At 46.5% G+C, this 69,848-nt stretch overlaps 4 protein-coding genes and 1 long non-coding RNA gene across 7 annotated transcripts in view; 4 read left to right on the top strand and 1 right to left on the bottom strand.

Moving 5' to 3' along the window:
• The window catches only part of Msantd2 (Myb/SANT-like DNA-binding domain containing 2), a 36,701-nt gene extending 32,783 nt beyond the window's left edge, over positions 1 to 3,918 (top strand). For both annotated transcript variants that reach the window (XM_005378443.2, XM_005378444.2), the window contains exon 4: positions 2,407 to 3,918. In XM_005378443.2, coding sequence (XP_005378500.1) covers positions 2,407 to 3,259 — 853 coding nt within the window. In that variant the 3' untranslated portion in view covers positions 3,260 to 3,918. The remainder of the gene's footprint in view (positions 1 to 2,406) is intronic.
• Positions 3,919 to 12,741: 8,823 nt separating this feature from the next.
• LOC102013070 (endothelial cell-selective adhesion molecule) lies at positions 12,742 to 20,835 on the top strand. Its single transcript, XM_005378437.2, has 7 exons — positions 12,742 to 12,977; positions 16,252 to 16,442; positions 17,700 to 17,886; positions 18,053 to 18,208; positions 19,135 to 19,257; positions 19,529 to 19,661; positions 20,023 to 20,835. Exons 1-7 carry the CDS (start codon positions 12,908 to 12,910, stop codon positions 20,342 to 20,344), a joined length of 1,182 nt encoding a protein of 393 aa, XP_005378494.1. The 5' UTR covers positions 12,742 to 12,907; the 3' UTR covers positions 20,345 to 20,835.
• Positions 20,836 to 21,663: 828 nt separating this feature from the next.
• Positions 21,664 to 26,556, top strand: Vsig2 (V-set and immunoglobulin domain containing 2). 2 transcript variants are annotated; one of them, XM_005378441.2, is made up of 8 exons: positions 21,664 to 21,893; positions 22,401 to 22,564; positions 22,979 to 23,186; positions 23,975 to 24,133; positions 25,227 to 25,346; positions 25,463 to 25,607; positions 26,095 to 26,170; positions 26,332 to 26,464. In XM_005378441.2, the coding sequence occupies exons 1-8, from the start codon at positions 21,833 to 21,835 to the stop codon at positions 26,359 to 26,361; spliced, it is 963 nt and encodes a 320-aa protein (XP_005378498.1). In that variant the 5' UTR covers positions 21,664 to 21,832; the 3' UTR covers positions 26,362 to 26,464. The 2 variants fall into 2 exon arrangements, with proteins under 2 accessions (XP_005378498.1, XP_005378495.1); XM_005378438.2 differs by lacking the exon at positions 26,095 to 26,170 and having other exon boundaries at positions 21,671 to 21,893; positions 26,332 to 26,556.
• A 263-nt stretch (positions 26,557 to 26,819) lies between these two features.
• Positions 26,820 to 35,545, bottom strand: Nrgn (neurogranin (protein kinase C substrate, RC3)). Its single transcript, XM_005378442.2, has 4 exons — positions 35,354 to 35,545; positions 28,265 to 28,491; positions 28,029 to 28,046; positions 26,820 to 27,612 (listed from the first exon to the last, which is right to left on the bottom strand). Exons 1-2 carry the CDS (start codon positions 35,366 to 35,368, stop codon positions 28,270 to 28,272), a joined length of 237 nt encoding a protein of 78 aa, XP_005378499.1. The 5' UTR covers positions 35,369 to 35,545; the 3' UTR covers positions 26,820 to 27,612; positions 28,029 to 28,046; positions 28,265 to 28,269.
• Positions 27,636 to 28,302, top strand: LOC102014337. The gene is made up of 3 exons (XR_260023.1): positions 27,636 to 27,778; positions 28,009 to 28,093; positions 28,219 to 28,302. It is a non-coding gene; the product is annotated as an uncharacterized LOC102014337 (long non-coding RNA).
• Positions 35,546 to 69,848: the final 34,303 nt, after the last annotated feature.

The following is a 69,848-nucleotide window of genomic DNA, read 5'->3' as shown; positions in this document are numbered from 1 at the left end:
CTTTGAGATTGATAAACCATCTCAAAAGCCCCTAAGGAAGGATGGTACTTAAAGAAGAGTTTTCCTTTAAGGTGCTGACCTGTACAGAAAGGAATCCTGTAACAACCTCACCAATACCACAATCAATTTTTTTTTTTGTTTTTGGTCTTTTTGAGACAGGGTGTCACTATGCAGTTCAGGCTGGCCTTGAGCTCACTTTGTAGCCCAGGCTGGTCTCAAACTTGCGACGCCTTCTGCCTCAGTTTCCCAAGTGCTGGGATTACAGGCATGCGCCACCACGCCCAGCACACAATCAAATATTATAAAAGTTATCCAGTGCTTTTGTTTCCCTTGATTAGAGGAACAGTGATTTCATATAGACAACTATTTGAGAAGCCGTCAAGATAGTGTATGAAGGGTAAATCTAAGGTCTTCTTAGACTGAATAAGCAGCTGATAACAAAATAGTAGCTCTTCATCATCATCATCACACAAAGACAGTCCAAAGGAGTAAGCAGACGGAATGGCTGTGATAGCCTTCCCAGAATGTTCCAAAAGTTCCTTCCCTGGAGCATAGGAGAATTTAGTAGGGATGCCTCAAGGTTCTGTCCTCTCTCATAGCTTTCTCAACAAGCTGTTAGCAAAACCCACTTTTCTTGTCTTTGTGACAAATGTGACAGATGAGTATTTTTGTAGGTTAAAACTGTAATTGATAAAACTGGATTGTAGTAGTTTGCTGCCAATTAATATTTAACAAATCGCATTATCATGGTTTTGCCATACTTGAGAAACTTATAATTTACATATTCTTATATATATAATAAAGTACATGAGGAGATGTCAGTTTACAAATTATATGAGTTATCTTATTCTGGTTTTTTTTTTTTTTTTTTTTTTTGGTTTTTTTCCGGTTTCAGGAATCAAACTCACAACCTTGCTCTTGCCAGGCAGGGGCTGTGCCACTGAGCTAAATCCCCAGCCCTATCTTATTCTGTTAACTGTATAAGTCAATTGAAATAATTGCTATACTTTTGCCTTTCTGTATAAAGGGTTTTCTGAGCTAGGCAAAGTGGTACATGCTTATAATCCCAGCATTCAGAAGACTAAGGCAGAAGGATTGCTGCAAGTTCAAGGCCAGCCTGGCTACATTGTGAGGTCCAGGCCAGCCTGGAATACATAGAAATACCCTGTCTCAATATATACATATATACATATATACATGCATAAAGAGGTTTTCTATAATAGTATGGATTCATTATCTTGAATTTTTTTCTCTTAAAACTTAAGCCTAATGTGGACCTTTTTCATCTGAGTTCTCAGATTTTTATGCTTTTAAATTTGGGTTTACTAAATGAATTTCAGACAAATAGAAAATACCATTTTGTTTTTTAATCAGGTCCTTTCATCATAGTTGTATGTTTCCTACAGCATATATATATGGGCCAAAATTATTGAACTTCTGAGAATCTTCAGAATTAGCTTGTTATTTTAAGTGACACTGGATGCTCTTCTGAGTAAAGCATCCTTCACCTTCTTTTGACACTTAGATTGAAAAGCCGTCATAGGCATTATGGTAGTTACTTTAAAAATTCATGATTGTGCTCAATTCGACAGCACATATGCTAAAATTGGAATGATTCAGAGAAGATTAGCATGGCCCCTGCGCAAGGATGAGACACGCATATTCATGAAGAGTTACATATTTTTAAGGAAGGTTTGTGCCAATATTGATTGGAGAATTTTTTATGCCCATATCTTACACTCTGCGTAACTACTTTGAAGATGACAATATGCAATGTATTAACTATTGTTATTCTCCTGTTATTTTGTTATGAAATTCTGTTTTAGCTTTTTCAATTAAAAAAAAACCTCATGATTGCTATGTATGATGGCATGTAGCTGTAATCCCAGGTACTCAGGAGGCTGAGGCAGGAAGACCCCAAGTTTGAAGCCAGCTAGGGATGTAGCTAAGTGTAGAATGCTTTTGTGGCATGTGTAAGGCCCTGGGTCCACTTTCCAGTTCCACAAAGAAAAAACAGTTTGAATTCTCAGAGTCTCGTGCATTTTTTTTCTTTTTTTTTAGTCTCATGCATTAATATGTATTAAATTTGACATAGCAAGGCTATAGAAATAATAGGAAGAAGTTTATCATTAGTTACTTTAAACTTCATAGGAGTATTTTTTATATTTGCAATACAATGATTATCTAAAATGGAAGCCACTAGTTACATGTAGTTACTTAAATGTAATTTTAAATTAAATATACTGTAATTGAACATTTAATATCTCACATTAGCTAAATTTAAATTCTAGTGGCTACCATATCAAACAGCACAGATATCACACACATTTTTATCATCATAGAAAGTTCTCTTCGACAGTGGTATGACAGATACCTGAGGAATTTGATCTTTATTTTTCTTTCTAGGAAGCGAGACATCATGCAGAATATTGTACAGATTTTGGAGTCAGTACAGTTGAAATGGGAACTGTTTCAGAGCTGGACAGATTTTTCAAGACTCCATCTTTCTAATAAACTGGCCATTTTTGGAATTGGTTATAATACCCGTTGGAAAGAGGATATCCGTTACCATTATGCTGAGATCAGCTCCCAGGTACCCCTTGGCAAGCGACTTCGGGAGTACTTCAACTCTGAGAAGCCTGAAGGGCGGATCATTATGACCCGAGTACAAAAAATGAACTGGAAAAATGTTTACTACAAATTTTTAGAGATCACTATTAGTGAAGCTCGGTGCCTGGAATTGCACATGGAAATTGACTGGATACCCATTGCCCACTCCAAACCAACTGGTGGGAATGTTGTTCAGTATTTATTGCCAGGAGGCATTCCCAAAAGCCCAGGCCTTTATGCCATTGGCTATGAAGAATGTATTGAGAGGCCCCTCTCACCTCACATGGAGCGGCATTCTGTGGACCCAGGAAAAGAGGGCAGGGTTGACCTGGAAACCCTGTCAGCACAAGCCTCATTACAGGTGGAAATAGAACCCACCCGAATTATCTATTGCTACCTCGGAATTGCTGAGGTCAGGACTCTGCAGCAGTGCTTGTTTCTACATTTCCAAGCAAACACCAAAACCTTCAGCAAAGATTGGGTTGGTATAAATGGGTTTTTGTCTCAGAACTGTATTGTGGATCCTGGAGTTTCTCCCAAATCCATCTATATCAAATTTGTAGAAGTAGAGAGGGATTTTCTTTCCGCTGGCTCTTTAGTTGAGTGCCTGGAAAAAGCCATTGGGTACCCCTTAAAATTTAACAACTGAATGTCATCCTTCATAAGGATTTGGGCTCTTACCTCCCTCTCTCACTTTCCATTACCCAGACCCTTCCTCATTCAGGTGCTGCCATCAGATTCGTCATGGGGACTCTCTCCATAGTTGGGCCAGTACAACCTCTAAGGAATCATAGTAGAGTATGGGCAGAAAAAATAGACTTCACCAGAAAATGCTCATTTTGAGCAAGCAAGATATATAACAAACTTGCATGGTGGGTCAGTTGTTTCTTTTTTAAAAACAATTTTTAAATGGATTTTAGAGCCCTAATATAAACAAAATGTAGGTACATTCCATATTGGACAAAACTTATACTTTGAGTTTCATATGAAATTGAAAAATTGTATTTTTTTCACAGCATTTCATTTTTACACATCTCTATGTCTATATAAGTATTATTTACAATGCTGAATAAAATAAGCAATAGATAATGACAAGTTAAATCTTGAGTCACAGTAAATAAGACTGTTTTTCAATATCACCTTTAGCTACTATTGTATATAATTTAGTTTCATTTTTTCACCAACCAAGTGTTTTGCTATTTCCAATCAGTGTTGCCTGCAAAGATCTTTGTTTCTGTGATGTACCAACTTTATGGTTGTGTTGCCATTTAAACTTTTTATAAAAAAAAATTAAAGTAATTCCTGGCCTCTTGGCGTGCTAATTGAGCTTTTTGTAGGAAGAGTTCTGGCAGTGGGGACTGTGTTCTGGCCTCACTGCTCTGAATGACAGAAGAAACAGCAGACTTCCTCTATTTTCTCTTTATTCCCTTGTGGCTGGTGTCATTATTTCTAATCAGAGTACCAAAGGTCACTGACACTCTCATTTTATATTTCTTTTTAAAAAATGACTAAGCTATTTCTTCCAACCATAGGAACATAAATTTATAAGGCTTTTATTCCATATTTTTATATCCAGTAATCAGGTGCTAAGAATACAAGTGGGAAACTGTTGTCATCCTGCTGTGTCTAAGAAAGGAAAGAGAATGTCCATTTCAAAAAAGAATTAAAAAGTGATCCATAGGAAAGGAAATTAGAAGGTATCAGTCCACTAGAAAGGTAACTGTCAGATCTTTCAGAACTCTTAATGGGTCAGCCACCACTCTACTTGAAGAATCAGACTTGGGTAAGAACAGTGTACTAGTATACAGACAAGGATCTCTGGTTTCATGGCAGGCACTTATTAGAATAGTTACTTATCTTTAATGATGCATCAGCATCTCTCAGTTGCTGTACTTGAAGTGGGCCGCAAATCCAGGTAAGAGCTGTAATTCTTACTTCTCAGTGCTATTGGAGGTAAAATTGCATAGTGTTAAAAAAAATTTTTACCCACAGTCTGAATGGTTTCAAACCAATAGTGATTTTCTCATATTCATATCTCTTAGCGTCTTGATGTTTATTTTTCTAATGACTAGAGAACTTGCAATCAATAGAATGGCTTTGATTTATGTTATTTGAGTCTGAGCTTATAGAGTTGGCAGCTTTCTGATGCAAGCTGCTAAAAATAGGTGCCAGTTCTGGGAGAATATAAATATCCAGAGAGTGTGTGAGTGTAGCACCTGTTTCTCTTGGGCACAACTTGTAGACAGGAAGGAGCCTTAGAATTTGCTGTTTGAGATTTGCAGCTATGTCCTAAAGGCTGAGGTGCATTGACCATCTTGTAGCCATAATCTCATATTATTCAAGCTAAGTGCTATAGGAAAAAGCATTACTACTAGGAGTACTGCATAGCATCCCCCAGACTTTGCCACTGGCCAGTCCCAAAACTGCATTAGTAGTTTATGCATTTTTTTTTTCCCTCCACCCCACTTCCTATCAGCTGGAGTAGAACATTTTTGGGAACATGTAGTGAGGATATTTGAGGCCTCTTTAACATTATTGAGAGTGGGGCATTGCTAGACTACTGTGGCCAACATGAAGAAGACAGCAGATGACCAGATCCAGTATGAGATTTTACCATTGGCTTGACATGGTTTGGATCAGTGGAAGGAAAAGGCAAAAGCTGAGTACTGGGAACTGGAGGCTTGCAGAAAAAGCTTGCGGATACTAAGTATCCAATCACTTTGGATCAGAACAGCCTAGAAAAAGACAGCAGGTTGTCAGGTAAGTGTAAGAATTGCTAAAAACAAGAAATGGACTTTGAAGACTGTCTTGGTTACTTTTCTTTCCTGACATCCAAAATTAAAGAGGAAAGGTTTATTTAGCTTGTTTATTTAGTTTGTGGAGATTTCAGTCTCATCAGCTGGCTCCAAGGCAGGGTGCCCTGACAGGGGCAACAGTTCAAAGTGGCAGAAGACAGCAAAAGCAGCAAGAGCAAAAAGGGAGGAAACTAGCCTCTCTTCCTCCCTTATATTGTAAGCAGGCTCCCAGAGCGGGTGTAGCACTCACACCATCTCCCTGTCCTCTTGCACAGGATGAGGCTTTGGCAAAGTGAGGACCCTGATCCCCTGCTGAGGCACATAATTAAACTTCTGAACTTCTCAATTAGACATAATGTATCAACCATTACAATCTACCCCTTGTCAACTTTGCAACCAGACACTTGCTTTAAACTGGTTTCCAGATACAAAGACATGCTTATTCTTACCTTTTCACAATTTGAACATCATAACACAGCTTTAACAATCCTAAAGAACCAGTATTAAGTCTGTCATTATATTACATTACAACCATGACATTATGGCCCTGGACCCCAAAGACTCAAGTACATCCCTTTATGCAAAAGGCACTTAGTCCATCTACAGGAGTTGCAAGCATCCTAACAGTTTCAGCATTACTGAAAAGTCCAAGTCCCAAGTCTCCTCTGAGATGTAAGGTGTAAACCCTTAGCTGCAAGCCTGTGTACAAATGAAAACAAAATTAAATACTTCCATCATTCATTGGCCCAAGATAAACATTTTCATGTTAACAAATAAGTTAACAAAAAAGTTAACAAGAATACAAAGGACTGTTATGAAAGCAAATCCAAAATCCAACAGGGCAGAGTCCTGTATTTCCCTGTGCAGCATCTGAAGCAATCTGTGGCAAATTGTGAGCTCCAAAGGACTTGAGTGGCGCTGCCTGTATGGCACTTCTGGTTGTTACAGTTCCCATGGCTTTTCAGGCCCACTTTGCTCCCTCCCTGCAGCTTTCCTTAGATGATCCACATTCCTAGCTTTCCCCAAATTCTGAGGTATCCATTGCACCTTTGGCTTCATCCTCACAGCGTCACATATTGCCCTCTCAGGGACACACTGCCTGGCCTCCCAGACCTTCTGAAATTGGGGTGGAAGCCTTCTTACGGAAACCCCACAATTCTTGCATTCACCATGCACCTAAAACCAGCATCACATGGATGATGCCAAGGTCCACTGCTGGCTGGAGCAGTCACTGGGCTTTCCACTCTCTTGGCTGTAGGGGTTGAGTACCTGGATCACTGAGCACTCTGAATCCAGTTCTGAGGAATAAATTTTCTGTGCCACTGCCATTCTGGAGCATGGCACTCTGTGGCTTTCTTCTCAAAGCAAAGTCTTTCACTTTTGTAGTTTGGAGCTGCAAAGGGTGGAGATGCTGCTTCTTGTGATGCCCTCAGGATGTTTTTTATATTCTGGTTCTGAGCAATCCAGATCTCTGCTCTATCTTTGTAGTCCACAGCTTTGGTGGAGCTTCCTAACCAAACTCACAACATTTTAAATCATCCTGCTGGACTCTTTGCTCTTGATTCTCAACATAGATCTGGCCAGAAGCCCTTAGAAGTACCCATGCCACTACCTCAACATTTGACTGCCTTGAAATTTCTTCTGCCAGATTAATTAGTCTGCTGCCATTAGTCTTACCCTCAGGCAAAGTCTCTGGACACAAGCAAAATGCAGACACACTTTCTGCCAAGCCATAACACATTGTCTGGACTTCAGCAGCCAGTGCAGCCCTCCTCAACGGAAATCTCCCAAGCCTGGTCTTTTCTGGCACTATTTCTATCAGCTTTCTGGTCTTCTGAGCTCTGATCAGAATCTCTCATACAGAACAGCCTAAGGCGTTCCAGCTCTACTTTTTGAGCCGGCATCTGCAAACCTTCCTAAACTCTTCCCACAAGCCTTTCCTAAAGGTTCTTGAACCACATGGTCGGGTATAGATAGTCACAGCAATAACCCCACTTCTCTGGTACCAAATTCTGTCTTAGTTACTTTTCTGTCATTGTCGAGACAAAATACCTGACAATATTAAAGAAGGAGAAGTTTATTTAGCTCACAGTTTGTGGAGGCTTCAGTCCATAATAGCTGACTCCAAGGCAGGGTGGCATGGTAGAGGGGCAACAATTCAAGGTGGCAAAGGACAGCAAAAGCAGCAAGAGCACAAAAGGGGGTGGGGAGAGCAAGCCTCTTTTCCTCCCTTATATTGTAAGCAGGTTACCCCCCTGTGGGAGGGTAGCACTGGATGGAGATGTTTACAAAGTGAGGATCCTGGTCCCCTGCTGAGTCACATAATTAAACTTCTAAACTTCTCAAGTCCACACGGTGTATCAACCATTACAAAGACCTTAAGTGAGCCTAATAACTGATTTAGTGTAGGGGACCGAGACACCCAACACTCACAAATTAAAGGTGGATTATTTACTTTGGCTCTCAGTTTGTAGAGGTTTCAGTCCATAGGTGGCACCAAGGCAGAAGAGAGGCATGGATGAGATTTGCTCGTGGCATGGCAAACAAGCAGAGAGAGGGATCGAGGGAAATACAGTATATCATTCCAGGCCATGCCTCCAGTGATCCCCCTTTCCCCCTAATCAGGCTTCACTTCCCAATACCACATTTAGGTATAAACAGATCAGTGAACTGATCTATGATGGGTATTATGCATCCGTGACCCAGTCACCTCCCAAAACCCATTATGCAGGATGCATTTAGTCCATCTCTTAAGAGTTGCCACAGCACTGCTGAAAAGCCAAAGTCAAAAGTCTCAGATTAAAGGCAATCTTGTGGCGCATGCCTGTAATCCCAGCACTCTGGAGGCTGAGCCAGGAGAATCGTTGCAAGTTCGAGACCAGCCTGGGCTACAAAGTGAGCTCAAGGCCAACCTGAACTGCATAGTGAGACCCTGTCTTAAATAGACAAAAAAACAGACAAAGGCAATCTTATGTATGAATCCTTGCAAAAATGGAAAGAAAAACACTTCCAGCATACAATGGCACAGTATAAACAATCCAATTTAAAAGGGAGAAGGGCTGGATTTAGCTCAGCGGCAAAGTGCCTGCCTGGCAAGCGCAAGGTCGTGAGTTCGGTTCCTGGTACCAGAGAAAAACAAAAACAAAAACAAAAACAAAAATAAATAAATAAAAATAAAAATAAAAGGGAGAAACAGGGATAGAAAACAATGGGATAAAAGTAAGCCTGAAACCCAAGGGCACACATTAAATCCTGTAGTTCCACTACCAGCCCCTGGGGACAGTCTGTGGAGAGATGTGAACTCCAAAGGGCTTGGGTGGTCCCACCCAATGGCTGCCAGTCGCAACCCTCATGGCTTCTCACTTGGTCTGGCTTTGCTCACTGCCTGCATCTTTTCTCAGAGGATCCATGTAACTGGCTTCTCCAACCTTCTGGGATCTCTACTGCACTTTTGGCTTCACATACTGCCCTCTCAGGGTCATGCTGCTTGGCCTCCCAAGCCTTCTTCTGAAATCTGGGTTGAAGCCTCCCTGACCCTATAACTCTTAGATTCTGCATATACCTAAAACCAGCACCATGTAGGTAATGCCAGGGTCTGCTGCTAGCTGGGGCAGTAGCTGAGCCCTTTGTATCTTGCTCATGATTGTAGAGACCTCTGAGTACCTGGATGGCTGAGCACAGTGAACTAAATCCCAGGACTCAATTCCCGTTCCTTAGGCTGCTGCCATTCTGGAGCATGGTGTTCTGGGCTCTCAAAGCAGTTCTACCTTTGCATTTCTGAGCCTACAAAGAGTGGAGCCTCATCCCTCAGTGCATTTTTCTTGTACTGTTGCAAAGTACCTAAAAGTACTTCAAGGGCTTTTTTTTTTTTTTACAGGGTCTGCCATGTAGTCCAGGCTGGCCTCGAACTTGTGGCGATGCTCCTGCCTCAACCTTGCAAGTGCTGGGATTATATGTGTGTGCCACCATACCCAGCAAGGGCTTCTTTTTAATGCTAGTCTTTTCAGCACCTAAGTTCTTTTCTATCTTTGCAGGCCCCAACTTTATTAGACCTTTCTGGCCAAATTAAAAAACTCTTTCTGCTAGGCTATTTTTTCTTGATTCACAATGTGCTAAAAGTCTCCAAAAGTACTCAAGCCATAGTCTGAATGTTTGGCTGCCTTGAAATTTCCTCCACCAGATGAATTAGTCCACCACCCTTAATCTCAGTCTCCCCCAAAATCTCAGGACATAAGTACAGTGCAGACAAATTTTCAGCCAGGGGATAACACACATGACCTGGAGTGCAGCTGTCAATGGAGTCCTTCCTGACCAAAACCTCTTGAACCTGCTCTTTTTTGGCTGCATTGCTATCAGCATTCTGGTCTTCAGAGCTCTGACCAGAATCTCCCATCAAGCTCAGCTCACAGTATATTCTAGGGCTGCTTCTCCAAACCTGGCTAAACTCCCCCAAGCCGGTTCCAAAGGTTTCTGAGCTACATGGTCAGGCAGCATCACAGCAATGACCCTACTTCTCCGGTTCCCCAGTCTGTCTTACTTTCTCATCACTGAGACACAAAACTCAACACCTGAAAATTGAAGGAGAGATTTATTTTAGCTCATGGTTTGTAGAGGTCTCAGTCCATAGTCAGCTGGCTTCAAGGTAGGGTGGCATGGCAGGCAAGAAGCAGATCAAGGGAGATACAGTATGCCATTCTAGGCCACGCCCCCAGTGACCTACTACCACCACCCAGTCCAGTTTCACCTCCCCATACCACATTTAGCTATAAACACCAGTGAACTGATCCATTATGCATCCATGATCCAGTCACCTCCCAAAAGCCTCACCGGAGACTAAGATTATAATCCATAACAGTGTTCAAATTTAAGAAGCAGTAGGAGGAAACTTTTTTGGTAATCTGAGATGAAGTATTGAAAGAAACATGAGTTAAGAACTTAGTTCTTGCACACAACCTGTTTATGTAAGCAGTTCTCAGGTCATGCCAGGATAATGTGTGCCAACATTTTTACCCCAGGGTAGAGAGCAATGTTCACCCTAAAATGCATCTTGGCACAGACTTGAGGAGAGCAATGAAGATATTCTGTCCACTTCCACCACTCCATTCTCTGAGGCTCTGAAGAAAGAAGGGGATGGACTAAGAAACTCTAGAATATTCTTTGTTTGGGGTAAAAGTCCTGAGGAGACTGCTGGTATTTCACATGGGAACATTCACTGTTCACAGATCCTTGCTTGTGGCTTTACTTCCCCTGTGGTAGGTTGAGATCGGAATTCTGAAGGGAAAGTTAGCTACAGGGAGTGAATGTTGAACCCTTACTTTATGTAAGCACTTAATAGGGGTGAGAACATTTGTGTGACCAGATGCTGCTGCATTCCTGGGTTACAGTCAGTGTTTGGCACTGCCTTTCTTGGAAGGTGTTACTTATTTGGGGTGACTTAACCCTGGTCTTGAAACTACAGAAGGGTATTTACAGGAGGTCCTTTGAAATGCAGAATAAAAGTAAGAAAAATGTACAACAGAAAAAAACTAACAGCCTTCCCCCTCCCTAATCTTTTTTTCTTGTGTGTGCCAGGAATTGAACTTAGGACCTTGCACTTGCCAGGCAGGCACTTATGCCACTGAGCTATATCCCTGCCCCTCACCCCCCAATCTTGACAGTCTAAAGTTTTGTAGGTTGCTGCAGAAGGATGAGTCTGGAAGTTACCCACTGTTGCCTTTGCAGCCACTTAGCTGCCTAGTATTAGATTCCAGGCATGGCATGAGCAGTCTAGTGTTTGCAGAGGCATTTCTCAGAGCCACTGCATGGCAAGTATTTGAAGAGGAGCCAGGCGGTCACACTAGGAAAGAGCAGCTGAGAAGCTGAGAGGGCCTATAGTGTACCATGCAGAAAAAAATAAGCACAAGGGGCATTTTCAGTGTCACACACCATAACTGCATAAATGGAGTGTAGAGAACCCAGTGGGCCTGGCTTCTGTTCACAGACAACTCTGTTCCCCTAGAGTGAGCAGGCAGTGCCAGGAGTTTATGCTTATGCTTTTTGTCCTATGTGACCTTTGCTCCGTGGCTGAGCGCTGCTTCAAACCACGGCTTGAGCTAGGCCTGGTGGCGCACGCCTGTAATCCCAGCACTTGGGAGGCTGAGGCAGGAGGATTGTTGTAAGTTCGAGGCCATCCTGGGCTACGAAGTGAGCTCAAAGCAAATCCGAACTGCATAGCAAGACCCTCTCTTAAAAAGACAAAAACAAAAACAAAAAACCAAGGCTTGAAGCTTGGTGCTGGTGGTGCTGGTGGTGCTGGTGATGCTGGTGCTGCTTCTGGTGCTGGTGGAAAGGTAGAATTGGTGCGTGCCCCTGGGTTAGGGCGCCCCGGCCGGCAGAGGGCGCAGAGATGCCTTTTGACCAAATGGCAGGGGATGGAGAAGGGGGGGCGGTTAAATTAAATTCACAGCGAATAACATCCAGTCCTGGGAATTAAAGGATCAGAGCGGGCCTGAGCTGCTCACTGTGAGGATAGGAGGCAGTAGAGATCCCGGGGACAAAAAGAAACGGAAATTTTCTGTGTGCCTTCCCACAGCCTCCCCTCCTCCCTGGCAGTTTAGCAGTTTGTTTCAAGGATGAGGAGCTGGGAACAGACTTGTTGCCTCGGTTTCCCGCTCAGCTCTTGGGACGGGAGCCAATCTTCCTAGCTCGGGGCCGAAGTAACCCTTGGGCCTGGGTCTTAAGGGGTTTGTGAAAACCCGCAGTGAGCCGTTGTCTTCCCTGCTCACGGGGGAAGACAGTATCCGCGGGACCCCGCGCGGCGCTGTCCTGGGCCGCCTCCAGGGGAGCGCGGGAGAGGGGCCGAGTTGGATCGCGCAGCCGCTGGGGCGAGCACTGGCTTCTTCCGCAGCTGCGCTCCCACACTGCGGACCCGGTGCCCTGAGAAAGCTCTGCTCCCGCGTCCTTCAGGAGGCCCTCGTTACTCCACAGGACCCCTAAGCTTGCAGCGGGTTATTAGTGAGGGGAGCCTCAAGGCTTTTAGAGTGTCCAGGGTGCGGGCGCTCCCAGATGTCAGTCGCTCCCCCAAACGCCCTCCCTAGTACCCTCCCCTACCGGCGGGGTACGTGTGTGATGGTTCAGGACCCTCCTCTTGCCTTCTTGCCCCTGGGCCGGCTCCTGGGGCACCTCGACTTATCCAACTCTAGCCTGCAGCTTGACGGGGAGAGGCGGCGGGATCCAGTCTGCCAGCGCTGGAAGATCCCGATCCCCAGCCCCACCCCGCGGCGAGCCTCCTCTCGCCCAGCCTGGGAGCGCTCGACCTCTCCGCCCCTTCGAATGTCCCGCCCCCTGTCGCCCGGTCCCCACCCCACCACCCGCACGCACCCGCGGACTCCGGCTGGAGCCGCCCTTGGTGACGGTCAGTGGCCTGGCTCCCGTGCACGATCCGCCTGTCGCGCAGCCTCCGCACCTGTCGGACGGTGCGTCCCGGAGCGAGAGCCCTGACTCGGTTCTGACGAGGGAGGGTCATGATTTCACTGCCTGAACCCCCTGCCACCAACTGGCCGCTGTTTTTGTTCCTGGGGCTCAGTATTCTCGGTGAGTCAAACCCGGGACCTAGAGGGGTCTTGGGAGGCACGAGGGGTGAATGTTGGCCCTGAGGGGACTTCGGGCACTGATGAGAAACTGGTCTGGACGTGACTCCTGCTTCGCACTCTCGCCCCCCACCCCGGCCCTGGCATCACTGGCTGGTGCTGATTTATCTCTGCACTGTAGCCGGGACGGCTCCTATTTTGCGGGAGTAAGAGCATCTCCAGGCTCGACCCAGAATACTGTGGGCTGAGACACAGGAATCATTCCCCGCCCCACTGCTTCCCCTCACTCCTCAGGGCATCTTCTGGCGAGACTCAGCTACCTCTGGTGCAAGTGACCGGAACTATCCCTCCCCCACTCCCCGCCCCTACTCAGCAGAGCTGGATGAGCTGAGGCGATAGATGAGACACCGACTAAAGAGCTTAAGGACTTAACTCCAGTCCCGTCTGTGCCCCGACCCCACACACAAGCTGATGCCAAGATCCCAGGAGAATGCCCTGGCCCTCAGGCTTGACACACAGACTTCACGTCAGTTCCCCAGCCCAGTTCCTCCCTCTTGCCCCCTCCTGCTTCCTGCTCTGGAAATAATGGGAGGTGTCCCCAAAGCATGACCGGGAGGTCGTTTGGACACAGGAAATGGGGGAAGGGTTCAACAGCGGAGAGGAACAGAGTTGTGACACCCCCCTTCCCTTCCAGGTCCACCACCTCTTTGATTCCCTGACTCAAAGGGACAAGGAAAATGGGGAAGAGGGGATAATGGGAGAGGAAAGGAACCTCTCAGAGCAAGTGCTTAGTGAATGTTGAAAGCCTCAGGGGCACCTAGCTTCACTGGGAGCTGAGGTGGTCCAGTACTGCATCTGGGAAGAAAAGGACCCCATAAGAACAATGCCCATTATAAGCTATTCACTTGCTGCCTTCCAGGCTGTTCTGCTATTCCCTTTCAGGAGTCCCAATCTAGGTTTGGGGACCTCAGCTTTAACTCATTTTTTCTCAGTTTGGAGGAAGATCGGTTAAGTGGGGGCAGGAAGGAGGACATACAGAGTGAAATTCAGCCAGAATGATGGTATCCACCAGCTCCTGTCCATGTCTGCTTTGGTCTGGTCTGTTGGGCGTGAAGTACTAGGATTCCCAAACAAACGGGTCTCCTGAGCAGACCCCCAGCCACGCCAGAGCCTGGACAGCTTGGGGCTATGCAGACTTGATAGACCTCATCCGGGATCCCTCCGCTTCTCACCACTGCTTTCTCAACTTCAACCTCAACCGCTTTCCCTTCTGCACTCTACCCCAGCTCCCCTACACCTCTCCCAGACGGTGGGTCTCCAAGCATGGAGAAAAAGCTATGCTCCTTGTCTGCTCATTCCCAACCCCAGCTCCAAGCCTCAGCTTGGTTCCTGGAGGTCCAGACTTACTGTTCCCACCGGCTGCCCTGGAGGTTACCCAGCTGCTGCCCTGCCTGGTGCTGGACTGTTAAGTCCACCCACATGGAGCAGGCACCCGGCTCTGCTAGGCCCGCATGCTCGTCCTGACTCGTCAAGGCCCTCCTGCCCTGCCTAGGCTGCTCAGCCTCCTGCCCCTGGGGCGTGAGAAGCCTGCAGGGGGAGTTTCTCAGAGAAGAGGGAGACTAAAAATAGTAGCCCTGGGGAGCAGGCCCGTTTCGGCCTTTCCCTGCTCTCAGTGAGCTAGATGGTCACTTTCTTGGGCTCCTGCGTCCTTCGCTGGGACCCACTCCCCTCCGGGTGGCACCCAAGATGCTGCATGGGAAAAGTGACGTCCAGTTGGAACCGGAGCTTCTGTTCTAGCAGACACCTGGAGCGAGGGTGGCTCCTCAGTTCTCTGGGTAAAGGGCGGAAGCATTTACCCAGACCCTCGTGTGTCCCTTACTGTGTGTTTAAACCCCCTTGCGCTACGTTTTTTGCAAAGTACAATTATAAATGAGGCCCCGGACGGAGTTAGTCCCTTAGGCTCCCATGGTGGTTACAGGTAGTTTTCTGGTGAGAACCTTTTCTGGCCTCAAGAGTGAGCGCAGAGAGCCCGGGGAAGAGCCACCACGTTCCGAAGGCTCCTGTGTGTCCCGCTTTAGCAGAACAGCCGCCAGCTAGGTCCCCAAGGGGCTTCGAGCTCCTTGAGGGCGGATTGTTTTTGGCTGTAGGGCCTCCGGTCTAGCGGCCCCCCTTTCATTGTCTTCTGCCTTATCGGCCGGGCACAAGTTTCCTGCCAGGAAATGAGAAGGGGGGTGCTTCGACGTGTAAGGAATCAGGCGGGAGTTCTGCAAAGACGCGAAGCAGCGGGAAAGCGGTGGGGGTGGCGCGCGTCCTGCCTCACGACTCCCGGCGCAGGAGGCCTTCAGCCCGGCTCTGCGAGGGCGGAGAGTCCACAGCTGCCGCCCCGCCTGCTCACCTCCGGGACGGCGCCCCGTCCCCTAGGAGGCGTAGGGTCCAGGACGAGGGTCGACAGCGTCCTCAGACGTGGCCGGGTCCTAGCTCGAAGTCACTTCCCAAAGGGCTTTTAGCCTCCATTGCCTCCCCGAAGGGCACAAGTTGAGGGTCCCAAGCGTTAACCACGCAACCTCACATCCGAGTCCACCTCCGACTCGCTGCGCATCCGCAGAGGAAGTCTTCTCGTCCCAAGACTGACGTTTGCCCTGCCTGTAATTCCCTGCACCCCACAGGATCCACCCAGATCACCCGGACCCCAAAAGGGCACTTGAGGACTTTCTGGGTTCCAACTTTTCGCTTAGCTAGGCAGTCCGGGGTACCTCAGTCACAGCGCTAGCCCTGCTCAATGGGGAGCCTTCGGCCTCGCAGAATACCCGCTGTTCAGGAAGAGCCGAGGGTTTAAAGAGTAACCCGGCGGCTTCCCAGCCCCTTCTGCCCATCGAGTTGAGAACTCTAGAGCAAGGAGCTCTGGTGGTCCCAAACACCATCACCAGCTGCTCCCCTTGCCTCTTGCCCAGGGAAATTGGGGGAGTAAGTGCGCAACGTGGGGTGTATATCAAAAGTAATAGACCTGCCCTTTCTCCTGTTCTCTTCTCCTCCTAAATGGAAATCTGCCCTCTCTGCTGGGTGTTCAGAATATATGCTTCTGGATACGAATACATGCATAGAAACGTGTTCCCAGCACTAGAAACCCATGGGCAGCCGATGGGAAGCAGGAGTCTGGGTCAGCAGCCCCCGGGCACCCTCGATGCCACCAGTATGTGCACTGGCAAGGTTTGTCCTTGTCCTTCACACTACCCTCTTCGGGGGGCCCTATGGGAGCTCACGCCTTGCTCTGTCTCCAGCTTACCCCTCGAGGGCCCAGGTGAAGTTGCACATGCCTGCTGGCCTTACGAAGCTGCAGGCCGTGGAGGGAAGAGATATAGTGCTCCCAGCCTGGTACACCCTGGAAGGAGAGAAGCTTTCGGGCCGACCATGGGAAGTGCCCCTGCTCATGTGGTTCCTGGAACAAAAAGGGAAGAAGGAGCTAAAGCAGGTAAGGGGAAAATATCCCAGGCAGTGGTGAGCACGGAGCCCCGCTGGGATGCAGGGAAGAGCTCGCAAGGATGGGAGGGATGGCCAGAGAAGGGGGTGCGGAGAAGGAATTCCGGAAACAGCAGGTGTTCTCGCAGTGTCAGGGTCCGTCTTCTCATCTTGAATACTTCCTCCAAAGCCTTCTCTATCCCCCAAGTTCCCCTAGAAATCCAGCACACAAAACACCATTGAGAGGGTTGGAGTGGTGGTGCATGGCTGTGTAGTTCCAGCCCAGAGGACCACAAGCTTGAGCCTAGCCTGGGGAATTTAACAAGACCCTGTCTCTAAATAAAAAAAAAATAGGGCTGGGGATTTAGCTCAGCGGCACAGCACCTGCCTGGCAAGCGCAAGGTCATGAGTTTGATTCCCGATACAGGGAAAAAAAGCCAAAATAAATAAATAAATAAATAAATAAATAAGAGGCCTGGGGATTTAGCTCAGTGACACAGAGCCTGCCTGGCAAGCTCAAGGTCATGAGTTCGATTCCTGGTACTGGAAAAAACCAAAAAAATAAAAAAAATAAAAGCAGGAATGGGGAGCTTGGTGTGAAAGCCATGGGTTCAATACCCTGGTGTGTGTGACATGACTTTAAAAAACGCAACGTGTTTCTCTGCTCACATTCTCTGTGCTTTGGACACTGTCAGGTACAGGCTACTTTCAGGAATAATTATCACCTGTCATCTTGCCCCTTTGTACCTGGAGAGGCAAAGGGTATTTCCTCCCACATCTCACACCTCTTCCCTTCACGAGCAAGACTCAAGGCTGGTTTACCCAGAAGCAATGAAGCATTTTCAGAACCCCTCACTTGTATGGATTCCTGCCAGTGTCCTGGAAAGTGTGTTCAATAAAGTCATTTGATCTTTTTAAAAGGATGTTTCTATCTTCTTTTTGTTAAAGATGCCCCTTCCAGTTGTATAAATTTCAAACTCTATAAAACCTAGATCTATTCTGCAATTTTAAGTTCTTTATGTCCTCCCTTCTTTGATTATTCACTCTTCTAAGTGCCCCTAGTGGGAAGTAAGTGACAGTCCTTAGGGGAATAATACCTTGGCATAGTGAGGGGTAGCCCAGGAGAAGGCTGAGAACAGGAACTGGTTCAGTCAGAGAAATGGTGTGAGTGAGGGTCACACAAAGAATGTCAGTTTTGGGAAAAGGGACTGGACCACCCTGTAGGCATAGTGCATCATGGAATAACAAGAAGGTGTCTTGACCCCACCAGGTGTTGGCCTACATCAATGGTACCGTGTCAGGCAACCCTGGAGTATCCCTGGTCTACTCCATGCCCTCCCGGAACGTGTCCCTGAGGCTGCAGGGCCTCCAGGAAAAAGACTCTGGCTCCTACAGCTGCTCCGTGAATGTGCAAAACAAGGGCCATGACAGCAAAACTGTGGAACTCAGCGTGCTGGGTGAGTGAGAAGCACACACTTCCAGATCCCTTCCCACCCCACAGGAGTTCAGGTGGGTCTCTCTCCCAAGGGGCAAGGACGGGGCAGGACATCCAGTGACACATGGGGTGTGTGTGGGTCCCTCCTGTCTCACGGTGTGGGTTTTAACCTGTTTTCCCTTCCTCAGTTCCTCCAGCGACTCCATCCTGCAGTCTCCTGGGTGTGCCCCGGGTGGGGGCCAACGTGACCCTGAGCTGCCAGTCCCCAAGGAGTGACCCTTTGGCTCAGTACCAGTGGGAGCGGCTGCCCCCACTGGCTCAGGTTTTCTTTGCACCGGTTTTAGGTGAGGGAGTTTCTGGAAACACTCAGGCTGTGGCTGGAGAAGGGGTGGAAGAGTGGTGCTGCAGGACTGGGGCGGAAGGGGGAAGCAATGCTGGAAAGGGCTGGGGAGGAGCAAGAGGAGAGGCGAGGAAGATGGCCTGCCAGGTGCAGGCGCTGGGACGGGTGCTTTCCTGTATCACAGACTGTTACACTAAAGAGGCTCTGGAGCTGGACTGCCTGTGTTCATGTCTAGCTGTGCCACTTAATAACTTCGTAAAGTGGTTTATCAATATTTGTGATTGGAACACATCAGCTAAAAATGTTTTAGAGACAACTGGAAAGTTTTTAATATGAATGGTTAAATGAGTATGGAGATTGTAATCAATTTCTTAGGTATAGCAATGGTATTGTGGATATGTGAGATGATGTTCTTATTTTTTTAAAGATGCACACGGAAGTATTGCTTTTAAATGTTAGAGAGAGAAATGAAATAAGTACTCATAAAGTGTTAGCAACTTTTGGATCTAGTTGGTGGGTATATAGAGTTTTTATTTTGTGCTTCTACTTTTCATTTGATGTTTTGTGTTTGTTTGCTTGCTTTTTTTTGGAAGGATTTTTTTGCGGGGGCGGGGGGAGTTTAGGAATTTGACCCAGGGCCTTGCACATGGCTAAGAATGTTCTGTATCACTGAGTTACCCCCCCAGCCTCATTTGACCATTCTGATAAAAAAAAAATCCTGTTCTTTTTTGAATAGAAATTTAACTGGAGAGGGGCATTGAGCTAGCTGCAACTGGAAACACAGTCCATGATACCCTTCCCCTCCCACAGGGAACAGAGAAGTGGTGACTCCCAGAGTGAAATTCACATTCCAGAAGAAGGGAAGGATTTTTTTTTTTCCCCAACAAGGGAAAGAAGGTCCCTGGACTGATGGCTAAATTGTATCCACAGATAACATCCGTGGGTCTTTAAAGCTCACCAACCTTTCCACTTCCATGTCTGGTGTCTATCTCTGCACGGCCCACAATGCAGTGGGCAGTGCCCACTGCAATGTGACCCTGAATGTAATCACAGGTTAGTGAGGGGTAAGTGTGGTCCTCAAGAAGAGTACTCAGTGGTGGGGGTGGCTTCGCAGGTTTTAAAGGCCTCTCATTGTAATAGAATAGGGAGCTTCCCCTGATCAAAGGTTTGTGCACATTTGGTCAATGGCTGGCAGTTTTCTGCTTGACAGCCTCCCATCTTAGCAGAGAAGGGAAAATGTGGACAGACAATGACAGTGGGGAAGGGGGATTGGAGAGGAACAGAGAACAGCTGGGTGCCCCCTCTGACAGCAAGGCATTTCTAGGGTCAAGAGCTGCAATGATTGCTGGAGCGGTTGTGGGGACTCTGGTTGGATTGGTGCTGCTGGTTGGCCTGGTCCTCTTGTACGAACGCCAGCACCGGGGCAAGGTCCTAGAGGATGTACCCAATGATATCAAGTAAGTGTTCCTGGTCTCTGCTAAGGTGGAGGCTGTCCTAACTCCCCTCACCAAGTCTGGGAATTCAGGCAGCTCCTATCTAATGGAAGGGTGGACAGTAATCAGAATAGCATTCTTTTTTATTTTTTGGTTCTTTTCCAGTACCAGGAATAGAACTCATGACCTCGTGCTTGCCAGGCAAGCGCTGTGCCACTGAGCTAAATCCCCAGCCCCCAGAATAGCATTCTTATGGGTAGATTTTAAGGGAAATGAAGAGAAGGGTTGAAGTGTGTAGATGGAGGCAGGGGGTAAGACAAAGCATGCAAAAACTCGCTCCTTCTTTTCCCTTCTTCTGACCTCTTGTTACTTCTTTGATGACTAGGGAGGATGCCACTGCTCCGAGGACCCTGACCTGGTCCAAGGGTTCGGACACACTCTCCAAGAACGGAACTCTTTCCTCTGTTACCTCAGCACAAGCCCTCCGGCTGTCTCACACCGCTCCCAAGCCTGGCACACTGACCCCCGTGCCTGTGCCTAGCGTCTCCGCTCAGGCCCTCCCCTCACCAAGACTACCCAAGACAGATGGGACCAACCCTCAGCCCGTGACCGTCAACCCTGGTGGGCTTTCTCACTCTGCTCTGAGACGCATGGGTGCGGTAAATGTGATGCTACCTCCCCAGACTCAGGATGGGTCTCTGGTGTGATGGCTCAGGCACTCACATCTTGTAAGGGTCAGCCCTAGAGCACAGACCTGAGCCCTGGGAGAGCAGCCATACTCCAGACCTCCTGTCTTCCAACCTCACCTCTCTTCACTCTGGGAAAACTGGGTTTGAGTAAGACCCAAATGTCCAGGAAGTCACAGGAGAAGAGGAATTGAACCTGGGTTTGGTTGAGGGAGGAGGGCTCCACTCTTCCTTAAGCCAGCTGAATCCTGCTGAGATCGCCTGATCTCCAAGGGCCCTGGAGAAGCTGCCAATCTATGAGCTCCCCAGCCTTCTAGGATCTGTACCCCACCCCATCTAATGCCATCCCTTGCTGCCTCCAGCTCCTTGCATTAATGTCCTGCTGGCCTGGTTGGATTTGTTAGGGCAGAGGATAGGAAAGGCATTTTTAACACTAACTCCAAATGTCTTTTTGTTTCTATTTTGCAAATTTCAATAAAGATACACTGTGTTTATATGGAATAAGAATCAAATACCCTTTTCCTACTGAGAATTCCTGGAAGTTGAGCTTCAGGAAGATGTCAGGTGAACCCTAGTCACACTGTGCACCCAGGGGAGCTTTTCCTCAATGCTCAGACCTTGCTGGCTTAGGATAGCTCTTGTGGGGTCCTTGAAAAGGTAATTTGTTGACCTGTGGAAAGGGGAGGCACCGTGAGCATGAGGCTAGGAGCCCAGGCGGCACAGTCTGAAGAGCAAGGGCAGCAAACTGGCTGGTCACTTGCTGCTGAAGCTTTGGTACAAAGCGTTAATCCTGCTGGTGTTCATGAACTTCAGCTCTTCTTCCTCTCCAGGGCAGGTGAGAGGAGACTTCACAAACACAGCTTCTTCCCTCTGTGCTGCAATCCCTCTTGGTACCCGGGGACAGTTGGGCAGAGGGTGTGCTGTAGGTTTATGACTGAATACTGCCATGTCCTCTCCTGCTGAGGCTGGGAGGTCTCTAGGTCTCAGGTTCTCTGCCCATGGAGTGGGGTACCTCTGGGAATAGGGAGTTGGTATAATCTCTTTGGAGACTTCTATCCCAGCACATAGTGCAAGAGGGGCTTGGGAAGGACAGGGATCTCGGAAGTTGCCACAAAGTATCTTCACCCTGAGACAAGATGGTGGAGTCATTTCCAGCACTTGGTATCAGAATCTCCTCTTCCTCCAAAGACACTTTCCTTGTGGAGCTCCAGTTCAGGGCCTCTGCCCTCAGTGTGCCTTACCTCCAGACCAGCCTTTTTCCCAGGGCCTGACAGTGGCAGACATTGGAAGAAGGACGCAGTGAGAAGGAAGCCAGGCTGGAGGGACTCTAGAATTGGACCTGGAGGAGGGAGGAGCGTTTGCTTACCTGAGAGTGCTGGCCTCTCCCCTTGTTTGCTCTGAGATAGCAGGGCTAGCTCCTGCCCAGCACACAGAGGCTCCCTTTGGGCACTCCCTTTCCTTCCTGAGACTCACAGACCCACACAGACCAACGCACGGAGCTAGGTGGCCATGGCCTGGCTCCCTGGGCCTTTCCTCTGCAGGACCCTGCTGGGTTTCCTGTGCCTGAATGGTAAGGAGGGGCTGGGCGTCTGCGCCAGAGCTGAGTGGGGTGGGGGCCTTGCTTCCCTGAGTCCTCAGAATCTGCTCCGTCCCCCCCGCAGTGGGCTGGAGCTGCCCTGAGTAGCAGGGACCCAGGAGGTGCCTGTGAGAGGCTGGAAAGGGGTGAGGGTGAGGTAGGGGCCATGGAGGCCGTGAGGGCAGAGGAGGAGAGAGGTAGACAGTCGGGCTTGGTAAGTTTGGCCTCTTTGTCCAAACAGGAGTATCATTTCCTTTTTCTGCCAACTCATGCTCATACCCGGCCCAGTCTTGGCCCTTTTACCCACAAAATCTCAGCTGGGCTGTGGGGCCCTCCCTCCCTCCCTCTGGAAACCTCAGGCTTGGAGACGGAGTGAATGGATTGAGGGGAAGAGGCAGCAGCACACCGGGGAGCTTTCAGCCTCCGGCTTAGGGTCTGGGGTGAGGGTCGGAACCTCCAGTGCACCAGGATTGGGGTCCAGACCACCCTCTTCATCCTCAGCCCCAGGGCTGGCCGTGGAAGTGAAGGTGCCCACTGAGCCACTGAGCGTGCCCGTGGGCAAGACTGCCGAGCTGGTCTGCAGCTATAGCACGTCCGTGGGAAGCAACTTCGCCCTGGAGTGGAGCTTTGTGCAGCCTGGGAAACCCATCTCTGCGTCGCATCCCGTGAGCTGAGAGCAACTGTGTGCAGCGGGGTGGCCAGGAATAGAGGGCTCGGCCAGGATGAATTGGGTGGGAGTGGTGTGGCGTCTGGGGATCAGCTGGGATAAAACAACTGGGCTCTTCCTAGGCCTGCAGGGCTGCAGTCTATGTGGCCCTGTACCATCCTTTCCTCTCCCATAATTCCTATACCCACTCCCTTATGCTGTGAAGCCTCAGTTTCAGTTACTAAACCCACTGACACTGACATATCGCACTTGATGTGGTGCTGTGTTATCCCTTCACGGTTCAGGATAGAGGGTATCCACCTCCCTCGCTGTCTAAGTGAGCAGACCCATTTGCACTTCTAAGCAGAAGGACTGTAGAGTTGATGTCCGGCAGAAAAGGGAACATAGGTGTGTGTCTTCTGACTTTTCTCAGATCTTGTACTTCACCAATGGCCACCTGTATCCCACCGGTTCTAAGGCAGAGCGGGCCAGCCTGCTCCAAAGTCCGCCCACAGGAGGGGTGGCCACCCTGAAACTGGTGGATGTCCGCCCCTCAGACACTGGAACCTATCTCTGTCATGTTAACAACCCACCAGATTTCTACACCAATGGTCTGGGACTAATCAACCTTACTGTGCTGGGTAAGACAAGCTGGTGACCCACTAGCCACCTACTTGTGCTAGAAGTACGCACTGGCCATGCTAGGTCTCCTCGTGTCTTGCTCGCCACCCAAGCACACAACTGCACTGGAGACCTCAAGAAAAAATACCCATTTCCCAAGACTTCTAATCTAGATGGTCCCACTCCAGCTCTACAGAATGTCTCCTCCCTTAGGGCCTGAGAGAGAAGCCCTTCCCATATATGGGGATGGAGTCACACCCATCCAGCTCCACCGGGGAGGAAACTCCCTTTTGCAGCTGAATTTGGTTTTTGTCCCTCCCAACCTCAGTGGCAGAGAAGGGAAGTGGCCATTAAAGGAACTAGGCCCCCCAGTACTGAGCAACATATTCTGTTCAAAGCTTCCATCTCACCCTAAATCAGAGCCTGCTCAGAAGTAGGCAACCAGAAGCTACTACCAAGGCCAAAGACATTTAGATAAAAAAAATACAAGACTTGGCATGTGATGTGTGACTACTACGTGCAAATATCTAAAGGGCTTTGTCATATGGAGGAGAGGTTTTAATTTTTCTTTGTGGGGTCAGAGGACAGGAACTGGAGCTAATGAGTGGATATTGTATTGACGCAATTTTGGCTCGCTATGAAGAAGAGTTTTCTAACAATCAGAATTGCCAATAGTGGAAACGACTTCCTGGGAATGTGCTGATAGAGAGAAGGGGACCACTGTTGAGCAGTGGTGTTCAAGCAGGAGACTCAAGCATTCAGTGGACATGAGGTTAGAAGATTTCTGACTGCTCTGTGGTTTTTGCAGTGCCCCCCAGTAGCCCCTCATGCAGTCAGAGTGGGACGGCTTTTGTGGGAGGCTCTGCGGCACTGAGATGCAGCTCTGCCCAGGGAGCTCCCAAGCCCGTGTACAGCTGGGTTCGCCTTGGATCTTTTCCTACGCCTTCTCCTGGCAGTGTGGTTCAAGGTAAGGACCCAAGGCATCAGAAAGAGGTGCCTAGAGACCTGAGCAAATCTGGTCTGTAACCCTTATGTATCCATACTGCAAGTTCCGTGACCAGTATGGGACAAACCACCCTACTTTCCCCTGCTTCTTTGTATTGTTCTCTTTCTGCCTTCCTGCATAGTCCATGGCTGGGCTCCTGGGGGCATTTCTTTTTCTTTTTGTTTTTTGAGACAGAGTGTCACTGTGTAGTTCAGACTGGCCTTGAATTCACATTACTTCAGGCTGGCCTTAAAACTTGCAGCAATCCTCCTGCCTCAGCCTCCCAAGTGCTGAGATTACAGACGTGCACCACCACGCCCACTCCCTGGGAACATTTCTGAAGTAATGTCCTGATATCCTGAAAGAGTGCAGAGGGTAGGGGACATTCTTATGATTCCTACTTGTTTACTTTTGGAGGATTCCTTTTAATTTCTTAAGGTTTATGAATCACTTCCAGACTTCCTGAAGAAGAAACTGAGGCAGAATAGCACAGACTGACTTGAGTCATCTTGCTAGTTTACTTGCAGGAGTCACATTCTTAGGTGCCTTAGCTTCTTAGTTTATTTTTGCTGGGTTCAGTGGCCTGGTCTCTCCCTGTAGCCCCAACCTCAGAAAATCCTTGTATCAATCCAGACCCACTTCCCTGCATTACTTCCTGATATGTACTCTTCCCCCTCAAGCAAAAGTCAGAGTTTGTAGAAACACCCGAGTCAGCTCAGAGCCACTCCAGAAGATAGATTTTTAGGAATCAAGCTTTTTACTCCCAGCAAGGAATCTGACCCCAGCTAGTACGTATATCACCCCAATTCTATGGCCTTTGTGTGTGGCGCTCTCCAACTCCTGAAAGGGCAGCTATGTGTGGTAGAAAGAACACAGATGTGGCTGTGGCTTTGGAATTAGTCTCTAGATCATCTCAAACAAATTGCTTTTTCTAAGCCAGTTTTCCCACCAATCAAATGAGGTGAGGCCTCCTTTGGCAGGATTGGTACAAGGATGAAATGAATTGCCCTTCCCTCGTATCAGGTGCTCACTGTGAGGTGGGTGAGCTGTGGCACACTTCCTCCTCATCCTCTAGATGAAGTGTCTGGCCAGCTCATTCTCACCAATCTCTCCCTGACCTCCTCGGGCACCTACCGATGTGTGGCCACCAACCAAATGGGCACTGCATCCTGTGAGCTGACCCTCTCTGTGACCGGTAGGGGACGTTGGGAAGAGGCCAGGCTGGAAGCCGTGGCTTGGGGAGGCTGCATGAAGCTGTTTGAGGGTGGGCCAAAGAAGTTCTGCAACTCTGAAAGTCCTGTGTATCCTTAGGTCCCTCTGAGGGCCGAGTGGCTGGGACACTGATTGGGGTGCTTCTGGGCGTATTGCTGCTGTCAGTTGCTGTGTTCTGCCTGATCAGATTCCAGAAAGAGAGGAAGACGACACCCAAGGAGACATATGGTGGTAGTGACCTCCGGTGAGCAGGAGGGCTAGAGGCGTGCAGAGGGAGGAATAGGCTTGGGTTCAGAGTAAATGCTGTCAGCCTTCACTTGTCAGCGGTAAGGAGTGCTGCTCGGCTTTTGGTGGTGGCAGGGCAGCATAACCTAGTGTATGTGTAAGATGCACAGGGTGGAGGGGCTGGGACAGGCGTGGCTCAGTTTCAGGACTACACTGACCCTCCTCATACTTAAAATATTTACTTTCTCTTTTTTTTTGAGACAAGGTCTCACTGTGTAGTCCAGGCTGCCCTCAAGCTCACATCTATCCTTTTGCCTCAGCCTCCAAGGGCTGAGATTACAGGCGTGTGCCACCACGCCTGGCGACTTTCACAATTTTTAAGGTGTTTTCATATGTATGTTATCCATTTGGAAGTAGTTGGAGTGAACTGCATTTCACTCAGTTGAGTTTAGTTCTGTGGAGCCATCAGGAAATGAGCTCAAATATGCCTCTGTCATCCACTTCAGCTGCAAGACCTGGGGTCCTGAATGGGTGTCAGAGCAACCTTTCAAAAAGAAAAAAAAAAGCAGAATCCATGTGCATGTGCGTGCATCTGGGAAACATGGGGCCTGGAATCTTTATTTTAACGCAAGTTCCATAGATGATTTTTGGGTACCATAAAAATTTAAAATCCCTGGGTTAGACTATAGTCATCCTCTGAAGGATGGGTCTGTCTGCAGTAAAAATGTGTCTGTCTCCATCAGGGAGGATGCTGTGGCTCCTGGGATTTCTGAGCAGGCTTCTCCACAGGCTGATTCTAGGAAAGGCCTCTTGGAGAGGTCCCCGTCTGCCAGCACTGCGACCACCACCAAGTCTGCTAGCACTGAGACAACTACCAAGTCCAGGCTCCCTATGCTTTTGTGACTTCTCCACTTCCCAGAAGAGGATTGGTGGAGGGGATACCAATGATTAAAGCCTTTGGGGTACCATTTTGTTCGTCTTCTTTTGCCAATGTAATCAATCTCTCCTGGCAATCCAGAAATCACCCGTTTAGGGAAGGAATGTGTGTGACGTCCCAGAGGCCATGCGGTAAGCAGGAAGTCTGCTTGGGTCAAAGGGATAGGTTTCAACCTAAGTGCTGCTCCACCTAACCTCCCTCCGCTTTGCAGTTTTAGCGAAGATTTGTTTAAGCTCCAAACGGTGGCCTGATGCAGCACAGCCTCCCCGACCCCCCAGTCCCCGGCACCTTCAGAACACTTGGACATTCCTCTTTATTGTTCACATTCCAACCCAGCACAGTCACATGCACACGCGGAGATTAAAAACCTTCCGGCCACAGCCCCAGGAGCCCGGCGGGGCTGGGCCGGCGGGGGGCAGGGGCGGGGCCATGGAAGACTCCTCCTACCGAGCCTCCAGGCGCTCGGCGTTTGCATAAACAACTGGAGAGCTGGAGAGGCTACTCTCGGGGTGCGCTGAGGATCGGGAAGGGGACATAACAGGCAGGTGTAGACTAGGAACTTCCCTTCCGATCAGAGCATGGGGCATCCTACACCATGAAAACCCTCTGCTTGCTCCAGATCCTAAGTTCTGGGGCCGGGCCAGGGCGGGAACTGCACAGAGACGCAGGGCGCCCCCTTTCGCTGCGCGCAGAACGCAAGGACTTTTTTTCTTTTTCAAATGAGTGACTCGCAAGACGCTCAGGGCGCCCTCCGCAGTGTGCGCAAGGGAGCGCACCGAGGCTGCAGAGGCACAGCTGCATGCTGGGTGCAGGGAGAGGTGGGCGAGAAGCGAAAGAAGAGGATTTGGGAGCGCGGGGCTTGGGAATAGGGTGGGGAGGGAACGCGAATGGGGACCACGTTAGACTGGAGCGCTAACTAAAAGGGCGCGGACTTGGCAACTCCGCGACGAAGCCTGCCTGGGAGAAGGGGTCTCTGGGACGCTGGGGGCTCCTGAAGCTGGCAGGTTGGTGGCAAAGAGGGGGTCACAACACGGTAGGAAATTCTCGTCACTGCGAAGGGGACGCGGCATCCATCTCTCCTCGGGAACTGAGGAGAGAGAAGGTCTGACGGCCCGTCTTCCCCTGGTCCTTATCTCCCCCGGCCACCTCCCTTTCTGAACAGGGTACCAGGTCCAGGAGGGGCAGGGGCCTCCAGGCACCCAGAACCCCGCCCCCCAGCCCCCCATCAATGAGCTGAAGCGAGCCCGTGGCGGGTACGTGAGGGAGCTGCGGTGCGCACGGCCCTCGGGCGGCCTCCTGCAGTCAAATGAGGGCGGCTGCATGTCTGGGTTGGCCCAGGTGTGTCCCTGTCGCAGCCTCGGGCATCGGCATGCATCTGAAAACCCGCGGGTGCGTGTGCCCGGTTGGGAGGGGGTGGGGTGGACAGAGGGGAGGGCTGGGGAACTGGTCCTCTTCGTCTCCTAGCACCTCCCCACCCCCGCAGCTTCGGATCGGGTTCCTTACCTTCGAAAATGTTCAGTTCTTCGGTCCAGGGCGGAGCAGAAGGGCAGGCAGAGAGGGAAAAACAGGTGAGCTCTTGGGATCCGCCTCAGCCTTAATCTCTTTCCCCCCACCAGTCTCGGTCTTAGTCCCCCACCCTTTGCTCCATCCCCTTCTGCACGCAGCTCGTCCTTAGGCTTCCCTTTCTTCCCAGGAAAGCTGGGAAACCAGAGCCCACACAGCCTGCCCTCCAGCCTTACCTGGCCTAGTCTCCGCTGGGGCCACCGCCCGCGCCTCCCCGAGCGCCCCCAGCTCCGCCTGGCCCCCCGGGGCCGGGGCCCTTCCGGCCACGCTCTCCACTCTTTATCTTCTTCCTCGCCATGTGGCCCCGGAAACTCGCCTGGATTTTAGCAGCGGCCGCATTGGCACCAGGATCGTCCAGCGGGATGTCTAGAATGTCGTCGTCTGGCTTGGAGCAGGCGCTCTCCTGGGGATGGGACAGAGGTTCTTTTTTTGTTTTTTGGTTTTGGTTTTTTTTTTTTTTTCCTCCGGTACCGGGAACCGAACTCACGACCCTGTGCTTGCCTGGTAGGAGCTTTTGCCGCTGAGCTAAATCCCCAGCCCCTGGGACAGAGGTTCTTGTGGGGTGACTGGATGGAGACTCCGCGGGGCTAGGTTAGAACTAGAGCCCTGAGGGCCCTAAGACAGGACGACATGGGTGGGAGGCGAGGGAGCTGCACCTGGACGTGTGTGTGTTTTCTCCCGGGCAGCAGCAGGTAAAGAGGAAGGGTCAGGGCCGGGTGGATGCAATTGTGTACCCAACTCAAGGAAGAGAAGTGCGTGGTGGAATGGGACACAAGAAACCCAACATTCCTGTTAGGGAATGAGCGGAGGGTGGGATTGGGGGAGCCAGGAAAGATGCAGCAGGCACTCTGGAAGTGGCCATCCATCCCCCTGCTTGCAGAGGGGGCCTCTAGCTCAGAAGGACCCCTTCCCACTCCAAAGTTCCCTGGGGAGAGGAAGCAGGAGACCCAGAAGGACAGCCTTTCCCTGGGTAGATCTGCACCGGAACTCATCACTGGAATTAGGGAGAGGGCGGGGCCACCGCTCTGCTCTGGGAGTCAGCCAGCCCCACTGGGGGACACAGGTCCAGAGACTGTTTTCCCATTTATCCTCTATTTGCTACCGTTCCCCAGGTTGAACGAAAAACAGAAGGGAGGAGACAGTCTGGAAGAAATTGACAGAGAAAATGCGTCACTTAAAAAAGAAACAAAACAGAAAGACAAGGAAATGATCAGCAGGAGCAAGAAGCCCTTTCCTTGTGGGAAGAAAGGAATTAGGACAATAGCTACCATTTAAGCAGTTACTTTATTCCAGGTGAAATGACATAGTGTTTCACAGACATTATTTTATTTAACCCTCAACAATAAAATGATGACGAACCTTTTTAATATTACGCTAGTTTACCAAGATAAAACCCGTGACCAGAATGTTTGAAAAACTTATGGGAGTTGTAGACAGTTATCAGTGGATGAAAGATTCAAACCTCCGTACATCAGAGCCCCAGATGCAGCCCAGAAAGGCTCTGTGCAAGTCTTGGGCAAGTTGTTTCATCTGTTCCTACCTTAGTGCCTTCATCTGAAAAATCAAGATAATAATATCCACCTCTAAGGATTGTGGGGAAGAATTAGCATGATACGCACCAAGTTTTTGGCATAATCTAGTTACTCAGTAAAAGGTAGCTATATGATTGTTCTATATAATAATATTAAATTGATCAAAATAGTTGTCTCTGTAGGCCCAAAGTATCCACATGAGTTTCACATAATTCAACCCAAAAATAGAATCACATACCACATAATGACGTTTTTGTTTTTGTTTTTTTTTTGGTACCAGGAATTGAACTCAGGACCTTGCACTTGCCAGGCAGATGCTTATGCCACTGAGCTATATCCCTGGCCCCACATAATGACGTTTTGGTCAATGACAGGATATATAATGATGTCCCATAAGATTAGATCACCTAGAGTTGTCATAGTTTGTATAATTATGCTGTCATGCTCTCAGGGATGATAACTGCTTAACGACACTTGTGTTTTTGGAGACAGAGTCTTTTTTTTTTTTTTTTTGACGGAGTCTTGCTATGTAGTACAGGCTGGCTTTGAACTTGTTTATGTAGCCCAGGCTGGCCTTGAATTCATGGCGATCCTTCTGCCTCAGCCTCCAAAGTGCTGAGATTACAGGCATGCACTACCATGCCCGCTTGGAGACAGTCTTGCTGTATAGTCCCGGCTGATCTTGAACTCACTTTGTAGCCCAGGTTGGGACCTGCAGCTATTCTGCCTCAGCCTCCTGAGTGCTGGGATTATAGATATGCATTACTACACCCACCCTAAGGACACATTTCTCAGAACATGTCCTCATCATTAAGGAATGTGAGACTGTAATCAGACCCATTGGTACATACATCTGACAGCCTGCGCCAGCTGTAAGTAGAATGAATGGGTTAGGGAATTGATGACATTGATTTCAGAGGCCAGGCTCTAGAACAGAGGGTCTCAGCCCCTGATCCTCTTTGTATCTTAACATTACTTATAATATCAATGTGAACTGGGGTGAGGATGGTTACTATGAAGTTAGCTGGACATTGCTCCTTTGGTCTTGGGCTTTTGGCCTCTAGGAATTTGCTTTTATTTCCTTCCTTTTCTTTTCTCCTTCCTTTTTCCTCCCTTCCTCCCTTCCTCCCTTCCTCCCATGGTATTGAGGATGAACCTAAGACCTTTCCCCTGAGCTGCATGCCCAACTCTTTTTTTCTTTGTTTGCCTGCTTTTTTGTTTTTTGAGGCAGGGATTCTCAATGTAGTCCAGGCCGGCCTTGAACTCATTATGTAGCCCCAGGCTGGTCATGAACTCTCCTGCCTCATCCTCCCAAGTGCTGGGATTACAGGTGTGTGCCACCATGCTTAGATTCTTTTTGTATTTTTTATTTGGAGACAGCATCCTACTGAATTGCCCAGGCTGGCTTCTACATTTCTTTCTTTCTTTTTTTAATCTTTTTGAGACAGGGTCTCACTATGCAGTTCAGGCTGGCCTTGAGCTCACTTTGTAGTCGAGGCTGGTCTCGAACTCGCAAAGATCCTCCTGCTTCAGCCTCCCAAGTGCTGGGATTACTGGCATGTGCCACCACGCCTGGCTTGGCTTCTACATTTCAATCCTCAGCCTTCCAATCCTCAGCTGACATTTCAAATGTCAGCCTTCCAAGTAGCTAGGATTACAGGCCCCGATACCTGGCTGCTTTCATTTTTTGTGTGTTTTTTTGTTTTTTTGAGACAGGGTCTTGCTATGCAGTTCAAGCTGGACTTGAGCTCGCTTTGTAGCCCAGGCTGGCCTTGAACTCACAAGGATCCTCCTGCCTCAGCCTCTTGAGTGCTGGGATTATGGGTGTGCACCAACATGCTCAGATTTGCCTTCATTTCTTGCCTAAGTATGTCCATTGCTTTCATGGTCTTTTTCTTCTCAACATTAAGATGACTAAGGTTCTATTCAGTTCTATTCTTGCCTTCACCTGGCCAGCAGCTATCCAGTTGTCGGAACTGGACAGAGTCTGAATGAGCCATTAGTGATCCTTTTCCCATCTGGACTTGGCCCAAGAGCACAAGTTTAAATACAGATATTTAAACCCAGGTTTATGAACACTCCCTCCGGAGCCAGGCTTCCTCAGGCTGTCCTCTTTCCTGGGCTTCATGGTTTTTCAGTCTGCTCTCAAGATGCCCACAATCAATTTAAACATCGTCACAAAGACTTACCAAGAGGCTGCTGTGGGTTGGAATGGACTCAAACACTCTTTTTGCTCTTCCCAGATCTAGAGGTCTCCCTACATCTTATTCTTCACCTAAAACCCAAACTAACTCCTTTGTGTTCTTTCTTAGAGCCCAAGTCTTTCTTGGGTAGTCTCAGGGAACAGTGAAGCCTCCCCAAAGAAGGCAACAACCATAAAAAAATCATTTCAGTCTCATCACTCCTCCTTGGGCTTACAGCTGTGGAGGTGTAGTGGGTGGTGAGCAGAGGAAGGGGTGTCATATTCAACTCTGCTAAGGTCCAACCTGCTGTCATCACCCACCTTAGCTGTATCCAGAATGGAAACCTAGAACAACAGGCAAAGACACTCCTGATGCCCTATGCCGCTCCACAGTCAGCTTCCTCTCCCTCTAGCTGAATTCTGAGGACCAAGCTGCTAGGCAGCCTGTCCACAGGCAGAAATGAAGGAGGATGAAAGGAATCCCGGAAGGGGCTTCTTAGTCATGGTCCCTGGCCGGTCCCTTCCAAAGCCAAGACTGATGGTTGTTCCTGAGAGCTCTGCATGAACTGGGGGACGTCAGGGAGGAAAGGGGATGTGGGAAGCACACCGATCTGGAAAGCAGGAGCTGTGGTTCTAGTCCCTAGATGAATAAAGTCTGCTTCAGCCCACAAATCCTAACAGCTTTAAGAATTAAGGGTACTTGCTACCCATCATGTGTGAGGCTGTTTGTTAAGAACTTTGGACAATTTACCTTATTTAAATTCCATTTTAGAAGTCAGGAAATAGCCTCAGAGATATTTTATAACTTCCCTAAGGTGGAACAGACTGCCTCAGGGCAGGCAATTATTTCTATGCATTCTGCTAAACCCAAGTCAACTATATCAAACAAAAGAAAAGACGAGTAAAAAAGAAGTTTCTTAGCCTTTTCATATTAAATGAATGTAGCAAAGTTATATTATGGCCCTGTAAAACAGCCACTAGAACACCTGAATCAACAGCTCTTAAAAAATTACTCTCAGCCTGGGGTTGTAGCTCAGTGGTAGAGTGCTTGCCTGGCATGCATAAGCCCTGGGTTTGATCTCTAGCCCTGCAAAAAAACAGAAAGTGAAAACCACCACTACCACCCCCACAACCATCACCACCACCACCAAAATAGTCTTAGAAAAAGCAGATCTGTTTTCTTAGTCATTTCTGTCTATGATTCCTCACCAAGGGGACAGAAAGGAATAAGGCTGGACTAGAATTTTCCCAAACACTAGGTGGTTGTCCAAGAGAGCCCCAGAATGAAAGGGGAAGCATCACACCGTTCTTCCTGTGTCCCAGCTCCTTACCAGGGCTGGGCCCCAACCCTCCACAGTCTGGACCCAGTCTTGCCCTTATCACCCCTCCTCCCTCTCTCTGCCCCGCTGCACAGTCAGAGAATGGTGCTGTCTTGCTCAGCCCTTTGGGCCTGTGGACCTAGATCAGGAAAAAAGGGACAGCTCTTGTGTACCTGGTGCATTGGAGAAGATGCCCATGGCCCTGGGCCACTGGGATAGTTGTATAATTGCCGCCTCCATACTTTTTGGATGGATAGTCTCTCCTTTTTAAAGGACACTGGATCCAACCACCTCTACAAGTCCCTCAGCTGTTAGCTGTCAACACCCATCATCTGTTACCTATTTATCTATCTATCTGACCTGCACCAGTGTTTTTCCGGCCACTCTCAAACGCCATCTGGGGCAGACCAAGGCTGGCAGACAGGGCTCCCACATCCTACCTTCAGTACTGCAGAATTCAGAGGAGGCAGGTTACATTCCTCCTTTGGCTTCTTGGATTTTCCAGTGACCATGCCTCCTGCTTCCCCTTCCCCATCACTCTTATCTTCCCACTTTAATCCTTCCTGCTCTGCATTACCACGCTCATCCCTGACCCACAACTCAGAATCCACCACCCATTTTCTTTACTTTAAAAAACACTGCTGGGGGTGGGGGGAGGGGGACTCTTCCTTAGTGGAGTCCGGAAACCCCCATTTCTCCTTTCATAACCAAAAATAGTTTTCTGGGCTGGAGACATAGCTCACTGGGAGAGCACGGAGCTAGTGTGCACTAGGTCCTGGGTTAAATCCCCAGCATAAATAGATAACAATAAATTTAGAAAATTGCTTCCTGGAGAAAAGACTCCAGGAAGGGAAAAAGCAAAGGGGAAAAGACTGAAAAGAGATATGCTGTCAGAGTATTTCCCAGGGAGTGGGATTATATGTGATTGATTTTTTTTTTAATGTTTTCTCTAGTATTTACATTCATTATTATGAGCATATTTTATGAGAAAAAGTATATTTAGAAAAGAGGTTAAAGTACAGCTGTTTGAATCACATGGGGTATGCTTGGATCTTGCCTCCGCACTTAGGAGTAGTGCGTCTGGGGAAGAACCATTTGATGTCTCCAAACCTCAGTTTGCACATCCTCCAAATAATACCTGCTTGACAGGGTTGTTGTGATGATTAAATGTAAAGTGCTAGGTTCATGGGGAGCATTCACAAATTGGCAGCTATTAGTGATACTAGTGAGAATTAAAGTCACAACAATGACTTGCTCCTAAGTTCTCTCTGCCTTTTGGTACCCAGACGTCAAGAAAGCTTACCTCTTATAGAACTGGGCCATCCTTTCCTTCCAAACCACACTGTTTCCTTTTTGTCTTTTGCACACTTTAGGGTGGGTGGAGGTGGCAAAGCCCATAAGCTCTCATATCTTTAGTTGGGCTGACTGAATGACTGAGAAAACACAAGGACAGTCTTTCTCTGTCCTTGAGGGCTAAAACTAAATTTTATATAGGCATGATCCTTGCGAGCCAGGGGCCAGTCCTGTGCTGGCACTTTCTTACTGAGTCACCTTACCAGCAACCTGTATACTTTGGCCAGGCACTGGTAGCATCTAGGCTTGGTGTGGGCGCTGACAAGCTGCAGACACTTCCTTCCCTGGCCAGCAGGGCTCTCTCGCGGTCACTTTACCCAGCCCCCTCCGGAGCCAGGAGACGCCGGGGGCCGGGCCAACCCCTCCCCCAAATTACACCGACTAGGCTCTTTGCTGTCCATCAACACTACTAAGACCGATCACTCCCGCCTGCGGGGTACAGGGGTTAGACGATCGTCAGAAGATCAGCCTGTCCGTCCACCGACAGCGGCGGTGGGTTTGGACATGGGGTGGGGGCCAAAGGTCCGGGGAGAGGAGTAGCTGCAAGCTCCGTGAGGCGGCAGTTTCCAGGGTCTCACGGGGCAAGTTCCTCCTCTCTAACCTTGCAGCGTCCCTGCTGCCAAGCCCTGCCCAGCTCCAGGTCCACCCTAGACAGCCCCGCGAGAGGCGCTCAGACGCCCCCGCGGCTCGGGTAGCAATTTTCTTAGGGCTTTCAAGTCAGGCAGGTGCCTTCCACCACCATCACCCACGTCTCAGCAGGACCCCTTACGACCCCTAGGTCTTCCGCACCCGCTTCCATCCCTCACTCGCTTAGGGCTTCGCGGGCGCCCCTTGTTCAGGACCAAGCCGAGTGTCGGCCACCCAGGCCCTCTAACTTACGGTGCAGCAGTCCATGCTAGTGAAGAGGGTCCTGGGCTGGGGTGGAGCCTGGTGCAGGCGGGGGTGGGGTCTGTGCGATGCTGGGTGGCGGCTCCGGGGCTGTGCGGCGCCCGCCGACCCGCGCAGAACCAGCGGCTCTCCCCTCGGTCCTGTCTCCCGCGCTCCGCTCAGCAAGCGAATGTAACCTGAGCCCTGCGGCCGGGAAGCCAATCAGAAGGAGCCTTTGGCAGGGTGGGCGGGGCGATCTGGGAGGAGGACCCTCCCCTCTCAGCTCCCTCCGCCTTGCTCCCGCCCGGAGCCCTGCGCCCACACACTTCCATCCCTTCCTCCTACACACCCCATCCTCCCACACCCGGTGCGGTCGCTTGCTGAGCGGCAGACAGCCAGGCAGATGCTTGCCGGAGTAGGCAGAAGAGGCCCCGACACCCCGGCCACAAACACACTCACATCTGGGCACCGCACACCCTGCCTCCCATAGACAGAAGACTACGCACTCCCACCTCCTCCCTACACTTCCACAACCTAGCTAGAGTCCCAAATATGGCTCCCTCCAACTTCCCTCCTCCTCAGTCTGCGGAGAACGGCTACGAAGAGGAACGACAAAAAAATAAAAAATAAAAAAAAATAAATAAATAAAGGGTGTCTCATCCTCGTTCCTGCCGTGGAATGAAGAAAGCTGTTGGTACACAACCTGGTGGTGAGCACACATGGACACAAAAGCTCACAAGCTCCATGTGTCCACATATGTTATTCCTCGGGCTCACCGCATGTGCCCTCCCTCCAGTGTATACAACCTTCAAAAAACAGCTTCACAGACCTCATACTCAAACCTGGACAGATGCAGGTAAATGCAGCCATCCTATGTTTTGAACACACACACACACACACACACACACACACACACACACACAGGCGATCACCCTACAGATACGCAGCAAACACCTCTGCACTTGCCTTTATCCTACCATCATCTATCTGCCTGACTGCCTGCCTTGAGCCAAACAGAATCGCCTATGCGCAACACCCATTCTGCAGGTTTATTTATATACCCGTACCTGTTTAGGAAATACACCCAATTCCCTCTCCACTCCTACCGAACTGTCCCTCACCTTTGATCCATAGCCTCAAAATAAGGCAAAATTTAGTCCCCTTCACCCGCTGATCTTTGGAAGAAGAAAAGTAGCCTGTACCCAGGATGCGTTGGGAGTTATCAGAAGTAATTGGCCCTTAGAGTCCATGATGAGGAAGGACAAGGGCTTTTGGGGACCCTGGGAAGGAGAGAGGGAAGGAGCGTCTGGGAGGGGTAACACCGATTTTTTGGGTGCCGACCTCTCCCGGCTTGCCAGGGTACCAGAGCTGGCAGTGCGGCACTGGGTGGGTAGCAGGACCATCTCTGAGAAAACTACAAAATGCAGTCCTAGCTAAGGTCCCAAGGGAGAGGGAGAGGATGGAAATTCTGATGGTTAGAGCAGAGGGGAGGGAAATGCCCACGTCTGACTAACATAGGGAACCTGACACAGCTCTGCTGTGAATCTATAACCACTGTGGCCAGTCACAGTATGGCTGTTACATGCTTACTTTGCACCTGAAGGTTTAGGCCAGAGGCTTTTCTTGCCAAAGGGAAAATATTTAAGAGGGAAATTCCAGTGTCCGTTCAGGACAGGGACAGAGTAGTCAGCTTGGGGCACCCCATTTGAACTGGAGGCTGGCTGGGATTCCAGAGCTTGGGGTGTAGGGGTGTCTTTCCCAGCATGTTTGGGACCCACCCACCCCTGTAACTGAAAATCTGTTCCCCAATCTGTCCCTGGCACATCCTCCATCCCCACCTCCACCAAATGGCAGGATGTCCTGGGAACCCAGGCCCTTGCCTACATGATGGGCACATCTGGAGCCTTAGGCTGTGCCAGTTTTCTCTGGGCTTCCACTCCAGAATCCAGAGGGGAGAGGGAACGAGGAAATTAAGGGGCAGAGAGGCTATCAGGTCTGGACTCTGTGCTTTTCCCTTCCCAAATCAGAGCAGAGGAAATTAGGATTTGGTGAGTTTGCAGCAAAGTCTCCCAAGTTGCTAGGCAACGTCCCTCTGCAGGCTGTGCTGCCTCTGGGCCCTTCTTCCTGCTGGTCAGAGCGGAAGTTGGGGGGTAGCTTTATAACAACCCCTCCAAACTCCCACACAGGCAGCATAGCCCTTCCTTCTTCCTGAAAGACACCTTTGTGTGGGGTGAGGCTGTCTCTGAATATTGGTGGACCCATGGGAGAGCAGATACAGCAGCTGCCAGTTCCATCCAAGAAACAACCATTTCAGCAACTGCCCACTTGAGGCGCCTACGCGGCACTGGCCACAGTGCTTGCCCTGGGGGATGGGCACTCTCTGAGGTGAGGAAAAGACAGAGAAAAGCAAAGACCTGACGGAGAAGACAGCACAAACTCAAACACTCAGAGGCAAATGACACATATACATAGACCCAGAGGTGCAGATACACAGGGTCCACACGTTCACAGAGACACACCCTGTGGTGATTGTCACACAGTGACACCCAAGAATTCCTCAGCTTGGATCCCTTCACTGCCTGGGAGCCAGAGGACACACTAAGCATGGTGAGAGGTTCTCTTTCTGGATGAGGTAGCTGGACTTTGCGAACAAGGTGAGCTGGTGGGATTCTGAGCTTGTGATTCTTGAATAGACGAGCCAGGAAAAGGGACAGGCACAGTGTGGGATTACTGAGTGTCTCTTCAAGGCCCTAGGCCTTGGCAGAGTGAAACCAGGTGATGCTCTCTGTGCTAGCCTGCCAGGCCTAGGTCCTGGGTGCCACAGGACAGCTTTTGGAATTTTAGCTATTAACTAGCTGGGCTTCAACCCCATAGTCCTCTTCGATGCTTCTAATGTCCAAACCTCTACACCAGCCCACCCCACAACTCCTGAAGGAGAAGGGCTACAGGTCTGGGAAGGAGATGAGCTCCAGAAGGGCTGGGTTAGCAAGGAACTGGGGCATGTCAGTGCCGTGGGCTGGAGGCAGTAGGGAGTGTGGAGGTAGAGGCGGAGAGAACAGATTCCAAGGCAGGCAGAAGAGGAGATGGTGAAAGATGGATTAGTGTGCAGCTCTGTGGTCCAATGCAAATTCTTCTTGGGACAGATGGGGGATCTGGAGAGGTTTGGTCCTAGTAAGCAGAGAGGAAAGCCAAGACATGTGACAATCTATTCGCCAGGACTCGTGGCTTCCCCTCTTTGGAGTGGGCACTTTCTGAACACAACATCCCAGCTCAAGCCCACAGAGGACTCTATAATGAGGAAGGGTGGAAGGTAGGAGGCTTGTGCCTTTGGCAGAGCAGATCTGGGGGTTTCTGAGGTCAGGATTTTACCCTTTTGGGTAGAGGGGAGGGAGTAGGGTAGCAGGAAATTCAGTTTTCTCTGCAAATATTTCAGCTTTTGCTATAGTAGTATTTTTAGCAACCTTGTTGGCAGAGGAACCTGGGTACATTTTTTAAAGGGGCCTCTGCCAGACTGGAGGGCTCTTTACACCCTCACCCCACATGTGAGAAAGAAGATGGGGAGAAAGCACATAGTTTAAAGGTGCATGCAAATATAAAAAGTTGGTTTCCTGGGCATTGGGTGACCATTAAGTCTTCTTCATTAATAGATGTTATCGATCATCCTTAGCATCAGTATTGCTGGCAAAGTTATCAAGAAAAGTCAATATTTCTTGAACTTCTGTAGGGATCATGCTGCTAGGGACACAATATAGAAGGCATGGTATAATATGCAATTGATCTTCCATAATAGATTCTGCATCTGTGGGTTTGGGCAACTGAAAGTTGAAAATATACAGAAAAAATTGCATCTGTACCGAACACATTTGCAGACTTTTTTCTTGTCATTTTTCCATAATACAGTGTAAAAAATACTTACACAGTATGAACATTGAATTAAGTATTATAAGTAAATGAGAAATAAAGTATGCAGGAGGAAGCACATAGGCTGTATGCAATTATTGTGCCATTTTACAGAAGGGGTTTAAACACCTTCAGGTTCTGGTAACTGTGGGGGTCTTGGAAAGAGTCTTCCATGTACATTGAGGGACCACTGTACTTGGTTAGACAGAGGAAAGAACCAATAGAATTGAATGTATACTAGGCTAAATTTGAACAGTGACGTACAGCATGATTTCAAGTTTGTTATTTAAGGAGTAAGTGATGAGGAAACTGGGACCTGGAGAAGTTCAGTGACCTGTTATTCACTTCACAAGTTGGATCTCTAATGAAATGCAGAACCAGAGCAGGAGTACTGACTTTGAATTCTACTTCCCTTTAAAATGCCCCTGGCATTTGTAGTGGGCTCCATGTGATAAGTCACATGGTAAACAAATCAGAGTGGGTCTCTTCTCTCTTGTTCTTTTGGACTGATGAAAAATGTGCATATGCAGTGTGTGTGCACATGTGTGTACAAAATAAAGTGATACACACCAAATGCCAAATGAATGCCGCAGATGGTGTTATGGGAGTTGAGGTGTGGGAGAAATGACCGAGAATCTGAATAATCATGAAAGCTGCTGGGTGAGATTGGCTTGAAGCAAGAAGAGAACCCAGATAAGTGAAGGGGCCTTACAGTGAGCAGAACATTCAGGCAGGGGCAAATGTTGTGAACTGTGCAGTACATTTGGTGTGCGTAAGCTCATGCTGCCCCAATCCAGACAGCCCTGACAACAGCAATTCTTGTCTCCTTCCTTGTATACAGGGTCTTATGTTTACAGCTCAGTGTCCTAACTCATCTATGGGGATGTATTTTAGCTCATTGGGATCATGAGGTAAACACCAAGTGGTGCTCACTGCAAGGCACTTCCTTGGATCTCTAAGGCTCACACTGTCCCCTGCTCTGTGGATGCACCAGGGAACTGCTTCCTCCCCTTCCAGCTCCTTTCTTCCTGGCTCTCAGTGTAATTTAAAGTCCTGTGTACGATTTTCTGCTTGTTCCTGTATTGCCCCAATCCCTCTCTGTTTGCTTCCCACTTGCCTCATTCACGAAAGCGCAAGATAGCTGGGTGGTGCAATGCCTGCTGGGCCTCCACACCCGGCCTGAAACATCAGGCTAATACAATCTGATAATAAGGTAATATTCATTTTAATGACATTTGAATAACAACCTCTAGAATAGGTATCTTTTTCTAAAAACAACCTTTTATTTTAGAAAAACTGAAACGTATGCAAAAGTGAAGTGGTATATAATTCACTCCACTGTACCCATCATCCACTTTAACAGTTCTCAAGTCATCATCAGAATTATTGACTCTATTTACTTCTGATTCCCCATTGTCATTTCATTCATAAGTATTTACATAGGTACCTCCAAAATGTAAGGACTTTTAAATGTTTTTTTCTTTCCTTCCTTCCTTCCTTTTAATGCTTTTTAATGCTTTTTTCTTTCCTTCCTTCCTTCCTTCCTTCTTCCTCCCTCCCTCCCTCCCTCCCTTTTCCTTCCTTTTTTACCTTTTTTTTTCTTCCAGTAAAGGAGATTGAATCCAGGGCCTTCACACTGATCTACATACCAGCACCTTTTTAGTTTTTATTTTGAGACCGAGTTTTGCAAAATCACTAAATTGTGCAGGCTTGGCTTGAAATTGCAATCCTCCTGCCTCGGCCTCCCAAAGTGCCAGGACTATAGGCATGTACCATTGTGCCTAGCTAGTTCTTATTTTGAAAGCATTTGCTCATTAGACTGTAACTTCTATAGGAAAAGGGGTAAGATTTTGGGACCCAGTATAAGCATATTGACTTTTTTATGAGACTAGATCTTCAATGTGCTTACCACACAAACACCAAATATGTAACTATGTGTAGTGATGAATGTGTTAATTAACTTGACTTACACAATGTATTTACATATCAAGTCATCACATTGTAGGCCTTAAATATATACAGTTTCTGTTGACTATACTTTATTTTATTTTATTTTTTTGAGACAGGGTTTTGCTATGAAGTTCAGGCTGGCCTTGAGCTCACTTTGTAGCCCAGGCTGGCCTCGAACTTGCAGCCATTCTCCTGCCTCAGCCTCCTGAGTGCTGGGATTACAGGCATGAGCCACCACATCTGGCTGTTGACTGTACTTTAATAGGGTTAGGGAGGCACAAAATGTAAAATAAGGAAACAGACTAGAGCTATTTTCTTTATCACTGTAACCTTAACACATTGTCTGGAACATAATGGATATTCAGTAATGTTTTTGAATGATTGCATAAATGAGAGGGGTCTCAGTCACTTTCCCATCGCTGAGACCTGACACCTGTGATTTAAGGGAGGAGAGATTTATTTTGGCTCCTGGTTTCAGTCCAAGGTCAGGGGGCTCCAAGGTAGAAACAGAATGGCAGAGGGGCATGATGGGGGAAAAGCTGCCCAGCCAATGGCAGCCAGAAAGCAGAGAGAGAGGGGAAGAGCCAGGCAGGGAGATGCTTACACCCTTCCAGTTCAGGCTCCCAGTGACCCACTTCTTCTGACCAGGCCCCACCTCATAACAGTTTTTAGCTGTGAGCTCATCAGTGGGTTCATTCGCCCATGAGTGTAGTACCACTTGATCCAATCACCTTCCGAAAGCCCACCTCAGAACACATAAGCCATTTGGAGAGTATCCTCCATCTAAGCTGTACCGGGGGGAATGAATGAGTGAATACAGGAAAGGAGGCCAGGGCTGAAGACAAGCACATGTTGCAGCGGGCAGTCATACCCTCATCTGCAGTGCTGTAATTCTGTCAGCAGCCTGAGTATGTCTTCCACAAGAATTTAGAAGGTAGGTAAGCCTTACATGGAGGGCAGCTTTTCAGCTGTCTGATGCCTGGTCTCAGGGCTTTCCTTCTTAGGGCTGAGCTCTGGAGATGCATTTCTCAGAAACGCTCACTGAGTGGCTCCTTCATGCAGCATGGTGGATAGAACAGACCTGCCCAAAAAGCAGGAAGGAGCCGTGTCCGGATCAGTTTACCTAGTTAAATGTTATACTCCATCTAGTTCCATTTTATTGTTTTCTTTCTTAGCTTGGTTAAGTATTCCAACTTCATCTTATCTATGCAAGGGGACATTCGAGATACAGTTACATAATCACTTTTGGGCTAGAGAGGCCAAGCTAGGAAGCCTGCTTGGGCTTAGTAGGTATTGCAGGGGAAAGCTTCAGGCTTTGTGGTCTTGGTACTCTGTTCCTTGGGGGATTGCCTTCCTAGTGCTAATCTTGTTTTTTTTTTTTTTTAAAGGTGAGGCATTTCTTTCATGGCCTGCTCTCTAACATGTTTGATCCCTCAGTCCTTGAACAAAATTTGTATGTTAATGGCTTCTACTTACCAAACCAAGTAAGTGGCTTGTTGAGTGAATAAAGACCAGTCGATCCCTGTCATTTATAAGGAATTAAGGGTCTAACATTTATCACTTTATTAAAATGAATTCATATCAGATATCTGATTGAAGATAGAATAACCATGATCATCTTATACTGAATTTTCATATGAGCTTCTCATAACAAATGGATTGGTATGGAAAGGTCTCCTACCTTTGAACTTCAGAGACATTGGTAGAATTAGTTCCATGGTCTGTCATCCAATTTGGCATAGTGTAGGTGAGAAAATATAATAATTCAACAATTGCAGGCCCTAAATGGCATGAGAAAGCTTCCTCAAGATCACTCACTACCTAACATGAAGACATTTGACCTGCCCCCAGGACTGAATGATGATGCAGGAATTTGGTCATTTTGGCAAAGATGTTCCCATATGTAAAAATCAGAATAATTTCATTTCAGACCTGACCATAGGAAGTGATGGTTCTTTTGACATTTCTTGGGGTGAGAGTGAACCACTGAGAAATAAAGTGTTATTAACTATAAGATTTTGTTGTTGTGCAGTTTGGGTGGAACACTGAAGTGTAACAAGGTGTGTACTGGTGGTTGTTCTCATTGATTTATATTTGTGTGATTTATGCTTTGCCTTCAGTGGGTTGTGTGTTTGGGTATATAGGTGAGAGAGCTGGAACATTGCCTGTTTCTGGATTTCAGGATTACTTTTTAAGTAGGAATGTTCTTGTTGTTTAGAGAAAAGGCATGCCAGGTAAAACTATCCTTCTTTTTGACCCTTCATTATGAAGCTATTTTAATAGCCTTTCTACAGATGTTTCTACAGATGTCTAAGCAGACAGAATCCAAAAGCTTCGCTTATGCACAACCCTATGCAGTAAATGCTCCTCAAAAGGGAGAAGAGAAAGTTTGACCCTTGAAGAAGAGATGATGTTTTCTTTTCACAGGGAACGAGGTAGTCAAACTATGCTACATTATGACTTGCTAAACACAAGTCAGATCATGATAACATGAAAGTCTCACATTTGGGATAATTAGAGTTATGACTTCTGTCTAGATGTCCCTCCCAAAGCCTTCATAAAGGTGGGGCTTTTTCAGAGATGTCTGGATCTAGTGTATGATGCTAGGATTAAGGATGCATGATTACTAAATCAGTCCATTGATTGGTTGGGCACTGCCCTAATCCCAGTAGTGTGGGACAGCATAAAAGGAGCAGAAAAGTGCTGCTAAGGTCCCTTGCTTGCTTTGCTACCGTCTGCCCACTATGAACTGTTTCTCCTTTGGGATGCCTGTCTGCCATGCCACCCTACCTTGCAGCCAGTGGATTGTGGACTGAAACCTCTACAAACTGTGAGCCAAATAAACTTTTCTTCCCTTAACTTGTAGATGTTGGTTATTTTGTCTCAGCAATACGAGTGAAGTAACTAACACAAGTAGATCTTAATGAAACTAGGATGCACACGTTGTTGCTTGCCTAGCCAATATCCATGCGTTCCCCCTCCTTGTTTGCTAACACAACAGCAAGTATGTTGAGACAGCCATGGGCCCAGGTGGAGAATGGGTAAAGGTCTATGACTGTTTATACTTTCTCACCTTTTATCACAATTTGGGGTGATCACAAGACCCAGATATAGCCAGTAAAACACAGTAGTTTTCTGATGAAAAATCTGGGAAAACTCTTGCTTTCCAGATAGGTGGTAGCAGACCAAGCTTGTACCACTTTTCTTTTTGCCTTGAACACAGACATGAAGTCTGGAGCAGCATCTGTTATTCTGTGACCATGAAACAAAATATCAACATGCTAAAGCCATGAGAACAGAAACCCCAACTTTATACATTTCAGCCATAATCATTCAGGTTTTCTATAAGATTTACACAAATAGATTCTTCATATGCCATAATGATGTGAGATGTTGGAGTGCATCAGATCAGTGTTCCTGTTGTTTTAATGAGATAATGAGATGAGGGCCACATATTCAGTTGTTTCCAGGGATTCTGTGATGACAGGCCCTGAAAATTCTAAATTTAAATAGCTAGTAATTCAGGTATGAGTTTATGCATTCTTAGGCAGCCTTGATTTCCTAATTGGCTGTTCTAGTTTGGCTTTCTTTGATTGAAGGAACCATAGTAAGATTTGAAATGAGCACTTACAGTTCCTGTAGTCGCATTCAAAGCCTCTGTCCCCTGATCTCTCTCATGATTTCTATTCCATCCACCTCTCCCGTATCTAGAGGATGGGCTTGCTGTGTTTGGAATAACTGGCAATCGAAGGAAATCCCTTTAAAAGAAAGACGAGCACTGAATGGGTTTGGACATTTTCTTTAGCCAGATGGGTGATCTGCACTGGTTTTAAAAATGTGATACACAAGGGCTGAGGATGTAGCTCAGGGGTAGCACAACCATTTAGCATGCACAAAACCCTGGGTTTGATCCTCAGTACTGAAAAAAAGTTTGACAGTTGGAAGGTCCTTCTTGCCTTAGAGGTGGCAGTGGCAGGCTGGTCTTCATCCACTCAACTGTCCACCGGCTTGGCCTGGTAGGCAGAAGTTATTAGCAAGTTAGTAACATATGAACTTATTTAAGGGACTTGGGATCAACCATACTAGACCACCCAATTAGGAAACTTCCCTTTTAAAAATACAAACAAAATATCCAAAGTTAGCACTGAATGGAAATAAAGACAGGATGGATGTTCATCCCCTGTTTGGAAAAAGTTGGGAGCTCCTTCAGAGGAGGGCTCCTTTCCTCTACCATTCCTGAAGACTGTACTTGGTAGTAGTCCCTGTGCAGCTGCCTGTCTATCTTATTGCTCTGATATTCTAATTAGATTCCCTCAGGACAGAGGCTCTACTGGATCATTGGCTAATGTTGGCTTATTGCCCTTAAAATAGGTGTTACTTTTAAATACTAGAAGAAAATGCCTTTTTTCAATAAGCAGAACCCTCTGGGGGCACTGGCTGGGGATTTCTTTTCTTCTTCTTCTTTTTTTTTTTTTGTCTATTTGAGACAGGGTCTCACTATGCAGTTCAGGCTGGCCTTGAGCTCACTTTGTAGCCCAGGCTGGTCTGGAACTCACAACGATTCTCCTGCCTCAGCCCCCCAAGGGCTGGAATTACAGACCTGCACTATCATGCCTGGCCTTCCTCTTCTTTTGATTGCACATTATTATTATTGCTCACCAGTGCACATGTGCATGTGCACACATACAAACACACACACACACACACACACACACACACACACACACACACGAGTTCTGAATTTATCTTAAAGCAAAGATTCCGTAAGTCTGGAAGATCTCAACCATTTTCATAGGAGTACTTCCTGCGCCAAATATTTATTATGGGCATTTATTATGTGCCATCTGTTTTATACTAAGTGCAACCCATGCTGCATTCATCAAGACTGTTCAGGTTGGAAGGGATAGAAATACGATTTACAATAGCATAAGCATTGATTAATGGAAAGGGCAGGGGAGGAGCTTCAGGAACTGTCAGATCCAGGAATGCAAAGTCTTATTAAATACTCTTCATTCTGTCTCTTATCTCTGCTTCCTTCTGCATAATACTTCCCTGCCCATAGCACTGGGACTGTGGCCACAGGCAGCTCTGAACTTAAGCCATTATATCCTTTGGACCAAAGAGGAAGCATAATTCTTCAAACTCAACTTCATTAACAATAATTTAAAATTCCCAGAGGAGGAGTCTGGAAACCAGACGTGGGCCATTTGCCCATTTCTGCACCGATCCTTGTGGCTAAGGAGATGAAGCATTAAAATTGGCATAGCTGATGGTACAGCCATGTGGCCAGTTGGATTTATGACTGGTAGTGCCCTTCAGAACTATTTGGCTAGAACTGGGAATGAGTGGTTCCACAAAAGAAAGGGCATTCTGCATTGGGCTGACTAAAGAATATATGTCCATCTCAGTACATTTTATATCATGTCATGTCCCCTGTAATCTGATGAAACAAACACTACGGATACTGTAGTTAAGGACCATGTAGGGAACCAGAAAAGTTAAGTAACCTGAACATAGTCACACAACTGGTAAATAGCAATGCTGTGATTCAAATCTATGTAACTCCAAAGACACCCTACTATTTGGCCACCTCTCTTGCATTGACAAATTTCTCCTATGTATCTTAGTGTCAAAAAGACATTGAGACAGAGCACTCTAAGTCTGAATACCACCGCAACAACTCTGCTGCCCTCCAGGAAAGGCCATTTTGTCACTGAGGGTTCTTTCGGGCTCTTCTTTCCTTCTGGAGCAACTGGCCTAAACAAAAGCAGAGATTTCCATAAGGTTCAGTGAAATTATTCAGACACACAAGCCTAAATATTGCCCAGAGTTTAAATAAGTTAAAGAGCAAAATAAAAGATAGATAATAAGAGACAGGGAGGTAGAACATTTGTAAAAGTGAAGGGGACCAAGAGATTGGGGGCCGTGAGAAGAAGGGGAGGAGAGAATGAAAAAGAATTAAGATACCTTATGCACATGTAGCAGCGTCTCACAATGAACGTCATTGCATGTATTGCAGTCATGTACTCAAAAACAAAAAAAAGTAGGCATTTCTTAGGTCATTTAATTGGGCTGGCACAGCTGGGCTCAAGGCTTAGGATGCTACTGGGTTTCTGTTTCCAGTCAGTCTTTCATCAGAGGCTGTCTGTGTTGGACCTACCATGGTGCATGACAGAAGGTTGTTGGCATCCCAAACTGTCAAAAGAAAAAGAAACCACCTCTCTTTCTGTCTCCACACATGAAATCCTGTGCAAGGGCTTGGTGTAGCATTTGCTGATTGTGTTAGCTTTTCACCATTATGACAAAAAGCTGAATAATCAACTTACAAGGACCAAAGATTTATTGTGGCTCATGGTTTCTTGGTTGTTTGGCCCTGTGACTTTGAGCCTGTGGCAGCATAGTACGTAATGGTGGAAGCAAGGAGCAGAGGAGGCCTGTTTACCTCATGATAGCCAGGAAGGAGAGAAAGGGCCATGATCCCATAATCCCCTTCAAGAGCACAACTACAGTGGCTTAACTTCCTCCAACTAATCCTCATTCTTTCTTTCTTTCTTTCTTTCTTTCTTTCTTTCTTTCTTTCTTTCTTTCTTTCTTTCTTTCTTTCTCTTTCTCTCTTTCCTTCTCTCTTTCTTTCTCTCTTTCTTTCTCTCTCTCTCTTTTTCTCTCTGTCTCTCTCACTCTTCCTCTCTTTCTCTTTTACTTATTTATTTTTTTGTGGTAACAAGGATTGAATCTAAGGCCTTCATATTGAGTTACATCCCTAGCTCTTCTTTATCTTTTATTTTGAGACAAGGTTTCACTAAGTTACTAAGTTCCCAGGCTGGGCTCCAACTTGTGATCTTCCTGTCTCAGCTTTGCAGAGTGCTGGGATTACAGCTATGTGCCACCACAACCAATTTAAGCCTCATCTAAGGTTCTACCACCTCCCAAAAATGCCATAGGCTGGTCACCAAGCCTCTAACCTGTGTTGGACATTCAAGATTCAAACAATAGCATGTCCGTGTTACTGAGATGCACTTCAGAAGCATGCAGACTCAGGGAGAGGGTGGGCCAACCTTAGGAAGGATGTTGGTATTCAAAAATATCCCACATCAATGTCCGACAAGACAACATCTTACAAAGTTGTGGCCAGTCCTCTCCTTCCCTGAAATTCCTATCATTTTTTTTGTGCTTTATTTACAGTTAGCACTCTGCCTAGTCATTGTCTTTTCTTCTTCACTAGGCTGTGAACACCTGCAGAACCAGAATTTGGCCTTTCACTTTGTCATCTAAGCAGCTAGCATAGTGCCTGACATATGGTAAAAGCTCAATAAATATTTATTGAATGAATATAATATACTGGTATCGCTTATGATGCTATGGTTAAAAATACAACCATTTCCCCAAAGGTCTGGTATACACCACCATCATAAAAGCTGTAAGTTAGATGCCACTGCATAGTTTATGAAGTAAATCATAAATACTTTGCCAAAAAGTTTTGCATGTGCTTTGGCGTAACTTACACATGAAAACTTGTGTGCCACTTCTTGTAAGGCTTGCAGTTCTTTGGTTACAGAGGAGGCTGACAGAGGTCACGGAAGGGGAGGATGCAGCCTATAAAGAGCCTCTGGCCTTGCAGAAAGGTGAGGTAACCGAGACATTAGTAAACCTCTCCAGGATGGCAGGTAATAAATTCCTTCACTCAAAGGGATGCTTAGGTGCTCCTTGGGGGGAAGCTGAGCGTCTGTTCAGCCTTCCCAGGAGGACTCAGGGATATATTCAGAGCAGGGTTTCAAGAGCAACAAAAAGAAGAGCTTTAAAAAAAATGACATGCGTGGAAAGGTTAAAGGCACTGGAATGACTCAGGTTAGATAAGAGAGAGCTGAGAGGAAACTGAGTCATTTTCTTCAGGACAAAGAAGGGATCTGACTGGGGGATGATGGCCAGCTGTCCTCCTTTGCCTCTGCATGCAGAGCAAGGGGAAATGGGCTTAGACCGGAGGCAGGGCTAAGATTAGAGAGCAGGCAGAACTTGGCAGTGAGGGGTGTTGTATAACCTACTTTCCGAGACAACTTGGGGACTGAGGAGACTCCCACACTGCTGGTCTGGGCCCAGTGGACACGGACGTGGGGCTGCTCTGGCTGGCTGGCTTCGAACAGAGGCGGAGGTCCCGGGGCTGCATCCCTCTCTGTGCCCTCGATTTCTCGTTGGAAGTGAAGTTCCCAAATTTTGGAGCTGGCAAGGCAGCACCTCCCCCACCCACCACGCACTGCACCAGTGTTCCTGGGCTGGGTAATAATGCCTGTCATTTCCTCTCCCGGGGGAGTGGGGCTGCAACCGCCCTGACAGCCCCGAGGGATTGAAGGCAACTAAAAATAGTGCATTAAATATAATCTGTTGAGGGGCAAATTTGCATTGCTTTTCTTTCCCCTTTGCCTGTCTCTTCATCCTCCTTCCTGGCATGCTAGGCCTGGGTCTAGCTCTGGGCACGGGGAATCAGGTTCCAGGCACCATCTGCTCTCATTTTGTGGCAGAAAGGCTCTCGTGACAAGAGGTCGAACTGAGCAAATGCAGAAGGTTGCGTCCAGGATCCCCAGGGTGCTCCCCCGACTTCCCCCTTGGGCCCAGGATCTTTCGGGGCCTTTGGTGTGGGGAGAGGAGCTGAAAGTGGGAGAAGCAGTGCTGAAAGGAGAGCCAGCCAGGGCTTTGTTCTCCCATCAGCCGCTTCCGTCTGCTACACAATCTCTCTGAGGTTAAATATTAATTAAGAGCAGAATGACAGTGAGAGCTGAGTGTCACTTTCTGTCCCAACATAAATGTTAATTTCCTTGCAGGTATAAAGTGAATTTGGAGTGGATTGGCAACCAGGGAGAATAGCTGGGGAGGGGGGAGGAAGCAAGGAGAGATGGGTGGTGGCTGTGGCCCTGCCTCAGAAGGATTAAGGGGAAGGAGACAGGAAGCGGAAAGCATGGCTGCTGCTGTGTAAAGGAAACGGCTCAGAGGACATGGTCACAGCATAGTCTGAGGCTCCCCACACATCACAACATTAATCTAAGAAGTTAGGCTACAGCTGGTTCCTCCCACTGCCCTAAGGCAGGGTTCTTTTTTCTTTTCTGGATGCAAACCTCTTATGATTTTATTTAATGAAAAACAACATACAAAGCAACAAGAATGAAACAAACTGCATAAATGACCAGTATTTGAAACCAGATCTCCTCTCCCTGTAGACATAGACCCCAGTGCAGCTGACAGTGTCTTGGCACTTAAGATACTGTCTTGGAAAAGTCTAGAACATTTCCTGGTTACCTATGTGTGCTGGAATGAGGCAAAGTTCTTCCTTTTTTTTTTTTGTGGTTTTGGGGCCTGAACTCTGTGGAACATGCTTAGGTAAGTGCTCTATCATTGAATTATACCCCTGGTTCACAGGCAAAGCTCTTAAACTAAGTTCCCGCACTAATTTTAGGGCTTATCAAACTCTAGAAATTATTTGTAAAACTGACTGTACGTACATAACCCGGGCTCTGGAGAGTTGTGGGCTTCTTGCAGGGATGATGTACTTTTCCTCAGTGTGTGGCACTCATTACTGATATGGCCCACAGTTTAAGACGACTGCTAGAATTAACCAATATTCTAGGCAGGAAACAGGAAAACGATGGAGGGGAGGGAGGCAAATAAGTCTCCTTCTTAATGAGCTTTCTGAGAAATCTACTTTCATGTTACTATCTGTACCTCCTTATAAGAGAATCAGGGGAATACAGTCTTTCAGTTGACCATGTTGCAGTCAACTCCATATAAAACCAGTATTTAATTAATTAATTAATTAATTTTGGTACCGGAAATCGAACTCAGGACCTTGCACTTGCTAGGCAGGCGCCTGTGCCTCTGAACTATATTCCTGGCAAAACTAGTGTTTTATTAATAAGACAAAAAAAGGACACTAAGGTAGATGACTTGGAATTTCTGCTGCAGTGTCCATCTCACACTGATATGGGGGAGAAAAGATGTTAAGAGGGTCTCCATGCTCCACTGCCCAAACAAAGCTTAGGGAAGGAAGAAACCTGCAGCTGAAATGCTTTGTGTCCCCAAAGCACAAATGCTTTGCTTTGGGTCCCCTTAGTCACTCCTGAGCTTGCAACTATGGTCTGCAGAATCTGCTCATTTTAAGTGAGGCTGGCAGGGTTACCCTCTGTCCAGGGATTGTCTATTTGGAAGGAGGCTAAGAAAAGGTACTTGTCGCACAGAGGAATGTGGCTCTGTGCGGGGCACTTTGCAATGTGTGTCTAGGAACAGCTTTTCTTGGTAATTTTATTCTTCTTGATAGCATATTACTCTCCTAGCCTAAAACAAGGAGCTTCGGAGAGTGAAGACATCTTACCTTCTTCCGGAAAGAAGCAGTGGGGGAAGGGTCTGGAGTGTGGGTGTGGGCATTGGAGGAGCTGGCCAGTTCACTTGGTAGGACCTCAAGGATAGTGGATATCGGTGGGATCCAAGGGTTGTGGATATTCAGTTCAGTCCATTTCTTTTCGGTTTTTTGTGCCTTGGTACAAAATGTTCTGTTTGCTTGGAATAGTCATCTCATGGTAGACCCTTAATCCTTCTCCAAGAGCCCATTTTGTCAAACTGTTCCTGGTTCCTCTTGCCTACCTTATCTTCTCCTGCCCTACCCCAGGAGTCTTCTGGTGATTCTGTGAGCCTCTGTGCACCTCTGTTACAGCATTCATCATACTGCTTAACACCGTCTACTTGTCTCCCTCCATAGGCCTGACAGCTCCTTGGTGGTGAAGTTTGCATCACTGCCTGTGGTATACATCCCTTAGTTGGGCTCGATACACAGTTGCTAGGGGTAAACACATTAAAAAAATGCTAACAAGCATCTATTTTGGAGCAAGATTCTCTAGAGGTAAAAAGGGGTTAAACAAGAAAAAGGACCTACACACTTGCTTCCAAGAGTTGAGAGTCTGGGACCAGAGACAGAAGACTGGATTACTGATCAGATAAAAAAGAAATCGTAATAAGTGAGAAAGATCTTTAGAATGGGGGCGGGAGAGATTAATAGAACAGAAAGGGGTCGGGGAAGGTAACCCAAATTTGTCTGAGGCTCCATCAGAAAAGTCATGCTCCTATCTTTAGGGTAGTGCCTGGGATATAAGGAACAAGGACAAAGGAGGAAGCAGGAGCCATCTCTGGACATCAAATGTGAGACGGAACAGTCCACATGAGAGCTAGCAGTGTTTTCTATTTGTTAGGTTTTTAATGTGGGGAAACAGGCAGTGTGTGTATGTGTGTGTGTGTGTGTGTGTGTGTGTGTTAGGTTGATTTTAAGGCTTGGCCTTTGTATGCTATTCCTGGGAGAAGACTGAACTGTTGTGTTCCTATGTGGCTTGAAGGTGCTTTATGAAGTGTCAGGACTGAATTTCAGTGCTCTTCAGGGAAGAGGAGGCAAGAGACCAGGGTGGGCACGGGGTCTGGGATGTTGCCACTTCAGTCTGAATGTCAGGGAGCCCTGCACAGGAGGGCTCGTGCTAGGTTCTCCCCTCACCCTTTCTTTTTCCATCTCTCTTAAAATACCCTGTGTTCCTGCAGCAGTGCGGCTGCTAATCTAAAATAAAAACAGCAGGAAATGCAAATGGTCAGGTTCTCCTAGCAACAGGAGCCAACCCACTCAGGGCGTGTGGAGCAGAGCAAAACTGTCCTGAGGCTGAAATGCGGGTGGTTGGGGTGAGTAACACGTCTCCCCTTTCACCTGGCCCCTCTAACTTTCAAGAGGGATGGGTTAGTGGGCAGCTACTTGCTGTGCAGAAGTAACCCTCCACAAACCGGACTGGGCAGAGGACCGAGTGCTGGGGAGAAGGTGCCAGAGTGAAGGATATGGGGGAGAGAGCGCGAGGAGTTTGAGATACTCCCCGACTGCAGGGGCTGCAGGGGCTGCAGTGGTGCCTCTGAGAGAACTGACACTAAGGGGTCTGCCTGGTGCACGAAGGGCCTGAATCAGCGTGCGTGTTATACAGTTCATGTCAGAAAGCCTATGGAGCTTGTCATTCCTAAGGTTATGAAATAAAAGGAGGGGTACAGTGGCTCAGATTCCTAGGTAAGGGAATCAAAATCAGGAACCTGCAAAGATTTTCTGGGACATCTGGCTTAATTCTTGTGTTAGAAATGAAGAAACTGAGGTCAAGAGAGGTAAGTGCATTTCCCAGGACACAGAACTAATTAGTGGTGGAGGTGGAACTGGAAAACAAGTACCCAGGCTGAGACATTTCATTTTAAGTAGAAGCTGCTGACATCCCTCTTCTGTTCACAGCAGATAATTAGAGACTATGATAACCTTGCTGGGCAGCAAGGTAGGGGGAGGTCATCTTAGGTACTTCTGGTAAGGTTGAAGACGTTTAAGAGACAGATGGGGGTACAACTCCAGGGGCTGGCATGCAAAGTTAGCACGTAGAAGTGAGGGAGGAATTGGCCAGGGGTAGAAACAATTGCCACACAGCCCCTCCTGGCTGCTCTGCATGTTTCTGGAGGGTCTCTGTGGGAAGAAGGAGGCAAAATGTCACTGTCAAGGTTACCCAGCAGGAAACTGGAGAAGATGATGGGGCTCTCCCAAGAGGACAGGTCTTGGCTGAACTTGGAAGAGAATGCAGCAAACGATTCTGGCTCTCTAGATCCCAGAGAAGTTCTTGAGCCCTAGATAGTGTGGATCCCTATTACATAAGCAACTCCTTCGTTACTCACATTCTGGCTTCCTCCTACAAGGCTCCTACAGCATCTTGCCTAGAAAACACACTGAAAGAAAAGGGTTCTTTCTTCCAGCTGAGTACTGGTGACCTGAGTACGCAGTTGCTCTTAAGCATTCCAAGTAGTCAGCAGGGTGTACGGCAGCAACAAGCTATGTCAGGAAAGTTGGTTAGTGTCAGGGCTAGATGTCAGATGGGCCCACATATACCATCTATCTATCTATCTATCTATCTATCTATCTATCTATCATCTATCGGCAGGCTTCACTTCTCTGTGGCCCCAGTGGCACAGCCAGAGCACTCAGAGTGTCCTCAATCCTGGTCTTCTCATGCTGCTCCATGCTTCCTGGTGAAGACCAGTGTAAGTAGTCAGTTGATGAATAGAAGAAGCAACATGGGCTTTGGTATCTATAACCTGGACTCAAGTTCTAGCTCAAGAACTGTGTGACCTTTGGCAACTTACTTAACCTTACTGAACCCACTTACTTAACCTTTGGATTCTTTATCTGTAAAGTAAGAGCAATTGTAACTATTTTAAAGGTAGATGTAAAATGCAAGACTTACAGTTGGCATTCAACAAATATTGGTTTCTACACTTCTGACTTGTGATTGCAGTTGCTCAGGGACCAGGTGGGACTTTCAACAGCCAAAGCCAAGGCAGGGAATGCTATTTTTCAGGTAGTCCAAGATGGAGCTCAGAATACAGTTCTGCATATAAAATTTACTTTGCTTTTATTACCAATTAAATAGGTTTTCATGGGTTGGCGTGGGAATGTACAGTATCCCTAGCAGTTGGTATAGCAAGCATTCAATAGGCATTTGTTGAGTGTTGTTTGTATGAAAAAGAGCATTTTAAATTATGGATAACCAGATGGCAAAAAGAATATCTTAAGCATAGTGTGTTTGTTAGTTCAGTCCACTTCTAGGATCTTTTGCAGGTCACTTATGGTAGGATAGATCAGGGGATCCGTGGTAGGTTTCCAATAGGCTAGACAGACTGCCAAGTCAAGACTTGTAGCCCAGCTCCTGGACAGCTCTGTCAGGCTGCAGGAATTTCCATAAATGAATTTGGGGGAGGTAATTTCTGGGAGATCTCTGTAGGGTAGCTGGAGTCTGTAAAGTCATAGTCACCTATGGCCTTGACAACTCCACTCTACCGCAGTCTTCTAGCAGCACAGATGAAGAGCACATTCAACTGAAGTCTCTTCCAAGGAATTTGTAACTTTCTAACCTCTTAGCTGTGAACATTCCACCCCCTTCATGTATATATGTATATACCTCTGTGTCTCTGTGTACACACACACACACATACACACACATGGCTAAGAGTTTGGATATTGATTCTGCCATTTTAACTCCTAATTGTGTTTCTCAAAGGTGGATAGTGCTGGTTAATCAATTAATTAATTTATTTTCCTGCAGTTGTAAAACTCAAGGTCCCATTGTTGAGGCGGAAACTCCTGTGTCTCTAGGAGGCTCAGGAGAGCCGATGCCCTCCACATTGGCCCTCTGGGAAATTCTAGAGGCATCACAGCTGTGGGCCCAACACTTGAGGTCCCAAGGGGATCAGAGCCCACTCTTCCTGGGAAGAGGGTACCTGCGGAGCTCATTGGCCATCTCCCTCAGTCTCAGACTTTCCAGTGTTCAATCATTTTTTTCCCCATTTCTACACCAAACACATTCTAGACCTGCAAGAGGAATCAGACTCCTAGACTTAGTAAGAAACAGAGTGTTTGGCTTCAGCGTTTTCCTTTCTAAAATAAGGGACTTTGCTCCCTGGAATCAGGCTTCCTTATATCATTATCCATGAAGCTGGTGGAGAGCAAGAAAACAGTGTTTCTCTTCACGGGTGGGAAATCAGGTCAGGGTCTGCAATGATACAGAAAACTCCCCCAGGCTGTGGAGAGAGCATGTACTGGTTTCTACCCAGAAAACCTATAGGGGAAAACTGTGGCTGCCTACTACTGAGTATCAGGGGAAAAAGCAGAGATATTTTTAACATACGGAATATCAGTGAACAGAATGCTAAGGAACTAGAAAACTTATTCCAATAAATATGAAGCATATGCTCTGCCTAAAGCAAACCCAGCTTTTGCTGTATACGGATTTCACAGAGGAAAAAAATGTCGGAAATTGCAAAAATATCTGACCGTAAGTGGGCTACTACTACGGGCTGCGGGGGACCGGGAAGGCTGCATGGATGGCGTAGGAAGAGTGACCGGTAGGCTTGGGTGCCAGAGGGCCCTGACCATTGCTCTCTGGAATCTTGGGAGTACAGACTTCAGATGGACATCAGCCCCAGCTGCAGTCTCAATGTCAGTGTGTGTGTGTGTGTGTGTGTGTGTGTGTGTGTGTGTGTGTGTGAGAGAGAGAGAGAGAGAGAGAGAGAGAGAGAGAGGGAGAGGGAGAGAGAATCAGAACATCTCCAGCTTCACTGCCCTGAATCTTCAGATATGCAAAAATGCCTGTCTCAGAGGCAGAGATTCCTGATCTTATTAAAAAAAAAATCATGGCACTTTGGGTTTTATGCCACAGGTTCTTCCTCTTGCCACTAGGAAGCTATCTATCTATATCTATATCATCTGTATCTATATATCTACCTATACTGGCTATGTAACAGTGTCATTAGTGAGGTTCTAGTAATTGGTGATATTACTTTTATTGCTAACCCTGGCAAATATTTTGCTCTCTCCTGTAGTGGGTAATTGTATCTCCAACAGCCTCTTCTTTTGTGCTGCCAGATGGAAAGGATGTGTGTTTGCCATTTTCATTAATACAATTAGTACCTTAGCATTTCGCCTGCTTCCTCCCTAGCTGCGCGCTCCCCGGGCCCGAAAGGAGGGAGAAACGCAGAGCCTGAGGCCGGCCTGCGGGGAGCCCGGTGCTGGGAGGTGTGCGAGGTGCTGGAGGGGAGAGAGCCTCCAGGGCCCCGCTGCCTAGAGCTGGTGAGCCCAGCGGCTGGAAGGGCGGTGCTGCCGAGCCGAAACCGCAACAGTAACACCAGGGCTGCCACCAGAGACCTCTGTGCGCCTGGCAGCCTCCTCGGGTCCCAGGTCCACACCCACACAAAGGCACTGCGCACGCGCGGCCGGCCGCCGGCCTCCTCTGCAGCCTGAAGGGTGGTGTTCGGGCTGACGCGACTGCTCCCGCCCAGCTGTCCCTACCCCAGGTGAAGCCTCCTCAGACCGGAGGATAGATACCTTTCCCTTTCACTCGGGAAAGGCACACACACAAATCCCGCTCCTTCTGCCTGGGCCTCCATGTTGTGCTCAGATCCTCCCTTCTGGGTCCTCATTCCCAAGGCTGCTGACTTTGCCACAGATTTCCTTTGCTCTTGGCGCAGGCTCCTCACCCATAACAGGGACGGGCGCGCGCTCACTTCTGATCCAGTTTCTCTCTTGGGGAGGTGGAGGGAGGCAGTGAGTGGCACAAGCCTTGTGGTTGATGGGTGTCAGTTCAGCATGTGTCTCAAGGTTCCTTTTGAAGGGGTGTGGCCGAGGATGTCCAGGCTTCACTGGCTGTTCACTGGCTGTTCACTGGCTCCTGTCTTAGTCAGCTTTGGCTGCTATGACAAATGTAGTGTACAATGTTGGCATAAGTAACATTTATTCTTCACAGTTCTGGAGACGGCAGTGCAAGATCCAAGCAATGGCTGATCATTGTCAGGTGAGAAGGTCCTCTTCCTGTTTTTTTTTTTTTTTTTTGTCTTTTCTTCCTGTATCAGGAATCAAACTCAGGACCTTGCGGTTCCCAGGCAGGCACTTTGCCCCTGAACAAAATCCCCAGCCCCTCTTCCTGGTTTTTAGGTAACAGTCTTCTGCTTGTAATCCTTCCAAGGCAAAGAAAATGACCCCCACCTTTCTCTGAAGAGTCTATATCCTTTAGACTGCTCTTGAACTCACTTTGTAGCCAACGCTGACCTTGAATTTATGGCGGTCCTCCTGCCTCAGCATCCTGATTGTTGGTGTTATAGACCACCAGGCCTAGTTTACTGTTTCTTCTTATAAGGGCACTAATCTCATCATGGGGGTCCACACTCATGACCTAAATTCCTCCAGAGACCCTATCTCAAAGTACCACACCATCAGAGGTTAGAGTTTCATCATACCACTTTGGGTAGTGGTGGTGGTGGTGAGGTACAGAGTTTCAGTCCATAGCAGCTCCCATCTTTCCACCCTCTCAGGAAGATGGATCTATGATGCTGTTTATTTCCAGTCTGAAGTACAGCACCCTTTCCCACTCTTGCCTTCCTCTGGCCTCTCTGTGCTGCTTTGGGGACTTGTAGGGAAGAGGATAGCCCCTGCCTCTGCCAGGAAGGAGTCTGTTTTGCAAGAAACTATATTTGTTTGGAATGTAAAACATTTTAAAAAATAGGCCTTAGTTTTGAATTTTTCACTGTAATGATAAATGTTTTAAGGAGATAGACATGTTTACTGTGATTTAAAATTTATAGTGCTTACATGTATTGAAACATCACATGGTACCCCATAAATATATACAACTTTATGTTTCTATCATTTAAAAAACAAATTTAAATAAAATTTAAAAAATCATCCTTAGATGTGTTAGGTAAGAGTGGTCATAGCCTCTAAGCTTGAGGGACATTTTACCAAGCATTGGGTTAAATAACCCTTAGTTATTGTGGGTTGATCAGGCCAGCAATCACCCAAGTGAGTGGATGGTGAAGGTTTAAATAAATGAGACAATGGAAATGATTTCAGGGCTCCAGGAGGAGTAACTCTCTTACAGCTTCGATATTCTCTGAGTTCAGACAAAGACTTCTCTGGGCAGTCCGTATTTATTTGGTTTTCAAACAAAGGAGGAGGTTACTCAAGAAAATGTGGGAATCTCATAGGACCTTGGGAGAATTTTCTCACATAGTAAATTATGTCAATCAGGAGAACTACCTTATCTTTAGGTTGGTATTTATCGTAGGAGTATGGAGTAGGCAGCTGCAGCCTCCTTGTAGTTAACTGGGGTTGGAGCCAAACAGCCTCAGCTGTGGCCTTAGAGGAGTCACAGCTTCATAGGCCACTACAGGCCTCAGGGTGACCAGTGACTCAAAGAGGTTTACTTACTATGAGTCCGCTGCCCATCCCCAGACAAGGTGCCTAAGCTTCAGACAACTCACAAGTAAACATGGAAAGCCAATTGGTTAATATTAAATCCTGCTCAGAGCCACTTTGTAGTGGTCTCCAACAGCCTAGGTATCTGATATTCTTTTTCCTTATTTTGCATCACTTGCCAATATCATCTTAGCTACTGATGGCAATGGCACTAGTGACAAAGAAATACTTTATGTATTTATTTAAAAACTTAAAAAAATACGTACTTTAAAACACTCAGATGATGACTCTGAAGTTTGGAGAATTGAGTAGAAGCAAGCCTGTGGCTCCTAGGCCTGATTGTGTCTTTGTAGAACAGGAAACTGCTTCTTGTGACTTTTCTAACTGAGGAATGACTCTTCCTGAGATGAGTCTTTTGAAACAAAGCTTCTGGGAAATACACCAGCCTTTTAAATGTTTTGCTGACTGGTAAGACTCAGCTCTCCTTTCCAGCATATGATCCCATATATCTTCCATTGAGAGGCTTTCCTTGACCATAGCTGTGCAAAATAATTCTTGTTGAGAACAGTTAGAAGAGGCAGGAGGGCTTGCAGGGACTGGCGGCAAAATCTTTCCTTATTTTGTCTTTTTCTTTTTTGTCTTTTAATCTTTCCTTGTTTTGGACCCTACTCAACACCAATAGCCTCATTATGAATTTCCTGACCAGTGAGTAGGGACAACACATTCACAGGTATCATAGGTTTCTTCTAAAATCTACGGAGGCCCACCCAGCATATTCCTCCTTTTTGTGCAACCCATTGTCTTTTACTTTAGAAAATGTATCATCACATGAAGTAGACCACTGGATCTTTAGGGCCTCCACTGATATGGCAAGCCTTTGAACTTTTATGATATTACCAATGAACGACTGGTGTGATGTTCTCCAATGGTGGTGGAGTGCAGACTTGTACAACCACTGTGGAAATCAGTATGGAGATTCCTCAAAAAACTAAGTCGAGAGGTTTCATTCAACCCAGGTATTTCACTTAATGGTATCTTCTCAAAAGAATTAAAAGCATCATATCACAGTGATATATGTGCACCCATGTCTATAGTGGCACAGTTTGTAATAGCTAAATCTTGGAAACAACTCAAATGCCCATAAACCAATATGTGGCTAAAAAATATGGAGTGTGTTTTTAATACAATGGAGTTCTACTCTACCATAAAGAAGGATAAAATTGAGACATTTATAGGTAAGTGGATGTAACTTGAAACCATTCTCTTTAGTGAAATAAACTGGACACGTGTAAATATTGTTTTTTTTTTTTTTTTTGGGTTTTTCTCCGGTACCGGGAACCGAACTCACGACCTTGCGCTTGCCAGGCAGGCGCTTTTGCCGCTGAGCTAAATCCCCAGCCCCAAGGACATGTGTAAATATTGCACTGTCTCTCTGGTGTCAGAAACTGCAAGTGTAAATAAGAACCAAAATGTATAATAGATATTGTGAAATAGGAGGAAAGTGTTCTAAAGGAAAGGGGAATGGGGGGGGGGCAGGAAGGGAAAAGAGAGAAAGGAGGGATAAAATGGAAACAAATGTGTGTAAATAAGGAGGGGATTTTGGGAGGTTGAAGGGAGGGGAGGAGAATGGGAAAAAAAGAGTTACCAAGATATATCATGTACAGGTACAAATTCCCTATGATGAATGTGCTCTCTCTCTCTCTCTCTCTCTCTCTCTATATATATATATATAGTACTAATAAACATAATAATAGAAAAAAGATAATCAAGGTTTTTACAGGCTAACTTAGGACAATAAGCAGGAACACTGACATAGGCTGAGGTAAGCAAGTGAAGGTATACTGTTCTCAAATTGCTACTGATCATTGTTGGTGACAGGGATGGAGAGAAAAATAATGTTAGGCTAATATCTGCATTGTTTTCCTCCACAAAGTTACCACATCCAGAATCAGAAATGAAAGGCACTGCTGACTAAGGGTGGATAATTGACAACCATTCTCCAAGACCCTCTGGATTTTGCCAGAGCCAGGAAGGATGAGATGTGATTGGAACCACTCTTCCCTCTCTGTCAAGTCACCAAGCTTGCAATTCCTCTAGGGTGATCAGTTTGCTTTTGGGTTATTAGCTTGGCAAGGGGCAGTGGGTTTGGGTAGAGTGGTTTTAGGGACTTCTATTTCTTGGCACTTTCTTCTGACCATAGTAGATCTCATTCTGTGAGTCAGGGAACCAATATGAAGGGCCTTCTAGTTACTGTTTCTATTCTAAATATACCTTTGGAGACTGAGAATCACAAAATGGGTTCATGATACTATGGGACCTAGACCAAAACTCTGTCATTTGTCTGACTGATGATTAGGGATTGAAAGAGGTGATTCAGGTTTTATAATTAGGATAATTTCAATTTCCTTTCTTCTTTATTTCTTTCCTTATTTGTTTCATGATACTGGGGATTGAACTTAGGGCCTTCTCACTGAGCTACATCTTCTTACCTTTTGGAGTTTTAAAAAAATCTGAGGCAACTTGCACAGGCTGGGCTCAAACTTGCCAACCTCTTGCCTTGGCCTTCCAGAAGGCTGAAATTACAGGTGTTCAACACTATGTGTGGCTTCAATCAATCTTTCTTTCTTTCTTTCTTTCTTTCTTTCTTTCTTTCTTTCTTTCTTTCTCTTTCTTTCTTCAGGGTCTTGCTATATAATTCAGGCTTGCCTTAAAGTCACTATGTAGCCCAGATTGGCCTTAAACTAGAGGTGGTCCTCCTACCTCAGCCTCCTGAGTGCTGGGATTGCAGATGTGTAGCAACACACCCAGCTCAATTTATTTCTTAATTCTTGAAGAAAGGAGTATCCTCTGGACCTCTCAGAGGGATATGCCTAGGAAGTTGTTGGTTAAGGTTCATAGAATGGATCCATTTTAGCATTCTTATGTCTTTTGGCATTTATTTAGACTTGTTTTTTCACATGAGACACCAGCTTTACTAACTGTAATTTATTATTGAGATGGATCAATTTAGCTGCTAAGACTACTTCCTGAGTGTTCAGACCATGCCATCAAATCTTAATTCCTCATTGTGTGTCTATTTTAATAAATCCAATATATTCAAGTTTTAGCTTATATTCATGTAGTCTAACTACTTTAGAATTTGTTCAAATATATACTCCACAGATTCCTGCTGGTATAAGTTAATGAAGCCCTACAAATCTTTTGCCATAAAGTCTATCTCCTCTGTCTGGGTCATGCGCTTTACAGTCTGGACTATGCTGGCATTTAATTCTCCTTGTGGGTCTGGAAGCAATGAGGGGGAGTGCAGATGGGTCCTGGAGAAATCACATTGGTGTGTGAAGGTGCAGTCATTGAAAGGTTTTTGTTGAATGGAAATGGCACTGCAGTTATACACTTACCCCCAGAGGTTAGGAGGATTTTAGCATTCAAATTCTTAGTCTCATCCATGTCTGCACAACCATCTTCATCCAGTATCTCTGGATCACACTACTTTCCTATCAATACACTCAGCTGATGGTAGGAGACTGAAGCTGAATGATTTGAATGTCTAATTGGGTTTTCAATTCTGCAACCATTGAAATAATTTTCTAAACTTTATCCTAATCTATACGGGTTTAGTTTCCAGAGGAGAAAGACTTCTTTAGAGCCACTATAGAGACTTTCTGATTTTCCATTCAGTTCTGAGTTGGGTATTCAAGGCATTCAGTATGTTCTTGTCCCTGTTTACTGTCTTTGGAACTGTCAACGACAGCAAGCTGACTGTATAACCTGTATAATCACTAGTGTGACCACGGTCACTTTATTTCTATTGCTCTCCACATGAATTTATCCCTTGCACCATCAATGATAAGTTCAGTCCCTGTTATGCCATTGAATGTCATAGGTTATTAGTATTCCATTTTCTTCTGGTAGGGGGTTAGTTGCATGCTTCTAAAATATATGAGAGAAATAAAATATCAAAATACTATTTTGAGGATCTGTTTTCTTGGGCCCCTCCTGGTACCTATCTCTATATCTATCTGTAGCCTGGAAGACAACATATGGCAACTCAAATGGAGGTAATTGAGGTGGATTTAATAAAGGAGATATTTATAAAGATGTAAGTAAGAAGGGGAGGCAGATTGAATAACTGACTTCAACTTTTCTTTACTGTCTATATCCATCCCCTTCTATGCCTGCATTACATGTGAAGTGTGTTTCCTATCCTCGTGCCCTTAGGCTTGACCATATGACTTATTTTGGCCAATGATATGTAGAGGAAAGTGAAAGCAAGTCCATTCTAATCTTAGTCCTTAAGAGACATCACATGTTTTGCCAGTTAATCTTTATTGTCAGCTTACTGAATGGAGAGACTCCTGGAGAGAGATTGGACTTTCCAGATCCTAACATCTTTAATGGGTTAACTCATTGCCGAGTTCATAGCTGAGGGGCTGTTAAGAGATGGGGCCTAGCTGGAGGAAGCGGGTCACAGTTTGCGACCTTGGGGTCTCTACCTGATTACTGCCCCCATCATCCCAGCTCTTCCCCTGCTCTCTGCTTTCCAGAGGCTACAAGCTGGGCAGCTTTCCTCTGCCACATCCTTCCACCATGATGTTTCTGTCTCAATGCCCGCTTACTATGACCTGAAACCTCTGAAACAATGAGATAAAATAAACCCCTCCTCCTTTAATTGCTGTATCAGGTATTTTATTGCAGCCATAGTATAGCTGACCAATATGCATGTAGACTTCTCTGATATAAGATAGTTTGACTTACAGTTTTGCAATTTATGATGATGCAAAAGTGATATGCATTCAGTAGAAGTCATACTTTGAAATTCGAATTTTGATCTTTTCCCAGGCTAGTGATGTGTGGTACAATACTCTCTTTTGATATGTGGGCAGCTGTAGTGAACCCAGTTCCCAGGTGGTCACACTGTCATGATCATGCTGGTTGGCAACTGACACTCTACAGTATACTGTGTTGCCAACATTTTTGGATACAGGTATTCAATAAGTTACATGAGATAGTCAACATTTTATTATACAATAGTGTTTGTTTTGATGATTTTGTCAAACTGTGTTGTTTGATAGGCTAGGTGTATTCAACTTACAATATTTTTAACTTATGGCGTGTCTTCTGGACATAATTCCATTGCAAGTTGAGGGATATCTATATTTTTGTTTGCTCTATGTGTCACTGCCACTGCCATGAGAGGAGTATGCCCTTGGTCTAAGGAGAATGAAAGACATGGCAAAACTTGCTCCAGCCACCCATAAGCCTAGAGTAGGAAGTATACCTGATCTAGCTGCTAAGGCATGAAGTAAAGGTGCTCAACTCAGTTCAGTGCCCAAGTTCTAGCTAACCTGTAGATCTATGAGAAAAAAGTCATTTAAAATTTTTTTTTGCTTTTTTTGAGACAGGGTCTCGCTATGTAGTTCAGGCTGGCCTTGCAATCACAGCAATTCTCCTGCCTCAGCCTCCCAAGTGCTGGGATTACAGGCATGCACCCCCATGCCCTGCTAAAAATGTCATTTTTATGCGGTATTAGTATTGCAATTATTAATTGATATACTGGAGTAACAAAATCTCTTAAGAGCTGGGAAAGAACCTGAGAGATGTTTAGGGTAGGCCTAAAGAACCCATGAGAAAAAGAAGTTACTAGAATCTGGAGAGAATAGTTGGAGTTTGGACCTGGAATATCCCCCTAAAGCCTCATGTATTCAGAGGTGGGGATTTTGGAAGGTGATTGGATCCTGACCACACTATAGCTGATTTGCTGGTAGGAGTTTGGCTTGGTTAAAGGTGGGTCATTGGGGGAGTGACCTGGAAGTGTGTATCTCCTTCCCCAGGTCCTTTCTTTTCTCTCTGCTTTTTGGCTGCCATGATGTGACAGCTTTCTTCTATTCAGACCCTCCCATCGTGCTGTTACTGCCTTGGAGCCAGCCAACCAGGGACTATAACCGTGAGCCAAAATAAACCTCTCCTTCTTTAGACTGTGTTTGCCAGGTATTGTGTTTCAGTGATGGAAAAATGAGTAAGACAGAGTTTGGTGTCAGGAGTGGGCTTGGTGTTCTGAATATATCTGGTGCAGTAGCGTTTGGAACTGGTTTTCAAGAAGAGTTTGGAAAGATTTGGAAATGCCAGCTAGAGAAGCCCTAGATGCTGTAAGCAGAGCTTGATTAGAGATCCTGGTCAGAGTTCAGAAGGCCTGAATGCTCATAGAGATAGAGACAGTAAAGACCAGGCTTAGGAAATTTCAGTCGAGTAAAAGGACTCCTTTTGCATTTGGGCTGGAGGTCATGTGTGAATTTTGTCAATGTCCTGAATCTTTGCAGAGGAGACTTAGATAAGGGCACTAGATTACTTAATCTGATACAGAAATTTAAGCAGTCCATTGTTGATGCTGTGGCAAGGCTACTGCTGGCAGCTTTTAGCCAGGTATGTATTGAAAATCAGGAGCAAAAAACTCATTTAAAAAGTTTAGAATTTCACCAGAAAGGGAATGCCTGCAAAGTAAAGAATCTGGTTGCTAAAAAGAGTAGCATTAAAAAGAAGTAAATTATATTGCATCAGGACAATAAGAAAGATACCTTGAGGGCATCTCAGAAATCAGTGCAAAAGTGAAAGATTTTGCTTTAAGAAGAGAAGAAGAAGAGATTTTGCCTTAAAAGATTTTGCTTTAAGCTACAGGGTGCCCCTCAAGAATGTCTTCTAATTTCAGTTCATAGTGCTCTGCCATCCAGGCACTCAGAGGCCTCTGCATCTATAACCCATGACCCAGATGGCAGCAGACCTTGGCATCATTCATGTTGTGGTGGTTTTATGAGTAGGCAGAATATAAGAGTCAGGAGGTCAAGGAGGATTCCAGCCAGATTTCAGAAGGCCTGTGAGGCGAGGCAGTATGACCCTGAAAAGTCAGTGTATGAAACTGTGTGAATGAAGTCAGAAGTGCAGTAGAGACCCCAGGAAGTTGGATACATCAGGAATGTGGAACAGCTGCTGAGGAAGACTATAAGGAGGGACCACAGCCACACCAAGAGAGAAACCCTGAGGTCTGAAATCAATAATACAATAGAGGCAGAGTTTCCTGAGTCCTTTGGAGATCACATCTGTCACAAGTTGGCCTGGGTGCTGGACATGGAGCTAAAAGATTTAATGTTTGCCCTGCTATGTTTTTGTCTTGCTTTGGCCCCATTCCTTTTTATCCTGCTACTCCTCCTTGGTGGAATAGAAATGTTTACCCTGTGCCCATTATATGTTAGAAGTGTTTAACTTTCTTTTTTTACAGGTCTTACAGCTAAGAGTTTATCTAGAGACTCAGAGGAGACTTTGAACTTGGACTTTACAGAAATACTAGAATTGTTAAGACTCTGGAGACTCTAAGTGATGGACTAAATACATTTGTATAATGAGATAGAAGTTAGTCTTTTGGGGACCAGAGATAGAATGTTAATAGCATGGTTTAGATTTAGATCTAGGATTTCTCCCAAGAGCATTATGTGTTTATTGGTGGGGCTTTTGGAAGGTGACTGGATCATAGCATCACTACAGCTAACTTGATGTCAGGAGGTAGAGTCTGGTTAGAGGCAGTTCAGTAGAGGCATAACCTAGAAGAGTGTATCTCCTTCCCAAACTCCTCCTTTCTCCCTCTACTTCCAGGCTGCCCTGATGTGAGCAGCTTTTTCATCTAGGTCCCTGCATCATTGTGTTTCTGCTTTGGAGCCAGCCCATCAGGGACTTCAACTGTGAACCAAAATAAGCCCCTCCTCCTTCAAGTTGTGGATGTCAAGTATTATGTCTCAGCAAAATGAAAGCAACCAAGACAGTAGCTGTGGTAGACTTACAACTGGTGGTGAACTTGTAACATCATCCAGCTGAACTGAATCAGCATGAGGCTGGGTGTGGGAGGCCCACCTGAGGATTGTTGCCAGCAACATAAGAGGCTGTTGGGTACTGTTAGAAGCTTTAAGGAGCTGTTAGTTCTCTTGGAGGAGCTTGTCATGCTGGCTTTCCTGATGAACTCGGCTGTTCTCATCTTCCAAGGAGCTTGGGACCTTGTTGTTGCTGAGAATAGCTGTGGTTCACTTTGGGGGCGCTCTGGTCCTCACTTTGAGCATTGCTTCCTGGCAATGGTGCCCTGCTCAGTCTTCTGGAGAAGCTTGTTACGTTGGCTTTCCTGATGGAACTCAGCTTTCCTGATCATCGGAGGAGCTTGGGACCTCACTGTCACTGAGGATGGCTGTGGTACTTTTCAGGGGAGCTCTGGTTCTTATTTTGTGTGTCGCTTGTGGCTGCAGTGCAGATCCCTCAGCCTGGTAGCACAGATCCTTCATCCCGCTGGCACAGACTTTCTAGCTTCCACCACTGACCTTTGGGCCTTCCAAAGCAAATCCATGAAACAGGCCTGCATGAGATGTTATCATGGGCTCTAGGCCTCCGGTTGGATTCACGGGAGGCATTGTTATGAGCTCTAGGTCTTCAGCTGGACTCATGCAGGATATTTCCATGGGATCCAGGCCCTCAGCTGGATTCTTTGGTATTTAGTATGTGGACAGATTTCTGGCACTCTGTATATGATTCTTTGGGTGACTATTATAAATAATCTTATAAAATATGTGTCCTGTATTATATTGTTCCCCTTGAAAAGACCCCAAACCACAACAGTAGCTGTAGGAAAGAACTGTGGGACAAGAACTGTGAGCTTTGGTGGGGGTTGTAGACAATCCGCAAGAGCCAGGAAGAGAGGCAAGGGGAATAAAGACTGTCACCTTGCTCTCATCCTGACATCTGATCTGCTTAAGGCAGAATGCAAAATAGATCTTGGAGGAAAAATAGAAAAACATTTAGCACACTTTGTATCTCAGAAAATGTCTTTGTTTTGCCTTCATACTTACATAATAGTTTGATGGAGTATAGAATTCTAGGTTCGAAGTAATTCTTCTCTAAAGTACAAAGGACTTACAGTGGAGCTATTGAAAGTCTTGCAATTCTTTAGCTCACTTATCTTTTTTTTTTTTGAGACAGGGTCTTACTGTGTAGTTCAGGCTGGACTTAAACTCATTATATAGCCCAGGCTGGCCTCAAACTCATGGCAATCCTTTTGCCTCAGCCTCCTATGTGCTGGGATTACTAGCCTGCACCACTATGCCCAGCCGTTTACTTTTTGTGGGTGAACTATTATTTCTATCCTGCTCTGAAAACTAGTAGACTCTTTTTTTGGTTGAGTTGTTTCAGTGAACTTATCACAGAATTTTTCTATGTGCCTTGCATTTAATCTATTTTTATCCATTATTTTAGACAGTTATAGGGTCCTTTTAATCTGGAAACCTATCACCTTCATTTCTGGGACTATTTTTTGAATCATTTCATTATTGTACAGTATTGTTAATGTACAGTATAGTTTCTCTATTGTCTTTTAAATTTTTTTCTGATATTTTATCTTCTATAGTTTTGTTTTTGAGACAGAGTGTTGCTATATCACACATGGTGGTCTCAAATTTGTGAATTTGAAGAAATCTGTATCTATTAGCTGTTAGTCCAAATTTTCCTGACTTCTACTCCTTGACAACCACTGACCTATTTTCTTTTTCTATAGATTTAACTGTTCTAAACATTTCATATAAATAAAATCATGCTATATGTGGCCTTCTGTGTCTGACTTTTTTCATTTAGCAGGTTGTATTTAAAATCATCTATGCTGTAGCATGTAATAGTACTCTATTCCTTTTTATGGTTGAATAATATTCCATTGTAAAGCTATTACATATTTTGTTTATCCATTGATGAATTAATGAACATTTTGTTTCTACTTTTTGACTATTACAAATAATGCTACTATTATCTTGATTATTTTTTGGGTACATTTTAGATATATGTAATGATCACATTCATCAGAGGGTGTTTGTACCTGTACATGATGTATCTTGGTTCTTTTTTTTCCTCAATCCCCTCTCCTCTATTCAACCCCTCTTCCCCTCCTTATTTAAAAATTTTGTTTCCATTTTCTTCTTTCTATTTTCTTTCCCCTTTCTTCTTTTCCCCTTCCCATCCCTTGTTTCCTTCCCATTTGAATATCCTCTTCCTATTTCCAAGTATCTATTATATAATAGTGCTACTATTATCAATGTTCAGCTGCAAAATTTTCTGTAAACATGTCTTTAGTCCTGTTGCGATGCACCCAGAAGCAGAATTGCTGCATCATATGGTAATTACATGTTTAATTGTGTGAGGAAACCCTGAACTCTATTGAGTTTTGAAGCTCTTCCAGAAAGTTTTATACTTCTAAGAGTTCTGTTTCAAACATTTTCAGAATGCTTCTTACAAAAAAAAGAAATGTAATATTGTATTTCTCTTCCCTTCCTGATGATAATATGCACAATAATTTTTGTTGAAATTTTCTTTTCCCTGCATAGTCTGAACCACAAAGTTAATTTAATAAAAAGTGTGTTTTGCTTTATGGTCAGCACCATCATCTCCCAGTAATCTGACCAAAAGCTGAACACAAAGGGAAAGATGAGAGGCAACAATATGTCTTTTTGGTCCTTTTGAAAACATAGAGTTGTCCCTTTGGCTATACACATGTGATCCTACAAGGAGAGGGACGCAGCCACCAAGGGAATGGGTAGTGTTCAGAAAGGAACACCCCAGAAATGTTAGCATGGGAAACCTGGAAGTATACAAAATTACCCAGCATGCTGTTGGTGTTGTAAATAAGCAAATTAAGGGCAAGATCTTATCAACAGAACTGATGTGCATGTTAAGAATATCAAGCACTCCACGAGCTGAGATAGCTTCCTGAATGGCATGGGGGAAAATGATCAGAAAAACAAGGAAGCCAAAGAGAAAGGTACCAGGGTGCAACTTCAGCACCAGCCTACTCCTCCCGCCACAGCCTACCTG

This window comes from Chinchilla lanigera, unplaced genomic scaffold (genome assembly GCF_000276665.1).
Source record: "Chinchilla lanigera isolate Chin_1 unplaced genomic scaffold, ChiLan1.0 scaffold00011, whole genome shotgun sequence".
NCBI classification, from domain to species: domain Eukaryota; kingdom Metazoa; phylum Chordata; class Mammalia; order Rodentia; family Chinchillidae; genus Chinchilla; species Chinchilla lanigera.
Note: the sequence above shows the minus strand (reverse complement) of the source record. Positions and strands in the feature narration are given on the sequence as shown.

Excerpts from the sequence above, each read along its gene's own strand:
- LOC102013070 (XM_005378437.2), top strand. The coding sequence starts at position 12,908 with ATGATTTCACTGCCTGAACCCCCTGCCACCAACTGGCCGCTGTTTTTG. Across the intron at positions 16,443-17,699 it reads GGAAGAAGGAGCTAAAGCAG|GTGTTGGCCTACATCAATGG; the intron begins GTAAGGGGAAAA and ends TGACCCCACCAG. Across the intron at positions 19,258-19,528 it reads GACCCTGAATGTAATCACAG|GGTCAAGAGCTGCAATGATT; the intron begins GTTAGTGAGGGG and ends AGGCATTTCTAG.
- Vsig2 (XM_005378438.2), top strand. The coding sequence starts at position 21,833 with ATGGCCTGGCTCCCTGGGCCTTTCCTCTGCAGGACCCTGCTGGGTTTC. Across the intron at positions 24,134-25,226 it reads TCCTGGCAGTGTGGTTCAAG|ATGAAGTGTCTGGCCAGCTC; the intron begins GTAAGGACCCAA and ends CTCATCCTCTAG. Across the intron at positions 25,347-25,462 it reads GCTGACCCTCTCTGTGACCG|GTCCCTCTGAGGGCCGAGTG; the intron begins GTAGGGGACGTT and ends GTGTATCCTTAG.